General features: G+C 41.9%; 1 protein-coding gene across 1 annotated transcript; it reads right to left on the reverse strand.

Moving 5' to 3' along the window:
- Positions 1-2,237: 2,237 nt before the first annotated feature.
- TXLNG (taxilin gamma) lies at positions 2,238-35,371 on the reverse strand (the record flags this gene model as incomplete). The annotated part of the gene is given in 7 exon segments (XM_018043859.1): positions 2,238-2,312; positions 3,957-4,076; positions 6,293-6,487; positions 7,720-7,890; positions 12,106-12,197; positions 14,631-14,934; positions 35,174-35,371. Coding segments are annotated over 7 exon segments (1,059 nt in total), but the record flags the coding sequence as incomplete, so codon positions are not given.
- Between the last annotated feature and the right edge of the window lie 36,718 nt (positions 35,372-72,089).

Consider the following 72,089-nt stretch of genomic DNA (forward strand, 5'->3'; position numbering starts at 1 on the left):
TATGTCACATATGACCTTTATTAGGTCACATATGACTTTCTTTGTACCTAGTTTGTTGAAATTTTTTATTTTCTTTTTCCATACCACACAGCTTGTGGAATTAGTTCCCTGACCAGGAATTGCATCAGTACCCTCAGCAATGAAGCACAGGTCCTAACCACTGAACTGCCAGGGAACTTCCCATTGAGCTTTTGTTGTTGTTGTTGAGCATTTTTATCTACTGGAGCAGATTATGTAAATTTAGGCTCTTGTTGAGTTCCGGGGGTATACTTCCCGCATACAAATCAGAAAGGAAGCAGCAAAACTCTTTGCTGATGACATGATCTCATACACAGAAAATCCTGAAGACCCCACCAAAAAACTGGTAGAATAAATTCAGTAAGGTTTCAGAACACAAAATCAATATACAGAAATCAGCTGTGTTTCTATACACTGACAAAACATCTGAAAAAGAAAAAAATAAATTCAAGACAAAAATAAGTGGAAAGATACTGTGTTCATGGATCAGAAGAGTCAATATCATTAAAAATGTCTATACTATTCAAAGCCCTATCAAGATTCCAATGGCATTTTCCAAAGAAATAGAAAAAATAATCCTAGAATTTGTATGGAGCCACAAAAAAGAAAAAAACTGAGTGCCCCAAAATAAACCCTCACAAATACAGTTAATAATATTTGACAAGGGAACCAAGAATACTCAATGGGAAAAGGAAAGTATCTTCAATAAAAGGTATTGGGAAAATTGGATAACCATATGCAGAAGAATGAAACTAGGCTGTTATCTCATACCACTCACAAAAATTAACTTGAAATAGGTTAAGAACTTAAAAAGATTTTAAACTGTAAACTCCTAGAAGAAAACATAGGTAAAAAGCTCCTTGACAATGGTTTTGGCAATGAATTTTTGGATAAGACACCAAAAGCAAGAGCAACAAAAGCAAAAATCAACACATGGGACTACGCTGAACTAAAAAGCTTCTATACAAAAAAACAATCAACAAAGTGGAAAGGCAACATACAGAATGGGAGAAAATATCTGCAAACCACATATATCTGATAAAGGATTAATATCCAAAATATATAAGACACTCATACAATTCAATAGCAAAAAAAATTAATTAAAATTTGTAAAAATCTAATTAAAAAACCAGCAGAGGACTTGAATAGACATTTTCCCAAAGACATAAAAATGGCCAACAAGTACATGAAAAGATGCTCAATTATCACAAGTCATCAGGGAAATACAAATCAAAACCACCTGTCAGGTTGGCTAAAACAAAAAAGGCAAGAGATAACAAGTACGGGTGAGAGAGTAGTGAAAAAAGAGCTCTTGTGCACTGTCGGTGAATACATTGGTGCGGCCACCACAGAAAACAGTGAAGAGGCTCCTCAAAAGCTTAAAAACAGAGCTTTCACTGATGCAGAAATTCTGCCTCTAGGTGTGTATCCAAAGAAATGAAAAGAGGATCTCAGGATCTGTACTCTCATGTTCCTGCTCTGTTATCCACAACTGCCAAGGTATGAAAGAAACCGAAGTGTCCATCAACAGACAAATGTATAGAGACTGTGGTATATGGACTTCCCCGGAAGTCCGGGAGTTGAGACTGCTTCCATTGCAGGGGGGATGGATTGCAACCTTGGTCAAGGAACTAAGATCCTGCATGCCATGTGGCACAGTCAAAAAGAAAATTTTTTTAAATATGTGGTATATATACACAATGGAATATTATGCAGCCATAAGAAAGAAGAAAATCTTACAATTTGTGACCACACAGATGGACTTTGAGGGCATTATGCTAAGTGAAATAAGTGAGTCACAGAAAGACAATACTAGATACTGTATGATCTCACTCACATGTAGTATCTTACAAAGTGAAACACAAAGAAACAGAATAGAATGGTGGTTGCCAGAGGCAGAGGGTGAGGAGAAAGGGGGTAAGTACCGGAGATCTCACATAGCATGGTGACTATAGTTAGGACCCTGCAGACAGTGGGACCAACTGTCCCATCTGCCTGGTTCCTGGGACTCAGGACTTTAAACCAGGAAGGTCCTAGGCAGGTCAGGTTGAGGGGGTCACCCTAAATGAAGAGGAAAACTCCAAGAGGGACGTGTGACCCACTCTCAGGTCTGCTGGGAACAAGCAAAAGCATCTGAGACGAGATTCAAGGTACGTTTCAAATGAACCATAGATTTTTTTTTTCCCTTACAAATTCTACCACCCCGGCCATCAAGTTACCTGCTGTTTTAGTTGTATTTCTTGTTGTTTCATTTGTTCATATTTGTGTCTTGATTCCGTTGCTTCTTTTAATAACTAGAAAACAGAAACATTCTGGCAAAATACTAATAGTAATTAAAAGATGACTACAAGGTCCAATGTCCAGATAGTTGGGCTTAATCCGTCATTATTTTAGCAAGAACCATGAGATGTTAAATCATGAAAAAGTTGCTATCACTACATCTATGAGTGAAATACTCTGTCACATCAGTTGCTGATTACCTGTATCTTTGATTTGTTCCACTGTTAACACTCGTAAATGCAGGAATATACTTTTATTCCTTAGAGAAAGTACCTGTGAGGCCTAAGTTCATAAAACTCAGGGTTAAATTGTATTTTTTTAGATGAAAACAATTAGAAGTCTAATATTAGCAGAAAATATGGGTGGGAATCTTGACATTATCTGGGTCATTCAGAAAGTCTCCCTGGAACTTCCCTGGCAGTGCAGTGGTTAAGACACTGTGCTTCCACCATGAGGGACACAGGTTTGATCCCTGGTCAGGCAACTAAGATCCCACATGCCATACAGTACGGGAAAAAAGAAAAATTAGAAAGCCCTTCTGCTCCACGAGAGGCAAGATGAGGTGGAGTGAGAGGGTAGCGAGCAAAAACAATGAAATCAGACAACTGGTTTCTGATCACTTTTTTTTTTTTAAGTGGGGGAGACTAATAGAATGGAAGCTTTAATTTATATACTTGAGTTTAAGAAAATTATATAATGAAATTACACAGTAGTAGGCAGCTGTGAAATTCAGTTCCTGAAGTAAAATGTCACACTTAGTCCATTAGTCTTGAAAAATCTTTAAAACCAACCAGAAATACATGTTTCGTGTGTGCATGTATGACATTTCTACTCCAACTGGGGAAAAGACAACTGTCTCTTCAATTATGTATAGGATGGCCCTGTCAGTTCATGTGAAAGGAGACGCTGTGCAAAAAATACATCTCTCTTAACCCTAGACTTGCACTCAGCATGACATGTTCTCATCATGAGGCCCCATTGGGATCCAAGTCTTCATATTTGGCTCAACTTGGGGCCTAAGGGACTTGAGTGAAAGCTGCATGGGACACTTTTCATTATTGTAACCACTTCTGACTTTCTCTTTATTTTTTGGTTAAGCAGGTAAAGTTGAATTTGCATGTATTAAGTATATATACCCAATGAGATTCCACTGTACTCACAATTATTGACAGACAACATAATCTGAGTACATATTCTGGGAATAATGCTGAGTGATTAGGGTGTAGAGAATTCTGTTAAATTTTTATCAGAAAAGTAAACTAGAATAAACAATTCCCCTAGTTTCAAGTTACCTGTTTGGAAATAAAATCTAACAGTATGTATCAATAGGACACCCATGTTTGTAAAGCTTCCTATTAAACTGAATTCTTGAATATAATGTGCTAAATATTGGTATAATCCTTAAACTTGGTAGGCATTATCTAAAAAGTGAAATAAATATTCCAAGCACAGAAAAGTGCAACGAATGCAGGTCTTTGCACTAAGTTGGTCTAATTCCTCCAGTGTATCTTCTGTATGTAAAGTTGAATAGAAAGAAAAGGCTAATGCTTTCTAACACACGTGCCCTTTATAATCTAGAACAAAAAAATTAGCACAACGCAGAATGGCTTTGGTCACAATTTTGGCCATCATTTCTTTTTTTAAGAAATAGCACTTACAAACTCTCTCTCTCTCTGATGTTTCTCATCAGCTTCTTTTATCAGCTGTGTCGTCTGCTGCAGTTTGGCGTCCACAAGTTGTTGCTGCAGTTCCTTGTGTTTGAATACTTTATCAATGTGCTATGGGGAAAGGACAATTTCTTCCGTCACTTAATGAGAAGAGGGACAGAATGACGAGGACACATGAGGCAAGTTACAAGACCTCACTAGTGAGGCTGCTTTTCCTGCTAGGGCTAACACCAGTGGGTGCCTGTCTGAGAGCTGTGCTGGCAGAAGCCTGTGCTCAACATGCCTCCCTCTGGAGATGGCCCATCAGTGCCTCAGTAGCTGCCCTGTACCTCCTATTTCAGCACTAAGGTGAAAATGAAGCTCAAACTGTATCAAGAAAAAAATGGCTAAGGAGATCAAACTGTTAAACTCATCCATCATACACGTAATTCCTGGATAGTTTTTTCTCCCCATTAAAATTTCCCAATTTCTCAGCTGGAGGCAGCATGCTGTTACAGGAGGAACGGCACCAATCTCGCCTCTCTGGGGGGAGCCATACCCATAATGCGAAGTTGTAAATGCCAGTGCAATGGTGGTACTGTGTAAGGTGCTTGGTACCTGCCACTTACCAGATACATTTGGCAAAAGGTTATTATTATTTCCAACTGGAAGTATTTAGTGGTTATTTATGTATGATAAAGTCACCAGAACATCCCTCTCTGACCAAGGAAAGAACTTCAATAATACTTGAATAAGGCTCACAGTAATGTGATTTAAATATACATAGCTTGCAGATTTTCTATATCATTATCATATTAAACAACAAAACTAAAAGAATAATCTTAAGAAAAGTGAGGGCTTTATAATCTAATAGAAAGTTTATTCTCTAGGACAAAAATGTTTCTTAAATAAACACACTAAGAACTTAAAAAAAGAGAAAAGGAAATCTTTTTCTTAGAGATTTGAGACACATCAACAGTAAAACAGATGGGTTTTATTTGGATCTTGATTCAAATAGCTTGTTTTTTTTTTTTAAAGGACGGAGACAACCAGAAAAATTTAAATGATGACCAGATTTTAATATTATATAAGTACTATTAATTTTTTAGGTGTGAATACAGTATGGTAGTCACACCTAAAAACGAATCCTTCATCTTGATGAGGTCCACCCTCAAATAGACATGAATGGACTGATACCTTGGATTTGCTTCATAATAACCCAGGAGGAAGTGATGGGAATATAGCTGAAACTATAGTTTCATCTGCTAACACCAGGTGATACAGTCTCTACTTTTCTTTGTAATTTTCCATAATGATAAGAATAAAAAAGGTAAGCAAAAAGCATCGAAAGTGATAGAAAACCTTTTAAAAAACTTAAGTTTTTGAAGGGCCATATGTAAAACTCTAAATTAATACAATCGAAAATTTGCCTTGAAAATTGAATAACCCAAAGAGATGCCACGATCTCTCTGTTTTTAAAATCAGGTCTTTTAATCTATCTGTGTAAGTGATACAACACACATAAGAGAACAATGTTTTATTAACTTAAAAGGCAGGGTATCTTTCATTTAAAAAACCTAACCCTTTATTCCTACTCATTTGACCTCTAAAAGGGAGGAATTTTTAAAAGCACATGATCATCTATTTGCATTTAATCTAGACACCATACCCAGACTTCCCAACTAGCTTGTATAAGTCTTAGTTTGGAGGCCAGCGACCAAGATAAGCAGCCAGAGATTCTTCCAGTAAATTTTTTACTTCAACTAGGTGTAAAAAAGTTTAGAAACAGGTTCTTTTTTTCCTCCCCCAAATGGTGTAAAACCCTCACTTTAAAAAAAATGAAACACAGGTATAATGCAATGGTGCTTAGTCACTCAGTCATGTCCAACTCTTTGCGACCCTATGGACTGTGGCCCACCAGCTCTGCTGTCCATGGGGATTCTCCAGGCAAGAACACTGGAGTGGGTTGCCATTTCCTTCTCCAGGATGCAATGGTAGTGTAGACCATATAGATTACTACAGATGTCTAAAATATAGCATATTTGGGGGCCAGGTTACTTACTCATTTTTAGTCTAGATAAGGGGGGAAAAATCTATGCCCAAGTCATAATCTTCCAGAATCACATGAAAGACAAGTTGTGCTTAACACTGTCTCCAAGAAATTGCTTCACAGACCCAAATCCAGTGACTTCTGGGCTATCCCTAAGAATCCCGCGAGGAAAGGATTCCACTACACATACACAAAGGTTCTAAAACACCCCAGAATGAGTGTTTCAGTGAATGGTTTCGGTTCATCGTGACAGGAGACAGTCCCCGCTAACATCGCCTAAACACCTGATCGCCCCTACCTCCTCCCGCAGCGCGTACTGCTCAATGAGCTTCTTCAGCTTCTCGCCCAGCTCGATGTTCTCCTGGCGGAGCTTGGCATTGTGCATGTCATGTTGCTCCAGCTGTGCCTGGATTTCATTCAAAGTGATTTGGAAGTGTGCAGTGGCTTCTTTCCGTCTTTCTTCCTCCTCTCTGGCCTGCTGCATATTTTCTTCCTTATTACCCCAAAAAATTTCTGTTAATGGTACAGACCTAGACATAAGATACTCACAAAAGACACTGCTGCCATGGGGGTTCACTGCTTGCTGCCCTGAAGTGGTGCTTCTAAACTGGAATTCCTTCCCTCTATTTACGACCGGAACGCTCTCATTTGAAAGCAACCAGGTTCCCCTAAACAGATAATCAGAGACACAAGGCTGCCCTGTTCTAAAGTGCTCTGTGGCCATCTAAAGCCCACTGTGCTGAGACACGAAGAAGGAGCTTCCCCAGGCAGCCAGCTACCTCCACGCAGGCTTCCCAAATACCTGCTCTCACTGGTCTCATGGGGCAGCAGCTGAAATCAGCCTGAAGAGGGAAATCCCTTCTTGCACCTTATTTTTGGGGTTATCCCTTCTACTCCCTAGATAGCAAGGGGCAAAAGGAATGTGTATCTTAAAAGCTTAGTCCCAACTCTTGCTCAGATACAAGTGCTAAGAGACCTCTATGTGTCTACAGCGTTATCAGTCCAATCAAAGTGTGAACTTGCTGCTACGGGGAAAATATCACCTGGTTTCATGAACACTGAAATCCAAGGATTCAAAAACAAAGAAAAACTAATGGCTCCCCATCAGGTGAAGGTCCATTTCCTGAGGGCTCCTATGTTCTAGGGCCTTGGGTGTCTGGCATGGTGGGGGAGTCTGATGAGCGATCCCACTCAGTCACATGAGGACAGGCCCACCTGCATCCCTGCCCCTTTCTCTTCTTCCCTTGTTGGTGCCAACTACCTTTTGGGTACCCGCTGCCTCATCTTTTAATCAACCGAGGAATAAGTGTTCTTCTAAAAGTACTTGTCAATGGGGAGCTGGAATGGGCAAGGGCAGCTGGCAATGCAGCCAATGAACAGCCCTTGAGGAGCTCACTGGGGCCTTACCTTTCCCTCAAGTCTGCTCCTACTCATTTTGGTCCACATTTCACACATGCTAAAAAATGACTTCAGTGCTCAGCCAGAAACTGCAAATTTGAGCTTTCTAAGCCATGGCTCTTAGCAGGAAAGCTGTGGTCTAAACATCAACCTCATCTATATTCCCCATGAGCAAGTACGAGGTGTGGTAAGAAGCATCAGGCCAAGCAAAATAGAATGATGGCTGTCTCCAAGGAGACACAAGGATTAAGTTCAAATGGATACATGGTGACTATAAATTCAGCTAAGTCGGTCTCTCCTGAAAAACAGAAAAAGGAACCAACTCACCTTTAACGTCTTATTGTGACGCTGAAGTTCCCTGCAAAGAGACTCAAGCTTGCTTCTTGCCAAGATAGCCTTGCTGTGTTCACTCTGCAAATGAACTTTCTCTTTCACGATCTGGGCTTGCTTCTTCTGCAGAATCTTCATTTGCTTCTGAACGTTCCTGCTCTCCTCCAGCTAAAATTAACAAGCACTTTACATTTAGGAAATACAGTGAAAACCTTTGAGTGATGGCTGGAAGAATTCCAGTAAGAACCATGGAATACATTTCCCAAACCCACAGTATTGTAGTGTAATATTTTATTTAAATTGTTTCGTGCTATGCTACCCTGCCAACCTTCTCTCTTTTCATTATGATAAGAAAGCAAGCAAATGATTTAGTGTAGGAGAAAAACAATCTTCAGTCCTTCACTTGTTAAAAGCAAAACAAAAAATGTTTTGGACAACTTTTGAGGAATCAACACCATAACATTTTACTTTCTTGAAAAACACACTCAAGCTACTTTATTAAACTGATCCTCCAAATTAGAACTTAATAAGCAGCAATAAGTGTTCCTTGCAAGTGGGAGGGGAATCACTCTCCTTCCACTTATAGGTTTAGAGCAAATGTGTCTGTTTCAAGGTTAAACCAACACTAACAGATAAGATGGCAGCTTTACTGACCTATCATTGAAGAAGGAAAGGATGCTGAGTCACTATTTCAAGAGCAACAGCGACACCTTGTGGCCTCTCAAAACACCATGCATCCTTGCAGGCGAGATGCTTATAGCTATTAAAAACACCTTTATGGAAATTCCCGCCAGAAAATAATTTTTTTGTAAAATACCCTCGTAGTCTTACTCAGGAGGGGGGGGGCAGCAGGATCTGCACACACTATCAATAACTCCACTGAGAACTGGAACTCCCCTTGCCCTCCCCCATTCAAGGTAACCACAACCCTGAATCCTGGGGTCCCTTCCTTTGCTATTCTTGGTATTTTATGTCATCCGTGTGGTGTCCTAAAAGAACTCGTTTTGATTTTAGTGTTTTTGACTTTATTTGCTACTGCAACCAAGAAACCCCATTTTAAATTTTTCTTTAAATGAATTCAAGCTTAAATGGCCACATGTGGCTAGTGGCTACTGTTTCGGACAGCACAGCTACAGATTATGCTGCCAGGAGTCATCTCGATTCTTTGCATGCAGCTACAGAGCAGGGACCAGCAAACAGACTCTGTAAGTGGCCAGAAAGGAAATATTTTAGGCTTTGCCTGTTTTGCTGTCATTATCTTTTAAACACCACTAAGCCTTTCTTAGCTTGTGGGCAGTACAAAAACGAGCTTTGCAGGCTTTGGCCCATAGGTTGCATAATATTTCACTTAAAAAAAAATACAGCACACAACACACTTTGTTGACCCAGTCTCTTGTCAGTAGGCATCTGGGTGGTTTCCAGGTTCTATTACAATTCGCACGTTCTCACACATGTGCTTCCTGGTGTAATACACACCACACAAAGAATTTCTTCTGGGTAAGAACCTAGAACTAGGGTTTTAGGGAAATGATTTCTAAACGTTCGTTGCACATGACAATGGCGCCACTTTCCAGAGCAGCTGGCACATTTACTCTCCCACCAGCAGCTTATAAGAGATCAAACAGATGTCCTTCTTCTCTAAAACATCAGTCACCATTCTTCATTTATGCCACTATTAACGGACATAAAGAAGCATCTCGCTGTGGCTTTGATTTGCATTTCTCTGAGTATTCATAAGATCAAATATCCCTCGTATATTTATGTACCTTTATGTTAAGATACCTTCACATCTTGATGTTTTCCCATTTCTATGAAATACCTCTTACACATGTCTGGCCCAGTTTTCCATTGGGTTGATTGTCTTTATCATATTCATTTGTAGATTTTCCCTAGCTCTTCCTGACATAGAATCTTCTGTTGGTTATTATTTGTTGAAAATATGTTCTCCCCAGTTTGTGATGTGTCTTCTCCATCTCTTTTAAAGTGTCTTCTGATGAAGAGAAAGTCTTAATTTCAATAGAGCCGATTTCTGAGATGTCTCCAGTAGTGCTTTTTATGTCATAAGAAATGCTCCTCTTACTCCAAGTTTGGTAAAATATTCATCTGTTAATGTATTTCAATAAACCTAAACAATATCTAAAATTTTAGGTTCTTAATCCATTTGGAATTCATCACTGCATATGGTGTTTAAGGATCTAATTTCATTTTTTTTCCACATAAGGATATCCAGTTTTTAAGCTCCATTAATTTCTGAAAGATGGTATAATTCTCCTTAAATGCAACTATAGTTTATGTAAGATGCTCTTCAAAATCCCCAAGGGGTGTTTTTTCCCATGGAACTAATAAGCTCCTAGGAATCTAAAATTTTATACAAAGTAAAGTGTCAAGAATATCCACGACACTTCTGATGAAAAGAAGATATACCTACCCAACCAGGTAATCAAGATTTATTATTATGCTGTAGTAATCTACGGAACTAAGGGAACGGGAAAGAACAGCACCATTATGTAGTAAGGACCATGTTACAGGACCCACGCTTGGCAAGCGAAATGTGGCGATTTCATAAACCCATGTTATTTGGTGAACGTGGCAGCCACAAGCGCCAGTGATGTCAGATGAAGCTGTGACAAAAACGACAGAGGACTATGACGGCAAAACAGAAGTTTCTGGAGTAATCCTTGGGGAAAAGGCTACTCCCTCGATGGTCTCACTGCTGCATAATCTATATGCTCTACCTTCTTTAAAAAAATGAGTTTTGTATCAAGAAACAAAGCTTGATGACATTTTTTGAAAACAGCATACATTTCGTCCTTCATATGTTCAGCACAAATCTAAATCAAAGAGAGGTTGCTCACTGAGCAACACCCCAAATTTATGTACGTGTCACATCCCAAAATGAATGTAGCCATTACCGGTGCTTTCAAAAAATTAACCATGCCACCCCACCACACACACACATAAAACAAATGCCATGAAGAAAACACCTTAGACCCTTGCTACTTAAGCAGTGCTATCCAAGAAGCTGAAAGTACCATCATCACCCTCACGTGGGAGCTTGTTAAAATGCAGACTCTCAGGCTCCACAGAATAACAATGTGCTTTTGAACAATGGAAGCCCCAACATCTGTGTGGGCCTCAGAAGGACTGCCGAGACCGCCCCTTCTGCTAAGCCACGTGTGACTCTCTGCTGTTGTCCCAACACTGGGTCAAGTAGCTGATCTGCTATGCTGCTTTTTTCTCTTTTACTCTTTTCCCTTTTTTGTCTTCTTTTTCCACCACTTCTCACACGATTCTCTTCATGTGGATAAAACCAACAGGACTGTCTTCCGCAACCAATGTTCCTGAACCCAGAAATCTGACCTCCTTGTGTTTTCGGCAATCTTCACACCTGTGAATGTTCTGGGCTCTTTTTAATGATGCGTGGGGTTTACCGCTGCTCTGAATGGAAGGTGCCAGACTGCTGAATGCCAGCTAAGTGGAGGCATACACAGACTCATTTGTAAATAAATACAACTGTAATTCTTTGAGCAATAATTCATTTTCAAAGCTGGTCACTGACACAAAGTAGTGTTTACAACATGGAATAACTGCCTTAACAACAGATGAAAATGTATAAAAATTACCCATGATAATTCACCTAAGTATTTCACAAAAGATAGTAATTTTGCATATTAGACCCACTCATTCTAAAAGTTTCCCACAGCCCTTACTTCAAAGGGATTTATGGCTTTCCTATTCCTCAACTTAAAAAGGACAGCAGAGTTTCCATATTGAGAGTGCTTTCATAATTTTACAAAGGGAATTAATGTGACTTAAAATAACATAGGGGCAGAACAAATGAGGTTAATTTCTTTGAAAGATGGAAAAAGGAATGCCTGCCACATAGTGGATGCTAAATAAATATTTTCTGAGACACAGTATTGTTTTAGTAGACTCTCACCTAACTTAGTTATTTCAATCCCAATGGTTAAGAACCTTTATCTCTAGAATTCCCTTGGAAAAAGTTAAATACAACTTTTAAACACATTAAAAGTATTTAATGTATTTAAAAAGTTAAATACACCCTCCAATGACTGGCATTGAAAATATCACAACACAGGAATGGAAAGGTAGACTTAGAAATACTCTAAGACTGAGTTTCAAAAAAAAAACACTATGCTGTATCTTTAGCATTATAATGCTCTATAAACGTGTTATCTTATAGAATGAAGTCATATAAGCAAAAAAAAAAAGCCACAAGAAATCAGATTCTCCTCGTCAATTATGGAGTAAAATACAACTTTACATTTAAAGCTATGTCAAAATCATTTTAAAAAGCTTATCAAGCACATATACATTTTGCTATATTTTATATGGGCCTCACCCCTTTGATTCAATACTCACAAGATCGGCATATTTCTTACAGAGAGCTGCCAGCTTCTCTTCTGGAGTTGAAAGAGTGTTTAGGGCTTGCATCAATAATAAGACTTCTTTTCCTGGTGATTAAAAAAATAAGAAAGAAGTCCCAGAAGAATGTGAGCAGATCTAACCTGTAAATTCTAAGTAGCACTTCCTATGTTCTGACATCCAGAGTAAAATAATTTATGCCCATAGCTAGAAATAAGAGATTTACTAGCTAAATTAAGAAAGCTATTTTTAAAATCTGGATCAGCAGGCACCCCTTCCTCCCCATCTCTACCCCAAATTTCTCCACTCAATAACACTGTGAGCTATCTGTGAAAAGAACTTGCTGAAGGCTTAAAAATTCCCTTGCTTAACTACTGATATCCAAGTTAAGACAAAGGGCAAGTTACAAAGGGCAAAATATTTTTAAAAGCTTCCTCCTGACCAAGTACGAATACAGAAGGAAGTTCCAAGGGAATTTTGGCTGGTACTCTCTGCCTAAGACACTCATAATCACTGGTGACACAGATCTTTTCCTTTGAGCAATTTAAATAACTTCTCATGACTTAGTAAGCATGTTCCGTGTGTTAACCAAATTTAGTATTAAAAAAAAAGGATGTCAAGATGGCACTTCCCTTGGGAAAAAGAGCTGAACACAGTATTATTTTAAGGACTGTGGCAGGGAGAAGCAGGTGGCTGAGATAGGAGGGGACAAATGGTGTTTTAAAATAAGTGATACATTTTATTTCTTCAGCTGGGTAGTAGGTACCATTTTTATTTTTTTAAATGTTCACTCTTCCTGAAGGGTATTTCATTAAAAATACATATGTGGGGGACTTGCCTGGTGGTCCAGTGGTTAAGACTCCATGCTTCTACTGTAGGGGGTATGGGTTCAATCCCTGGTTGGGGAACTAAGACCCCACAGGCCGTGTAGTGTGGTGAAAAATTATATTATGTATATTGAACATGACTTTGGTATATACGGTGTACAGATTGCTATGATGAAAACAAGCAGGCTAACTTCAAAACAGAATGCTTTCCTATCCACGGAAAATTTTAGTAATAAATCCTCTCACTTGGCCCAAGATCAATAAGAATTTTTAAAGAAATGACTAAATATGATTATTGAATACAATTAGAAATAATAAGGTAACCTACAATTTTTATGAGAATTCAGTTTTTTTTTCTGAGATATAATTCACAGACCATAAAATTCACCCTTTTAAAGTGAACAATTGAGGATTATCACAAAGTTGTACAACTATCACCACTGTCTAATTTCAGGACATTCTCATCACCACAAAAAGAAATCCCATGCCAATGAACTCCCCAGGCTCCCTCCTCCAGGCCCCTGTTAGCTACTACTCTACTTTCTGTTTCTGTGGATTTGCCAATTCTAGATATTTCATATTAAGTGCAACTGTGTAATTTTTGGCCATTTGTATCTGTTTTCTATCGCTTATTATCTTCAAGGTTCAACCACTTGTATATCAGGATACATTCCTTTCTATGGCTGAGCACTCAAGCACTCCAAGATAGGATTTTGTGTGCACACGTTTTCAACCCTCTTGGAAATATAACTAGAGGTAGAACTGCTGTGTCATATGGTAACATGATATGTAACTTTCTAAGACTCCTGCTTTTACACATTTAACTGGGACGGCTGATTTTGAAGAAATCTGTCTTGTTTGCAAGGAATTAATATTATTTTTCATATATCTACAAATTTTTAAGTTCTCCAAGTTAACAAAAAATGGATTTAATAAGGAAGATCATCTCAACTCAACATATAGAGAACCAAACAAATAAAACACTGTTAATCTCAGGTAGAACAAGTATGAAAAACTTAGGAACAACGAGTAACCTTAAAATAAAAGGGAAAATCAGATTTCCTAGTGAGATTTACCATACCACAATCTTAGTCCTAAATCTCAAACACAGCAGGAAAAAGAAAACATATTCTTGAAAACCCAGTCTTAACCCACTTCCTGAACTACACCTAATATTACATCACCTCTAAAGTTTTGTGACTAGGTTTGAAATAAAATGATCAAATAAATCTATAGTTTTCACAGTGAATTTTGGTCAGACTACATTAAAGATGCAAACAAGGCAAGTCAAATACTACTTCTGGGTGGGAACTCTCTGGTGGTCCAGCGGTTATGACTCTCCACTTTCACTGCTAAGGGCATAAGTTCAACTCCTGGTGGGGGAACTAACATCCCACAAGCAAGGCAGCATGACCCCCATCACCCCCGACCCAAAATACTACTTCTGTCAAGTTGTCCCCAGATTTCTTCCACGAAAGCCCATCCCTGACTACTTCCTCCTCTGCTACCTTGGCCCCTGCACGCCAATGCAGCAACAGGCCGCCCGCCTCGCTGAGAATGACCGAAGTGTTAGCTGAGCAACATCGCTCTCGACACTGGCCACGTTCACTCATCAGGCCTGTGCTGCTGGAAACACAGGTCACAGGAGCGATACGTGAAGTGCGCAGCCCCAAGCAGAGGCAACGAGGCCGTTACCTAAGGTTTTGTCTTTGTTCCTGCTGCGTTCTGAATCCTGCTGGCCATCAGGGGGATCTGTTCGAGCCTCTCGCCCAGGAATTTCCTCCCGTGACTCTCGTGTGCAGTACGTCGGGCTCACCAAACTCCTGCCCTTTGTTATAAAGTCACTGCGTGCATCCTCTTCCAAGGAATGCTTGTTACTTGTACCACCACAGTGTGAGTCTTGATGTTGAAGAATATCATTGGACTGAGAGTTATGCAACATATCCGCTTTCACTCCGAGCCCGCACATTCCAGCTTCTTCCATTGTGCCAATCACAAACTAGAGGGAAGGGAGAGGAGAAAAAAGATGGGAGGGGAGAGTAAATTAAATGTAATCAGTGTTTACAATCAATTACACACCATACGTTGACAGCTTTTTTCTTTCTTAGTCATTTGTAAAATGAATATAAATATGGTAGTTTCTAAGCTTCACTGAGAGGTGACCTAACTGTAAAGAGTAAGAAAATTCCAGTTAAGATGGCCAAAAAGCACATGAAAAGATGCTCAACAACACTAATGATTAGAGTAATGCAAATCAAAACTACAGTGAGGTACCACTTCACATCAGTGAGAATTGGCCATCATCAAAAAATCTGCAAACAATACCTGCTGGAGAAAGTGCAAGTGTGAAAGTGAAAGTCACTCAGTCATGTCTGACTCTTAGCGGCCCCATGGACTATACAGTTCCTGAAATTCTCCAGGCCAGAATACTGGAGTGGGTAGCCTTTCCCTTCTCTAGGGGATCTTCCCAACCCAGGGACTAAACCCAGGTCTCCCACATCACAGGCGGATTCTTTCCCAGCTGAGCCACCAGGGAAGCCCACACATGCTAGAGAGGGTGTAGAGAAGAGGAAGGCTCCTACACTGTCGGTGGGAATGCACACTGGTACAGCCACTATGGAGAACAGCATGGAGGCTCCTTAAACAACTACAAACAGAGCTACCATATGATCTAACAATCCCACTGCTGGGACTATATCCAGAGAAAACCATAATTTGAAAAGATACATGCACCACAATGCTCACTGCAGCACTATTTAAACAGCCAAGACACGGAAGCCACCTACAAGTCCATCAACAGAGGAATGGGCAAAGAACATGTTGTATGTATATATACAGTATATACACAATGGAATATTAGCCATAAAAAAAAGAATGAAATAATGCCAACTGCAGCAACATGGATGGACCTAGAGAATGTCATACTGAGTGAAGTAAGCCAGACACGGAAAGACAAATATAATATGATATCGCTTATATGTGGAATTTAAAAAATGGGTACAAATGAACTTATTCACAAAACAGAAGTAGAGTCACAGATGTTGAAAACAAACTTATGGTTACCAGGAGGGAAAGGGAGAGAAAGATAAACTGGGAGTTTGGGATTGACATATACATGCTACTAAATATAAAACAGATAAAAAAGGACCCACTGTATAGCACAGAGAATGCTATTCAATACTCTGTAATGACCTATATGAAAAAGAACTGAAGATAAAAAGTGGAGAGATATATATATACAACTGATTCACTTTGCTGTACACCTGAAACTAACATAATATTGTATATCAACTACACTCCAATAAAAATAAAAGTAAAATAAAATTAAAGTTAAAACAAATCATACAACTGAGTGGTAGCAAAGGAAACAAGAAATGCCATTTAGTTGTACATCTAAACTTATTTCACACACACAAAATAAACTTACTTCCTTATAAAAATTCACCACTTAAAACACTTAGTACCTTAAAAGACATGAAATTATCCCAAGTTAATGAATGTTCTTTTCTCAGGTCTCAGCCTCTAGGGCACGGTACAGCAGAGATGGCTCACTGACTGTCCAGCAGTAACCCAGGCTCCTCCAAAATCCTGCAGAGCCAGGACTGCTGGCCGAGCCCTCAGGATGGCCGACATTTCACAGCCCCTTTCACATGACCGGGACTCTCATGCGAAGTTCCCATCAATAAAATGTGAGCCAGAGGGATGACTTTCCCTTCTGCAACAAAACTTTTCTTCTGAGAAGCACACATTCTTTCTCCCCCATCTCCTTCCTACTCTGGCTGGACAGAGGTCTCCAAGACCCTAAGAGACAGCAGAGCCATAGGATGAAAGCAGCTCGGGCCCCTAAGCTCACACACATAAAGCCACCCTTCTTACCAAGAACACCCACACTGGACTACTAAATGAGAAAGCGAATACCTTGCTCTCTTAAAAGTCACAGACATTGTGAGAATTAGGTGTTAAGCAGCTACCACTGCTCTAACAGACAGCAGGCATGGGAGAGCAGGCTTCATTCTAGTATTTTATTCTCCACCAGTATTTTAAACTTACTTTCTCTTCTATCATCCTGGTCAACCCATTTACTCAAGGGGGAGATGGTGGTTTTCTCCTTTTTAACACTACTTGGTTATGTGATGGGGCACAAATTTAAATTGTGTACATTTCCTCTCTGCATAAAGACGGCCTCTTCCTTTTCTGAAGAAAATTAACTGATGGGGAGGTGGCTAATACCTTTCTCTTATCACAAGTGGACAAAAGCTACATTACAAAGTTAGAGAACAGAGATTTACTATTTCAAATTATTCAATAGTATTCAATTGAAGAAATGAAGATAATTTTTAAAGAAGATAATTTAAAGTATCAAAGTAGCAGGGAATTGAGAGATTATAGGAACTAAATTCTTATCTTTTATAGTTGAATGTTGATAAATCAAGAACTCTGCTTTTGCAAGAATAAACTGGTGCAGCCACTTTTAAAACCTCTTTCGCAATATGGCTACCTTCCAACTTAGTTAATTCTACCCCAAGGATTTTACCCTAGTATGTACAGATGTGCAGCCAAAGGCCAAGAATCTTAAAAGCTGTACTATTTGTAATTGCCCCCAAATGAAATCAACCCAAATTTCTATCAACAGAAGAATAGATGCATTGTAGTGTGTTCATATCATCCACCAAAGAGAACCAAGTACTGCTAGATGCAGCAACAGGGATGAGTCTCATAGAAAACACCACAGGAAACCATTTACATATAAAGTTCCAAAACAGGAAAGCCAATCGTTGGTGCTAGAAATCAAGGGAGTGTTTACCATTGAGTGTAGGGGCTTCTGAGGTGCTCAGTAATAGCTAGATGGAGTAACACAGACATTCACTTTGCGAAAATTCATTAAGGCTAAGCTTTTACAACATGTATACTTGTCTGAATGTATGTTTTACCTCAATAAGGTTTATTTTCAAAGCTGCAATTTACATATTAAACAGAAATGAGAAAAGCAATGCAAGTCTAATCTCTCTCCCTAGAGGAAAATATTTCTGTTTAGGGTGGGGGTTCCAATTTCTCCACATCTTCATCAATACTTGTTATTGTCTGTCGTTTTGATTACAGCCATGGTATTCGGCGTGACGGTATCTCACCTAATGACTAGTGATGTTGAGAACCTTTTCATGTGCTTACTGACCATTTGTATACCTCCTCTGGAAAAACATTTATCCAGCTCCTTTGCCCATTTTTAAATTTGGGTTATTTGTTATTTTATAATTGAGTTATAAGAGTTCTTTATACACACCTAGATACAAGTCTCTTATCATATATATGACTTGCAAATTATTTTCTCTTATTGCTATCCTTCATTTTCCCAATTTTGGAGAAAACTCACAGTATATTCATCAACCTATTTCAAAATGTCATAGGAAATTTAACTAAAAGTTACTCTGCTTTCAGATTAAAAGCATATAGGTCAATTATGACTACCACAGACAGGAAAAAAAAAAAGAGTTTAGAAAGGCCAAAATGTTCAACTAACTCAAATTAACAGCTGGTGGTACCAAGCATAAATAAGGATATTAAATTAATCTATATAGTGTACAGCCATTACATCTCATGTTATCCTTCTAATATTATTTCATCATTCTCTATTTTTAGTTAACACTACCTTTTTGTCTTTCCAGATACTCCTTTCACCTCTAAACTCCTGTCGCACATATTACGTTATCACTTATTCGGTATGTACATGCTCCTAGATAATGGCAGCTTATGCATAAAAGGTGCTCAAGTACCAATAAGTGGGAAACACAGGGGTCAAACGGCTGCTGAAAGCAAACCATGGGAAGTGTCTAAGTGCTACCACACTAGTTTGAGAAAATATCACTATTATTATTTTGTCATTAGAAGCAAGACAGTATTACATTTCCATTCTCTCCTGTACAATTAATTTTGATTTATTCTTAACATTTGCTAATGAAAGACTGACTCTGGCTCTATAAAATCTCTGGTTTATGAATAAGTCCAGTTCCAGCTTGATTATCTTGATTATTAACGGTCTACAAGTACTCTCAATACAGCAGGCCCCAACTTTTCCTACTTGAGGTTCTGCACTGGACCATTTGATACGAAGCAAATTCTTAGGGCCAACAAGTTCATTTACATTGTAAATGATTTCTCAGTCTTCATCTCCTTAAGCACAGAATTCTATATCACACAGCCTACTCTGCCCTTTCTGACAACCATTCTGGACATCTTTGCTTGGGTACAATCTCTTATATAAACAATAGCAGCAACAGCTAATACTTATTCAGCAAATACTATAGCTAGGCACTACGGTATGCACTTCGTGTACTCCCTAATTTAATCCTCACAACTATGTTGAGACAGTTACCATTATTGTCTCTGCTTTACACATGTGCAAACTGTGGCATGGTAATGTTAAGTATCCTGCCAAAGCGAAAGTGAAGTCGCTCAGTTGTGTCCGACCCTTTGCGATCCCGTGGACTGTAGCCCACCAGGCTCCTCCATCCATGGGATTCTCCAGGCAAGAGTACTGGAGTGGGTCGCCATTTCATCCTGCCAAAGGTCATAGTAAATTGCAGGGCAAAGATCTGAACCCTGGCATCTAACTTGAGTTCATGCTCTTAACCACAGCAACATACTGCTTTCTGACGAGCCTATGTCTATTGTACAAACATCCACACCCTGCCTGACCTTCTAGTAAATATACAGCAGTCTATTTAATAATGATTTAATAATGGGGAGAGATGCTCCCAAAGTTTACATATAAAAAGAAATTACAAAACAGCATGTACCATGTATTATGTATATACACATACACACATAGAAAGCACTGGGAGGAAATACATCTAGAAACAGATGGTTTTGGGAATTCCCTGAGGTCCAGTGGTTAGGACCTACACTTTCACTGCTGAGTGCCTGGGTTCAATCCCTGGTCAGGGAACTAAGATGTCCTGGGCCACATGGCATGGCCCAATAATAATAATAATAAAAGTTTAAAACTTTCACTTGGGACTTCCCTGGTGGTCCAATGCATAAGACTCCACACTCCCAATGCAGGGGGCCCTGGGTTCAAGCCCTGGTCAGGGGACTAGATCCCACATGCCACAACTAAGAGTTTGCCTGTAGCAACTAAAGATCCTGCATTATGCAACTAACAGACATGGCAAAGCCAAGTAAATAAATAAAAACTTAAAAAAAACCCACCAACAACAACTTTCACTTCCACTCCTTCAAATATTGTTGAAGCTAAAGAACCATTTTTCTTTGGCTTATTTTGTTTCAGTGTTTTTAATGATGGCTGTTCTTTTACTAAGACCGGTCTGAAGGAAAAACAAAAAAGCTAACACCCACGTTCGCTTCCTAATTATTTCAAGTACCATCTGCTTAAACCAGCTTGAATGCCTTCGGCCAGCGCCAGGCACGTGCTGAGCGCAGACACTTGGTCCTGGCTGGTCCTGCCCATGGAGGGTTGGGTGGCCGCAGGAGGCGCAGGGGAAAAGGCTGCTTGCACAGATTCATTTCCTCACCCCTGGCAGAAATCCTGAACTCGCCTCTGGTCCCCAGAGTCTTGAGAAACTTCTCAAGTAGGTAACGGGAACCTTCAGAACTTACAAGGCCCATTACTCCCATTTAACCTTCTCCACTCCACTGAGAGGTGGGTCTCACTATTTCCGGACAAGGAAAGTGAGACTCAGTGAGGTGAAGTTACTTGCCCAAGATCATCTTCAGGTCAGTAAAAGGGGATCGGAAAACTCAAAACCAGGTCCGTCAAACTCAAGAGCCTATGTTCTCACCATCACACCGCTCCCCTCCCTTCACACATAAGCCTTGGAAAATAAAAGTTCAAAGTCAAACATGCAGTTACAAAAGAAATCTAAGACATTAAGCATCTTTAAAAAAAAAATCTAGCATGCTAGATGTACCAGCATGAATTTAGGAAAACACTGGGAAAGACCTGGAATTTTTAGCAGTAACTAACTCTGGGATTTAGGGAGGCAAGACAACACTAATTTGGGCGTAGAGATATCTTTAAATACTTTCAAGTGATTGTATTTAAGACACTGAGAGGTTTTCCTAAAACTTTTTTGTGTCTTAAGAGTAAACTAAATTATCTGTAAAAATATCTTCAAGCCTATGTTTCTAATAATTTCCTCTAGGAGCCCCCCACTACGAAGAAGGAAAGCGAAGACAGAGCACAAGCCTGCCTGGCCACAAGGCGAGGAAAGAAGCCACAGACACCAGGTTCTTCCCACTCTCAGCATGGCCGAGACACGTCTTCTTCGGTTTTGAAAATACAAATCTCTTTCCTAAGTTTCCTTTATTTTGAGAGGCTTTTTCCAAATACAAATTTTTACAAACAAATCTATTATAAAACTTACATTTTCATATGTATTTTTTTAACTATTTCTTTAAACGGATGGAGTTGGTAGGTTCATGCACTTTTGAAATTAGAAAAGTGGAAGATCTAAATAGACATTTCTCCAAAGACATACAAATAGCTAAAAGGCACACAAAAAGATGCTCAACATGGTTAATTATCAGAGAAATGCAAATCAAAACCACAATGAGGTATCATCACACACCAGTCAGAATGGTCATCATCCAAAACTCTAAGAAAAATAAATGCTGGAGAGGGTATGGAGAAAAGGGAACCCTCTTGCATGGCTGATGGGAATGTAAATTGATACAGCCACTATGGAGATTCCTTTAAAAACTAGGAATAAAACTACCATATGACCCAACAATCCCACTCTTGGGGATATACCTTGAGGAAACCATAACTGAAAGAGACACATGTACCCCAATGTCCACTGCAGCACTATTTACAATAGCTAGGACATGGAAGCAGCCTAGATGTCCATCAACAGATGAATACAGAAGTCGAATATTACTCAGCCATAAAAAGAAATGCATTTGAGTCCGTTCTAATGAGGTGTGAGAACCTAGGGCCAACTACACAGAATGAAGTAAGTCAGAGAGAAACAAATATCATATATTAATGCATATATAGAGAATCTAGAAAGATGGTACTGATGAACCTATCTGCAGGGCAGGAATAGAGATGCAGACACAGTGGGGGAAGGAGAGGGTGGGACGAAAAGAAAGAAGAGCACTGAAACACACACATGACCACATGCCAAAGAGACAGTGGCGGGAATCTGCTACAGGACCAGGAGGCTCAAACCCGGGGTTCTGGGACAGCCCAGAGCTTTCTCAGAAAACTCAGAAGCTAATTTATTTTTTTAAAGAAGAGGAAAATCAATTTACTAAATATTAATTGGAAACTTCAGACTAGCCAGAAGACAACATTCATAGGGCTTCAAATGAGTCAGAGATTCAATTTTCAAGGATTTCTGAACAATCCGATTACAGTTAAAGAAAATGCCCAACATATGAAAACATGTTCAACCTGGATTTCCCTGGTGGTCCAGTGGTTAAGACTCTGTGTTTCCACTGTAGGGGGCATGAGTTTGATCCCTGGTCAGGGAACTAAGATCCCACATGCTGTGTGGCAAGGCCAAAAAGAAAAAAAAAAGAAGTTCAACCTCATTCATAATTAAAAGAAATACAAATGAAAATAGAAATCAAAGGAACACTGACCAGATTTAAAAGGATGATTTAAAACAAACAAAACTTCATGTGGGCAAACAGGGTCCTGGGAAGTCTACCTTGGTAGCATACTGATTTTGCAGAGGTATTCAGCAGTTATTTCTGAATGTCTGAATGCACATTCACTTTCACCAGTGAGTCCACTGAAGTTTATTCCACAGATATTCTCACTCAAGGGCAAAGGCTACTCAACACACCACCACCTGTTGCTACGCACAGGAACCAGATGGTCTACTGATATAGAACTGAGTAAATAAATAATGGTCTTCCATACAAGGTAAAAGGAGGCAGTTATTCAAGAGAGTAAGGCAGTGCCATGTCAGTAAGGACCAATCTCCAAGGTGTAATTAAGGGAAAAAAAGCATTTGGTCCTGGATGGACATGTGAGTATAAAAACATATTCATACAGAAGCCAGTAAATGGAGGAAACTTTATTCTATAAAGTTATCTCCCAAACTATGTGCTAGACATTTGAAACGCTCACCATGACCAGTATTATAAGAAGTATTATAAAAAGCAATACTATATTTTTTCACTACTCCATCACACCCCAGGCTCAGAGTCTGAAGACTGTAGGAGTTTGTCTTGAGTAATTTCATATCATCTTCTCCCTTCACCCTGCTTGACAGACCTCTGGGTTTGTCCCCCCAAATCTTTACACTACATTATAGTAAGAAATTGGATTATAGGGGAGGAAAAAAAGGATCTACTAAGCATGAATTTTTGCAGCCATTCTGATTTATCTCCTTCTTAAAACAATTCTGAAAATTGAAACAATTCATTTAAACTTGGCCTCAATTTGAAAGTACAGCTAGACCATCTACCCAGTCACTTCACCAGTTTAAAAAAAAGGTTCATCATGGATAGTTAACTCTTCCCAAGTAGAATCAGTTTGAGATACCTGGAATACACAAAAGAGGGTTAACAGTGTATATAAGACTAAGTTCTGAGTGGAGGGAGGAAGGAAGGAAAAAAAACCTAACATTTACTAATTGCTAAGTGCTGAACATTTAAAATACACTATTTAGTTTAGCCTTACAATTCTAAGATAGTGACAGCATTACTTCATTATACAGATAAACTAGGGAGCAAAGTAAGACGTGAGGAAGAAGAAGCCATGATTTGAGACCTACATGTACAGAGCCTGGAATGGAGGTAGTGTTTCTACAGGAAATGTCCTAAAGAATCACATCTAAAGTTAAGAAACATAAAGAACACCCAAATGCCCATCGATGGATGAACTAATAAAATAAAGTATGGTAAAGGCATACCTGATTTTATTCTGCTTTGCAGATATTGCACTTTTTACAAACTGAAGGTTTGTGGCAACTCTGCGTTGTCAGATGGTTAGCATTTTTTTCACAATAACGTATTTAAAGTATGTACATTTTTTTAAGACATAATGCTACTGCACACTTAACAGACTACAGAGCACAAAGAATCATAGTAAATAACTGTACGCACTGGGAAACCAAAAAATTCGTCTGACTCACCTCATTGTGTTATTTGCTTCATTGCAGTGGTTTGGACTAGAACCTGCACTATCTTCAAGGTGCACTTGCATCTTACATTAGGATATTATTTAACCTTAAAAAGATCATTCTGACACATGCTGCAACACGGATGAACCTTGAATAAGACATTATGCTAAATGAAAAGTCGAACAAAAGAATGTAGTCTGATTTCACTTACATGTAATACCTGGAGTAGTCAAATTCACAAAGCAAGGAAACAGAACGGTGGCTTCCAGGAGGAGAGGAAATGGAGTCAGAGGTTCAGTTTGGGAAGATGAAAAAGTTCTAGAGATGGATGGCGGTACAGCTTGCACAACACTGTTCATGTCTTAATGCCAATGAACTGTATGCCTAAAAATGACCATGTTTATGTTATGTATATTTTACCCCACACACATGAACAAAGAATCATGGTAAATCATGATTTCAAATATTCAAAACTTTAGCAAATAAAACCTAACTTTATACTGGTCATCAAGAATTAATATAAACATATTCCAGTTGCTTGGATTACTGAATTGCTCCAGTAGCAAGACAAAGCAGTTGAGTTAGTGATAACTGGGATGCCACACTCCTCACAACGTCTTAGGGAAAGGCCCATGAAAAATAAGCCTATTCTCTTCTGACAGAATAAACAACAAAAAGCAGACGCCACTTCTGATAAAACTGGAGGGCGGTGGTTCTCAAGTATAGTCTGTGGACCCTTCCAGGTAGTCTGCAAGCTAAAAAACTATTTTCATAATACTAAAATGGCATTTGTCTTTTTTGGTGTTGACATCTGTACTGATGGTACAAAAACAATAGTGAGTAACACTGCTGGCTCCTTAGAAAAAAATCAAGGCAGCAGCACCAAACTATACTAGGAGTCATGGGTTTTGTCCTACATCTTGATGTACCGGAGGAGGGTGGGGGGGGGACTACTCTTTTACCTAACAATAATTTCTTTTAAAGACAGCTCACCACTGTTTATTCAGACTTGGGTATTTGGCAGGTATATTTTCTCCAATATACATGAACAGAGTCTGTCACTTAAAGGCAAACAACTGACAGTATTTGTTGCCAAAGATAAAATTTGAGTTTTTAAGCAAAATTCAGAATTTTTGAAAACTATCTGCCACCAGAAGCTTCCAAATACTTAAAGACTTTTCTGATGAATTTTGTGATTTTGATATTGTAAAACGTGTGATAACATTTCGAATATCAACACAATTCAGTAAACCAGTATTTTCTAAATGACTAATGGATGATACCACAAAATGATGCATGAGAAAAAACATCCAAAGTGCAAAATAGACCCATAGTTTTAAAACAGTACAAAAGTTACATAAGATTTCAGGACCCACACTGGCAACTAACCTTCAAGAACTACTATTTGCTGAGTTTTGGTGTAGTATCAAAGAATTCCCACAATTATCTAAAAAGGCTATTAAAATACTCCTCCCTGTTCCAACTACAAATGTGTGTGAGGCTAGATTGTCTTCACACACTTCAACTAAAATGGCATGTTTCCACAGATGGAATGCAGAAGCAGATCTGAGAATTTACCTATCTCCTACTAAGCCAATCATTAAAGATATCTGCAAAAATGTAAAACAATGCCATTCTTCTCAATTTTTATTCTGGAAAACAAGCTACTTTTAACTTTTACAACAACATTATTTATAATGTTAATGTGTGGTATGCAGTTTCTTCCTCCTACTATTCATGACCTTGTAGAATTCTCCTCCTTCCCCTTGAGTGTGAGCTGGATCTAGTGCCTGGCTTCTAACGCTGAGAGAATTTGGCAAAAGGGAGGTTGTCACTTCTTTGATTATGTGACAAAAGACTGCAGCTTCCTCCTCTTCTGTGCTGGTGCTCTATCTTGCTTCATTCGATGAAGTCAACAGCCATGCTGTGAGATGCCTATGGAAAGGCCCTGGTGGCAAGCAAGCAAGGGAGGCCTCCAGCCAGCAGCTCATGAGGAACAACCTGCAAAGTACTGGATCCTGCCCACACCACACGAATGTGAGCCTGGAAGTGGATCCTGCCCACTCAAGCCTTCAGAGGACTGCAGCCCATGAAGCCCTGAAGCAGAGGACGCAGTGAAGTCACTTTCAGACTCCTGAGATCGTACATGTTGTGTCAGGTGCTAAGTTTGGGGACAATACGTTATACAGGAGGAATAGATAACTAGTACAAGGCCAGTTGATTTTTTAAGTTAATAATAATTTAAAATTGTTTCAATTTGTAAACATGGGAATTATCATGATATATAACCCACATAAACAAAAGCTTCTTGGGGTTTTCAATAATTTTTGAGTATGCAATAGGGCCCTGAAACCGAAAAGCTTGAGAACTGCCACCCTGGCTGTGGTGGAGCAGGGACAGAGAGATGCAAGGCCAGCTCAGCGAAAGCAGAGCCTGAGACAGCTCCTGAACCAAGCGGATCCATCTCTAGGGTGGGAGGACCACACCTAACAGTCAGCCCTTTTCCCTTTTGGTTAAGGCACTACAGTCCCTATCACTGTAATCTACACGGGTGAGTGAGGGAGATTTGGTATAAACCATTTGCCCTTCACCTTTCTTTGTTGTTCTGGTTCATTCGGAAGCCTCTCCAACAGTACTTGATATACTTCTTCACTGAATCCTCAAAATTATCGTAAAGGGTGATATCTTAGCTCCTGGACTAGGAATTGAACCTGGGGCCCTGGAAGTGAGGGTGCTGAGTCCTAACCATTGGACCACCAGGGAAATCCCAAGGATTTGTCCCAACTTGTTACTTTAGCCAGCAAAAGGCTCTAGAATGATTGTCACAGCATGTAAAGAACAGGGGCATTAATGAGGTAAATGAGAAGAAAAGAGGGGCAAACCAGTGCTGAAGTTAGGGCAAGGGCACCTGATTTCTCCTACTTGTAAAGAAGCCAAGAAGGAGTCAGTGTTACTATCTAGAGTGGTCGGTGCTAACATCTTAAACTGTGCAGGTCATCTGTCTTTTAATCCACGAATGATGGCATTTGATTTCACATTTAACTTCTATGGCCATTTCTTTTATTAAAAGGAAGGATGCTGGACTCTATGACTTGCAAAATCACTTCTAGCTCTAAAAGTGTAATTCAGTGATTAACAGCAATCTGAGAGATACCTATGTCAGCCTAAACACCTATCCAGGCAGCAGAAGGATCAGGAAATGAGATTTTAATGCATAAAGCTGCTGAAATGTGCTTGGGCCTAATCTATTTTGCAAAGGGACAGGGGCTGGGCCACACATTTAGCATCTTCAAGCCACAGACTCCTGAGAGGTAGAATGGTCCTCTCCTTTTATGAGTTACCTCAATGCAGCATCCCTGTCCTGACTTCATGACATCATCCTTCACCAGCTCCATGTGGACCAGTCATGATGCACCTTTGAAACATCAGACCTTCTCTTTTTTCCTTTGGCCTTCTCTTTGTCTTATCCCACTTAACCCGACCCCTTCAGCTCTTTGTTAACACTACGTTGTGTAGACTTTGGCAGAATCTCTCTCTAAACCCTCTCCTTTTCAATTCACCCCAATTAAACTTGGAGGTGCCTTTACAGGGAGTCACACTGCAACACATCTCCTAAATCAAACATCTTAAGGTCAACTTAGGGTATAACAGGATGAAACAAAAGCTGTAAGACTCACAACTCCCCTGGTTCTTGGATTACTATAGCTTCCCTATACCCTCAAAGACCTAACCCCACCCTTCCTAATTTCTTTTCATTTAGCAAAATCTATTACTCACTTTTACATCATGAGAAATGCTGGGCTGGAAAAAGCACAAGCTGGAATCAAGATTGCCAGGAGAAATATCAATAACCTCAGATATGCAGATGACACCACCCTTACGGAAGAAAGTGAAGAACTAAAGGGCCTCTTGATGAAAGTCAAAGAGGAGAGTGAAAAAGTTGGCTTAAAGCTCAACATTCAGAAAACTAAGATCATGGCATCTGGTCCTATCACTTCATAGCAAATAGTTGGGGAAACAGCAGAAACAGTGTCAGACTTTATTTTAGGGGGGCTCCAAAATCACTGCAGATGGTGAATGCAGCCATGAAATTAAAAGACGCTTACTCCTTGGAAGGAAAGTTATGACCAAACTAGACAGCATATTCAAAAGCAGAGACATTACTTTGTCAACAAAGGTCCATCTAGTCGAGGCTGTGGTTTTTCCAGTAGTCATGGAAGTGAGAGTCATGGATGTGAGAGTTGGACTGTGAAGAAAGCTGAGTGCTGAAGAATTGATGCTTTTGAACTGTGGTGTTGGAGAAGACTCTTGAGAGTCCCTTGGACTGCGAGGAGATCCAACCAGCCCATCCTAAAGGAGATCAGTCCTGGGTGTTCATTGGAAGGACCGATGCTGAAGCTGAAACTCCAATGCTTTGGCCACCTGATGCGAAGAGCTGACTCATTTGAAAAGACCCTGATGCTGGGAAAGATTGAGGGCAGGAGGAGAAGGGGATGACAGTGGGTGAGATGGTTGCATGGCATCACCGACTCAATGGACATGAGTCTAGTTAAACTCCGCGAGTTGGTGATGGACAGGGAGGCCTGGCATGCTGCAGTTCATGGGGTCACAAAGAGTCAGACACGACTGAGTGACTGAACTGATTACTCATTTTACCTACTACCAAGTTTTAGTCACATTCAATGAAGAGTACATTTTTATTTACTATCCTCAAGAAATGTGTTTGGAAAGCACAAGACACATGGAATATGGCTAATGGCTTCGGAGCCCAAAAAGCCTGGCCTTTGAATATACCACTTGCTGTGTGGCCACGGGAGGTCAACCTCTGTTTCCTGATCCATAAACTAGAGATGTACAGGAACTACCTTCTAGAGCTATGAGAAGATTAGATACAGTGAATATATATTGCTACCATGCAACAGAACTGTTTATAATAATATCTGAATAAAGGTGCACTTGCGAATTAGGCAATATGCCTAGGTTCTTTTAAAAAATATTTATTTATTTATTTGGCTGCACTGGGTTTTGGCTGTGGCATGCGGTACCTTCCCTGCAGCATGTGGGAGCTCAGCTCCCTTATCAGGGACTGAACCCAAACCCTGGCCCCCTGCACTGGGAGAGTGGAGTTTCAGCCACCGGACCACCAGGGAAGTCTCCATTCTCACTTTTTTTTTTTTTCATTCTCACTTTTAATATGACCCACATGTCAATCTAAAACATCCTTAATGAAACGTGCTTCCAAACTACTGGCACATCTTCCTCATCAAACCATTCTACTTTGCTCTGAGTAGGGAAAGAAGAAAAATGAAAAAGTGGTAGCTTAGCAATATTATTCATGGCAGACTATGGAGTAGGAAGTGGTGGGTAATGAGGGTTGTCCTGGGGACATTTTGGAAATGTAATACAGAATGCAAATCAGTACCCTGAGCAATAAATGTTAATAACATTATGTCAACAGGACAACACTGGCGATTTTATTATGTTTCCTTCAAGTAAGAACATTTAAGAGAATTTCAACTAGGAAATAGACTGAATCATAAAAACATACGAAGGAAAAAAAATACTCAAAGTACAAACTCTTAAAGGGTCACTTGACCTATTTTATCCTCTTCTAGAAATGCCCTGTTTGGGAAAATTCTAAACATAGCTAATTCTCAATGGTGGTGAATATTATATTAAATCTATATACCACTTTGCACACTTAAATACTGTCACATCTATTATAATAACTAAAAGTTACTGATAATCATGTTAGAACCAAACAAAAAGTAACTGGGAAGAAAGCTGCAGGGAGGGAGAGGCACAGGCTTTGGGATATTAGGTTAAAACTCCCTGGGTAAGCAGAATCTGTCCATGCAGTCAAGTACATCAGTTGTGTTATCGATTATACAATTATATACCAGCTCTATGCCAACGTCACCAACTCTGAGCTCTGTTATTTAATAAGAGTAACGTTTTCTGGTGGTTGTTTTGTTTTGACACCCAGCGCTACCATCTATTCTCCAGAGGTAAGGAGATATTAGAATGCAAAGACATTCTAAGTGCTTAGTGCAATGCACAAAACAGTGAGTTCCTTTCCTTTGAAACACAACTCTGAAAAGTGTAAAATTGAACAGCATATCTATTGAAAAGAAAACTATTACAGAGACTCCTGTGAAGTATTCCATACAAAGGTAAATCACACGCACCCTGTTTTACAGATTCTGGATTTGGCATGTATATTCCTAAACAAAACTTCTCTAGTCAAGACCAATATAAATGACACAAAATAACATACACAACACCTTCCATAACATCATAAATGACTGTGATATACATATTATGATCTATGAAGGTGGTATGTGCTGTGTCTGGTCTCCTTTTTAACTGCTTTGCTTGTTTGCTTCTCCATGAAAATAAAATTTACCAAAGCTTGCTGATAGAATTAGGTGACAATGTTGTAAACAGAAGATCACTTTGATTCTTATTAATCTCTGTGCTAGCAGAGTGGAAATTCATCATCAAGTTTGCAAATGGGGAGAAAAACAAGATAATCAAATGATTTCTTTCTATCCCATACTCTCACCCCACCCTGACCTGATTTTTCCTCATTAAGTCAATCACAGGGAGGTTCTGGGAAGAGGGAAGAATACAAAGGTTGGAAGATAGATTTGGGATTCCCAGGTGTCTCAGTGGGTAAAGAATCCGCCTGCAATGCAGGAGATCCAGGTTCAATCCCTGGGTCGAGAAGATCCCCTGGAGGAGGGCATGGCAACCCACTCCAATATTCCTGCCTGGGAAATCCCATGGACAGAGGAGCCTGGCAAGTTACCATGCATGGGGGGCAAAGAATCCAACAGGACTGAAGCGACCGAGCATGCTGAGAACACACGCAAGAAAGATTTACAGAATAACACCCTGAAAGCAACAGAAATTGACCTTTCATATATGCTCCCCTCCAGACCAAGTAAAATTCTAACATGCCTAGCACTGTGCTGAACGTGTCACATCAAAGCTTATGCTTTACAACAGTCCTATGCGTTAGGGATTAGCATCAGCCCCACTTTATAGATGATGCAATTGAGACTTGGAACGATTGCAAAACCTGCTCAAAGCTATAAAGCTACAAAGCTAATATGCAGCAAGAGCCACGAGTCTTGACTTCAAATCCATACTATTTGCCCAGTGTTGTTTGTTATTCAGTCGCTAAGTCGTGTCCAACTCTCTGTGACCCCATGGACTGTAGCCCATCAGGCTCCTCTGTCTATGGGGTTTTCCAGGCAAGAATACTAGAGTGGCTTACCATTTCCTTCTCCAGAGGATCTTCCCAACCGGGATCTTCCCAACCCAGGGATCTAATTTGTGTCTCCTGCACAGCAGGCGCAGAGAAGGCAATGGCACCCCACTCCAGTACTCTTGCCTGGAAAATCCCATGGATGCAGGAGCCTGGTGGGCTACAGTCCATGGGGTCGCTGAGAGTGGGACACGACTCAGTGACTTCACTTTCACTTTTCACTTTCATGCATTGGAGAAGGAAATGGCAACCCACTCCAGTGTTCTTGCCTGGAGAATCCCAGGGACGGGGGAGCCTGGTGGGCTGCCGTCTATGGGGTCGCACAGAGTCGGACACGACTGAAGCGACTTGGCAGTAGCAGCAGCACAGCAGGCGGATTTTTTACCACTGAGCCACCTGGGAAGCCCATTTGCCCACCACTACCTACTTATTACTGTAGTGTAGATTCATGGGCTTGCAAAGAGTCGGACAAGACTTAGAGACTTAGCGACTAAGCAGCAACATGATGAAAGGATACTGGGTTCCAGACTCAGCTTCACCCCTTGGGCTAATTCCATGACCTTGCTGAGCAATTTGTCATCTATAAATGAAGACTGTGACAGCTGCTCAGCCTTCTCCATAGCATCTGAGTGATGCTGACAGTTAATGTATGTGCAAATATGCCATCAATACTACAGGTCACCACATAAATGTAAGATTTCATTAATTTGAGCACAGATCCCATATATCTTTATCCTTCCTATCTGACCTAAAAATAAGTTTAAAAGTAGTTAAATAATTTTTAATACTCCAAGCAAAAATCTAGGGGGAAAAAATAAACCTTAAGACATTCTAGAAATGGCAAAAGAATAGAGACAGTAAAAAGATCAGTGGTGGCCAGTGGTTTGGGGGAAGAGAGGAAGGGATGGAGGTTTTAGGGTAGTAAAACTCTTCAGTATGATATCTGTAATGGTGTATGTATGTCGTTATACTTGTGTCAAAACTCTTAGAAGGTACAGCACCAACAGTGAACCCTAATGTAAACTATGGACTTTAGTTAGTAGGAAGGTTATCAATATTGACTCATCAACTGTAACAAATGTACCACAATGCTGCAAGATATAAATAACAGGGCAAAGGGGTTCCCTGTGAACTCCGCAATTCACATTCAATTTTTGGTAAACCTAAAACTGCTCGAAAAAAAAAGTCTATTAATTTTTGAAAACTCGATCTTATAAAACAAATTCTAGTAAAAACAAATTCTAGTAAAAACAGAAACAAACAAAAAAACCCACAAATTCTACATAGGGATTTAAGAAGTACTATGAATGAACCCGGGGTTCTAAAAAATGTCTGGAATACTTAACAAAGTAATATCCCATCTTTTTAGACCAGTGTCGTCCAAGAGAACTTTATGAAATGAGCAATGATGGGAAATATTCTACATCTACTCTAATACAGTAGCCACCAGGCACACTGGCTATTGAACATACGGAATGTGGTTTGTATAATGAGGAAAGCAATTTTTAATTTTACTTAATTTTAATTAACAGTTAAATAGCAACAGGCACAATAGCAAGTGGCTATCACCTCAACACAGTTTTAGACAATTCAAGAGACTCTTAGAAATGTACTGTAATGTTAAAACAGAAAAGGTACCTCAAGAGACTGTTCAATCAGCCATAGTTATGAAACAATGCAAAATTACCTGAGGTCAAGAATGACAAGATGATTAAGACAAACAGGAAGCAACAAAGTCCATCTCCAATAGTCTCTCACTTTAAGTCCCATAATGTAACCCAAAAGTGACAAAATGTTCACTGTCCTCTTTAATTCTTTCAATATTTTCAAAACAACCCAATCAGTTAAAACACCATTTCTGCTTCCTGAAAAAATAGGGCAGAGGTCAAATTAGAATTAGGAATATGTTTTCAAGCTACTGGCCCAGAGGAAATAAAAAATGAAGGGTCCTAAGGAAATAACTTAAAAGTAACTTCTACAAACACAAGATATTCATCTTTCTTTTTTTTTTTTAATGAAAATTCAAAAACTAATGTTTAACCATGCATTTCAATTCCATGTCACAGTCAATTGGAAATCAAAAGGAAAAAAGATGCCCAGAATAGCCTGAGCAAAGAAGAAAGGTGCCTGATATAAGTCAACAAAAATGAGACAATACAGACACACAGGTCTCTTCTCATCCAGCTGTTAACAGAGTACTGCCTCAAAGGGTCACTACTTCTTGGTTCTTTAAAATGCTAGCTGGTTAAATCTCAGTTCCTAATTCAGACTTTTTATTCTTTTGCTAAGGGCATAAAAAGGAACTCATGTCCTCAATTACAATGGCTTTTCACTGAAGTCCTCCTCTGGGGGACCTACAAAATCAAACACTGAGATTGGCTTCCCACCCTCAGAGAGTAAGTGAGGTGTCCAAAGTGACAGTGTTGAATCCCTAGAGTTACTTCAGTCCACAGCTTCTTTTGCAGTCCTTCAAGCACTGGATCTTTCTTTTTGAGTACAAAGAGAGAGAGAAAGGTAATTGAGAAGTAGTGACACTCTCATGCAGGGACGTGAAAACACCTAACCTTAGAAACAGGCCCCCCAAAACTAATTCTTGACATTCTGCACAGAGGGAAAACCAACCTTTGTTCTTAAGTTCACGAGTCGCATTAGAAAAATTTTATTTCGTAATTTCCTAAAGGAGTGATATTTATGAGTATTCAAATGCATAATTAAGTAACATTAAACAGCCCCGAGTGATCAAGCAAGACGTCCAACAAGTTGAACGTTTCAATCTGTTCACCGGCAAAGAACAAGATGAGATTCCACCTTTCCAGTCCGTTTCCCTGCACTTTCTCTTCCTGGGCCCTGAAAACCCTGTACCCGGTTCGTTGTGCAATCTTTTTCGAACTCCACCCACTGACTCCAGAACAAGTAGAATTCTCCCATTCTGAAGGTCTTGATTTTCCTGTATCCAGGGAGACACTGAAAACTCCTTGACGTGAGTCAAGTAAGGCAAGGGAACGGTCCAGCGCAACTCCCAGATTGAGAGAGACCAAAGGGCAATATAGGGGAAGCGCTCCACTGTCCGCTCACCGGGTTGGGTTGGGGGGTAAATAAAGTAAGAAAAGGGGGAGAAATATAGGGGGAAGGAGGGCTGCATTGGGAAGACCGGCTATCCGCGATGTTCCTCCCAAGTCTGCGGGACCCAGGCCCTCCAGCATCTTCTCCCCACCGCCCGCCCCACGTGCAGCCAACCTCTTGGCACCGGGACACTGGCCCCAGGGCCTGGGTCCCGGGGGCCGAGCGGCCGCGCTCGCCAGCCGGCGCAGTGGCGCGGGAGAAGGGGGGCGCAGCGCAGTCCCGGATCCCGCGCCGTTATCTTACTGCGCAACAGCCTTGCCCGCGCCGCTGGGACGCACCGCGCAGCGCGCCCCGCGCACCTGCCGGGCGCGAGGAGGGCGAGTCCGTGACCCCCGGCAGCCCCTCGACGGTGGTGCCCAGCGCTAGGAGCACGGGAAGCACGTGGCGGGCGGGGGCTGGGAGAGGGAACACCTGGTGTCCGGGGCCCCGCGACGCCGGCCGCACGTGGCTGTCACACCTGGCGCGCCCCCGCCAAGCACCCCTTCCCCCTCTCACCAGGGTGCGCCCCCTGCCCTCTCTCCCGCCTCCGCCGCGCGCCTCCAGTCCCCAACCATCAGCCCTCCCACCCCACCCATCCTGGTTTCACTCTGCCCACCTGCTCCCACTGTCGTCACCCCCGGGACCGAAGAGGGCCGGATGTTCGCCCCATGGCTAAAAGGTAACCGGAGAGAGTGAAGAGGTGGACCCCGAAACAGCTAGCCCCAGCATTTCCCCGCCCCGGCAACAAGGCGGGCAGCCCCCACACTGACCTTCTGCCGCGGGCTGCGTCGCCGTCCGCCCCGTCCGGCCTCAACTGCCTCCTCGGCGCCGCCGCCTCTTCCCCGCGCAACCTCCTCTACCCGCGTCGCCATGAGGTGACGGCAGCAGCCAAACAAGCGGCCCGACAAGGGGCACGGAACCTCTCAGGGCCTCGCGCCCCGCCCCTGAACCCCTCCGCCAATCGCTGCATGCAGGGCTCCCACGTGACCGGAGGAGGTTGGCCCCCGAGGGGACAGGACGGGTTGGGGGTAGGGAGCTCTGAAGCAGGGGCTGGGCTTCTGCAGGGCCGAAGGGCGAACCGAGGCCGCGCGAGTCTGCGTGAAGGGAGAAAGGGACTCTGGAGCGGACCACAAGTCCCAGCAGGCAGCGCGGCCACGGCTCGCGGACCCGGATCAGAATTGAAGCGTAATGCGGCGTTCCGAAATGCGGGAGAGTAGCCACTGTGCCCCTGGAGAAGGAAATGGCAACCCACTCCAGTACTCTTGCCTGGAAAATTCCATGGACTGAGGAGCCTGGTAGGCTACAGTCCATGGGATCGCAAAGAGTCGGACACGACTGAGCGACTTCAGTTTCAGTTTCAGCCACTGTGCTGTGTGTGCAGCCTCCTGGGATTGGTAGTTTCCTAGGAGCGATGTACCAGTACCTTTATTATCCTACGGGAAAAGTTCAGAAATATTTCAGTGTTTGGGAAGGAGCGGGATCGGGGACACATTGTTGTGCTTTTGTTTTGGTTGCTGTTTTTCGGAACTGAGGCCGAATGATTGGAGGATGAGAGAAAATACTTCGTGACTTTCAAGGCAGGAGACTTGTAATGGCTTTCAGAATTTGCGGTTTCTGGCTCGGACACCTGTCCTGAGTCCTGCCCCTCCACCAGAGCTTTCAGCACCGCCTACAGATCCCGAGCTCCTGCGCGATGGGGGCTGCGTCATATTCGCCTTGGCTGAACCGCCCTGGCTTCTAGCACAGTTCTCCATCCACCCTTAGTTGGCGCTTAATACACATTGAACGTACTCCGCTTTTTCCGCCAGTCGTTTCGTTACTGAATTTTTTTTTAGCAAACTCGGTTTGCTGAGTCCATTTTTTTTCTTGATGAAATTGGGGCGGGGATGGAGTTTTTCTCAGGAGTACTCCCTATTTATATCTGATGGAACCAGATGTCCAATGACCAAGCTTCTTGACAGTCACAGACTGTCATGAAATCCTGACATGTTGCCTTAAATAATTCATTATGAAAATTTGTGTAAATCGTATGCTATTTTTTATGAGAGAATACAAAGCAGTGGTTGCAGGCCCCAAAGATTTAATAACTTACATGAGAATAAATTTCAATATTGGGGGAATTCCTTCTATTAATTTTAATTATTTCTGTAAATTTTGGGGAAAGTACCATTATTTTACTTCACAGGCAGAACACCTCAGTCCAGCTTTGACATTTCAAACCTACAACAACAGATAATTAACCTAGACTCTATATAAAAATGCCTAGAGTATATAAAGCTGATGACTTCGGCCACTATTCCTCACCTTCTGAAGAGCAAAAGTCCCAGCCAGATGCAGAATAAATCTATCGGTAATGCTGCTTCTAACTTACCTGGGGAATTCAGTGTTAAAACAGACTGCAGTTAATTTATGGTACAGGAGAACACCATGCAGCTACTAAAAATGATAAACATTTTTTTATTTTTATAAGCATTTTTTAAATTGACCTAGAAAATCTACATAGCACAGTAAGCTTTTTAAAAAATCCATTTTTTATAGAATTGCCTGTAGGTTTATAAAGAGATGTTTAGAAGGACATTAATCAAAATGTTAATAATGTTTTTCCCTGGGAGGTGAAACTTGGGAGTATTTTTACTTCATGATTTTCTGTATTGTTTGAAAATACAATATTGAAAAAGCTAGCTTAAAACTCAACATTCAAAAAACTAAGATCATGGCATCTGGTCCCATCCCTTCATGGCAAATAGATAGGGAAACAATGAAAACAGTGGCAGACTTTATTTTCTTGGACTCCAAAATCACTGCAGATGGTGACTGCAGCCATGAAATTAAAAGACGCTTGCTCCTTGGAAGAAAAGCTATGACAAACCTAGACAGCATATTAAAAAGCAGAGACATTGCTTTGCCAACTAAGGTCCGTCTAGTCAAAGCTATGGTTTTTCCAGTGGTCATGTATGGAAGTGAGAGTTGGACTATAAAGAAAGCTGAGCGCCAAAGAATTGATGCTTTTGAACTGTGGTGTTGGAGAAGACTCTTGAGAGTCCTTTGGACAGCAAGGAGATCCAACCAGTCCATCCTAAAGGAAATCAGTCCTGAATATTCATTGGAAGGACTGATGCTGAAGCTGAAACTCCAATACTTTGGCCACCTGATGTGGAGAACTGACTCATTGGAAAAGACCCTGATGCTGGGAAAGACTGAAGACAGGAAGAGAAGGGGATGACAGAGGATGAGATGGTTGGATGGCATCACCAACTCGATGGACATGAGTTTGAGCAAGCTCCGGGAGTTGGTGATGGCAGGGAAACCTGGTGTTCTGCAGTCCATGGAGTCGCAAAGAATCAGACATGACTGAGTGACTGAACTGAACTGATATATGGAACAAAAAAATCAATAGTTATCTTTATTAAGAAAACAAAAGGACTATGCAAGTGACCTCAAGTCCTAAGAGGAATGAAAAATAGTTCATTGTATTTGTTTTAGTTGGTGGTGGTGGTTAGTTGCTAAGTCGAGTCTGACTTTTGCGATTCCATGGACTGTAGCCTGCCAGGCTCCTCTGTCCATGGGATTCTCCAGGCAAGAATACTAGAGTGGGTTGCCATTTTCTTCTCCAGAGGATCTTCCCAACCCAGAAATTGAACCCAGGTCTCCTGATTTGCAGGCAGAGTCTTTACCCACTGAACTACGAGGGAAGCCCTTTGTTTTAGTTATATATATTCTTATTTCAAAGGGATTTGGAAGGCTTGTAAACGTACACACGATATGCCATGATGTACATATGTGTGTGGAGATACAGATATATGTCATATCATTCATTTATATACAAATAGAGAGGGAGAGAAAGAAATGAGAAGAAAGTGAAAATGATAAAAGGATTGGGAAAAATAAGATGAAGTCATGGGTGAGTTGATTACATGAAATACATGCCTTGTCCACAAGCTAGAGGTAAGCCAAATTTTTATTTTGAGCTTCTTGACAGCTGAGAAAAGAGGGAAACACAATTTACAGAGGGAAACACAACATAAAAAAAAATGAAAGCAAACTGAGTGCTCAAGAGAAACATAGCTATTATGGCTCCAGTGAGAAATATGAATTTCAGAGGTCTGCTTCTTATAACGTCCTTAACGGAGGTGGTAGCGTTTTAAAAATCTGTCCACAAGTTCCTTAATGCCCCTCTCTTCAAAAGGTGAAGTCTACCAAAAGAAAAAAGAAATAGGTGGAGTCTGATTCCTCTATTCTTGCAAGAGGGCCATGCTTAGTGATCCATTTCTAAGGAAAACAACTTAGCAGAAGGGAGAGAGAAAGAATAGCTTCTGCCTGGCTCTCTGGGTCTCAGATGACTCTCTTCTTCCTTGGGGCAGACTAACCTGATTTTTTATAGACCCCTTCTTTGTTTACAATTTTATCTTAAATGCTTTCAAAGAGATTACTGTCAAGCCTGAACTCAAGCTCTGTAAAGCTGCTGAAATCATTGTTGAGGTTATGTTTTCAGTCTTCAAGACCTATCATTTCAATAAAAAAAAAAAGAGCTATCATTTCTTTCTTTCCAAGTCTTTAAAAGGCATCCCACTTTCTGTCTGCACTAATTATTCTTATGTTTTTGCTCAAGGACTTATTGTTTTAGTTAAGTGTTCCTGCCAGAAAGGTGAAGGCCAGAGAAAAACAGCTCCTCACTAGTAGGGGGTATTCTCCTCTCCTCCTCCCTAAAGGCTACGTATTTACCTGAACATGGGCTCACTTATTTAGATGCTCCCCTTGTCTCAGACAGTAAAGAATGTGCCTGCAATGCAGGAGACCTGGGTTCGATCCCTGGGTGGGGAAGATCCCCTGGAGAAGGGAATGGCTACCCACACCAGTGGGGCTTCCCCAGTGGCTCAGCAGTAAAGAATCTGCCTGCAATGCAGGAGACAGAGGTTCAGTCCCTGAGTCAGGAAGATCTCCTGGAGGAGGGCATGGCAACCCACTCCAGTATTCTAGCATGGAGAATTCCATGGACAAAGAGGATCCTGGCGGGTCCCACTCTCCAGTATAAGGGGCTTGGGTTTTCTTGTTTTGTTTTTGGCTTGCAGGATCTCTGTTCTCCTGCCAGGGGTTGAATCTGGGCCCCAGCAGTGAAAGCCTAGAATCATAACTAACCACTAGACCACCAGGGAACTTCCTTGAGTTGTTTCTTTTTAGGGCTTGTTGAATGGACTGCCCCCAGCCAAGTGGTAAATGAAATGAAGGCAGGGGCTGTGCTCATGAAACGCCTGTATTCTCAGCATCCAGGAGAATGCCAGGCTCAGAGAAAGCCCTCAATACATACTTTTTGAGAAAGAGCCTCTGAATGGTGAAAATGTACTGACCACTTGGTTTTCTGAATCTGTGCAGATGCGGGCCAAACCTCCGATTGCCCATGTGATATCCTTTCTTGCGACCTCTCAGAGAGTTTCCTGTACTGACAAGACCTCAGGCAGCCACAGGACCAAGACCATCCCAGGGTAAACTTGGTGGCAACAGAAAGTTTTCATTCATCAGTTAAACATTTACCGAGCGCCTACTACATTCTACTACATTGTGTAAATGCTCAGTCACTAAGTCTTGTCCGACTCTTTGCAACCCCATGCACTGTAGCCCGCCAGGTTCTTCTGTCCATGGGATTTCCTGGGCAAGAATACTGGAGTGGGTTGTCATTTCCTTCTCCAGGGGATCTTCCCAGCTCAGGGATGGAACTTGCATCTCCTGTGTCTCCTGCATTGGCAGGTGGATTCTTTACCACTGAGTCATCTGGGAAGCCCACCTACTACATTCTGAGCCCTTAATTAGACACCAGGCATATCACAATTTAGAATAAGGGCTCTCAGGCCAACAGTGGAGAGTGATAACAAACAGTAAAATAATTCATCTGGAATAATCTATATGGAATAGAATCTTAAAAAAAGTGGATATATGTATATATAAACTGACTCAATGTACAGCACAAACTGATACAACATTGTAACTCAACTGTATTCCAATAAAGAAAATTGAAAAGAAAAACTAACATCACTCAGAAGATAGAGGTATTGCAAAGTAAGATCTTGAGCATTATTTTCTACTAGTGCAGGGGACGTTTAAGAAAGGTTTAAAGTAACATGTGAGCCATATCTTGAAGGATCAACAGGTGTTAAAGTAACCATGCTAGTTTGACTTGTCTACCTCAGAGTATTTTCAGAGAAAGGAAAGCTCCTACCAACCTTTAAAATAGCCAAGGGTATTATTTCGACGAAAGAGTTGAATTTCATGTTTCTTGCACACTATTGGGGTTGCAGGTAGTGCAAAGGAGTATTTGCCTTTCTGTAGAACAAAGAGGTGATTGTCTGATTCGATTACCCAATGCTGTCCTTGGGTGCTCACCCTGATTTTAGTCTTTATAGAAATTTGGCCAATTTCAGCATTTGCTATACACTTCCACGTTTCTGGCAGACACTGTAAGATTTTAGAAATGATTATTATAGCCAGCTTGCTCAGGCATACTGATGGCTGGCTGTGGAGGGTACGATTAGATTGGCACATACTGGGGTGCCAGCTCCAGAAGGAACAGGATACTTCAAATAAAAACTTTTATCCTGTCTGGAATATTGGGAGAGAGTACATGCATTTGAAAAATTCAAATACATGTATTGCATATATAGGCTTCATGAATTTTGTTCTGATTTATTTCCATAAGTCTCAGCCAGAATTACAGACTTTCAAGGAAATGAAAACTATGTATAAAGACAATGGCAAAGACAAATGCAAAATACTTGTGAGGTTAGGTGCTATTGAAGGCCTTGATATAAAATGTCCTGGAGAAAATATTTATGACTTGAAATACTATCCTTCTTCATCAGTGTTTTCTAAAGTTGGTCCAAAACCACAGTTTCAAACTCTCCTAGGATGATAAAATGCAGATTCCAGGCCTCCGTCTAAGATCTAATTTGGAGAAGATTGGCATATTTAGGGATATTTGTCTTCCCATCCATGAATGTATCAGTATAGTATATCTTTCTTTTATTTAGGTGCTCTTCAATATTCCCTTCTATGGCATATACCAGAGAAGGCGATGGCACCCCACTCCAGTACTCTTGCCTGGAAAATCCCATGGACGGAGGAGCCTGGTGGGCTGCAGTCCATGAGGTCACGAAGAGTTGGACATGACTGAACGACTTCATTCCCCTTTTCACTTTCATGCATTGGAGAAGGCAATGGCAACCCACTCCAGTGTTCTTGCCTGGAGAATCCCAGGGATGGGGGAGCCTGGTGGGCTGCCGTCTATGGGGTCGCACAGAGTCGGACACGACTGAAGCGACTCAGCAGCAGCAGCAGCATGGCATATACATCTTTTGTCAGGTTTATCCCTAGCTACCTTATATTTTTTCCATGCTAAAATCGCTTCCGTCATGTCCAACTCTTTGTGGCCCTATGAACTGTAGCCCACCAGGCTCCTCTATTAAAATAAAAATATTAGAATGAAAGATTTCATTAAGCTTAGATTTCATAAGCTATAAAGCAAATACAATGAATAACTAACTGTAGTTGATGCATCAATCATGTCTTGTCAAAAGGCAGAAATAAAAAAAAGTGATTCAGTTATGTTGGTGTTCAGTCGCTAAGTCATGTCCAACTCTGCAATCCCATTGACTGCAGCACGCCAGGTTTCCCTGACTTTTGCTATCTCCCAGAGTTTGCTCAAACTCATATCCATTGTGTCAGAGATGCCATCCAACCATCTCATCCTCTGTCATCCCCTTCTCCTCCTGCCTTCAATCTTCCCCAGCATCAGGGTCTTTTCCAATGAGTTGTCTCTTTGCATCAAGTGGGCAAAGTATTGGAGCTTCAGCTTCAACATCAGTCCTTCCAATGAACACCCAGGACTGATCTCCTTTAGGATGAACTGGTTGGATCGCCTTGCAGTCCAAGGGACTCTCAAGAGTCTTCTCCAACACCACAGTTTAAGAGCATCAATTCTATGGTGCTCAGCTCTCTTTATAGTCCAACTCTCACATCCATACATGACCACTGGAAAAACCATAGCCTTGACTAGACGGACCTGAAACTAACACAATATTGTAAATCAACTGTATTTCAACAAAAAAATAAAAAGAAACAAACGGACAGAAAAGCTGACAAAACTTAGAGGAGGAACCCAGATCCCTAAAGAGGAGTTGCTGTCGATGCCAGGGTCTTTGAGGACACTGTGGTGAGGTTGGTTCAAGAGAAAAACTGTAAGAGGGAATCAATGGCCACCACTGAAGGCCACAACCAGAAGACTGCTGCTGAGTTTATGCTTACAAAACCGAGAAACAAAGTCCCTTTTCTGCTTCAGCCTGCCCTCTAGCACTTCCCAGTGGCAGGGCCTAACAGGGAACAGTGGGCCAAGGAGAAGGGCAGGGCATGGCAGCTCCAGAGGAAAGCTTCACAACCAGTGCAGTTGCCCAACTTCAGCTCTGGGCGGGCTTTTGTGGTGTCAGTGGCCCAAATGACAGAGGGACCTATTTACAGTGTCATTATCCATGCTAAATTTCTAAAAATAATTTCTTAGTATCATCGGCTATCCAGTTCATTTTCAAATTTACCCTATTGTCTCAAGGGTGTATAGAGTGTAATATATATCTAATATCACATGCTATATTTTTTAATTTATTGACGTGAAAGTCACATCATATAAAGTTAGTTAGCTACTTTAAACTGAGCAATTCAGTAGCATTGGGTACATTCACAATATTGTGCAACCAACACCTCTATCTAGTTCAAAAACATTTCCATCCCTCCAAAATAAAACCCTTTACCCAGTAAGCAATTTCTCCCCATTCCTCTCCTCCCCTAACTACCAATCTTCCTTCTGTCTGAATATTTGATATAAATGCAATCATGCAATATGTGGCCTTTTCTCAGGCTTCTTTCACTCAGCACACTGTATACAAATTTTTATAGGTACATGTGTGTATATATATATATATATAATTTTTAAAGTACTGTCATGTTGGAAAAGCAGCTGGCAGTGACTGTAACACTTTATCATTCCTAATATTATTAAGTTTTCTCTTTATTTTATTTTTTGATCAGTCAGTGTTTCATTGAGTCTAATTTTGGTTTATATTCATGCATTCATTTCTACTATCTTTTTTATTCTTTCTAGTTTTTTTGATCTGTAATGAAATTGCCTTATTGATGTTTCATATTCTGAAAGCAATATATATACTACAGATGGCCAAAATGCACATGCAAAGATGATTCACAACACTAATTATTAGACGAATACAAATCAAAACTACAGTGAGGTACTACCTCACCCTGGTCAGAATGGCCATCATCAAAAAAATCTACAAACAATAAATGCTGGAGAGGAGTGGAGAAAAAGGAACCCCTGTACACTGTTGGTGGAAATGTAAATTGGTATAGCCACTATGGAGAATAGTATGGAGGTGCCTTAAAAAACTAAAAATACAACTACCATATGACCCAGCAATCCTAGTCCTCGGCATATATCCAGGAAAAAAAAAACATAATTCAAAAGCATACATGTACCTCAATGTTCATTGCAGCACTATTTACAATAGCCAGGACATGGAAGCAACCTGAATGTCCGTTAACAGAGGAACAAATAAAGCAGATGTGGTACATATATACAATGAAATATTACTCAGCCATTAAAAAAAAGGAAAATAATGCCATTTGCAGCAATATGGATGGACCTAGAGATTGTCATAATGAGTGAAGTAGGTCAGACACAGAAAGACAAATATCATATAATATTGCTTATAGGTAGAATCTAAAAATGGGTACAAATGAACTTATTTACAAAACAGAGGTAGAGCCACAGGTATAGAAAACAAACGTATGGTTACCAGGGGATGGGGGTGGGGGGGGTCAACTGAGAGAATGAGATTGATATATACATACTATTATATATATATATCTCTTTTTTTGCCCACACCACACAGCATGTGGGACTTCCCTCAACTAGGGATTGAACCCATACCCCCTGCAGTGGAAGTGCAGTGTCTTAACCACTGGACCACAGAGGAAGCCCAACACTACTATATATAAGATAGATAACTAATAAGGACCTACTGTATAGCACAGGGAATTCTATTCAATACTCTGTAATGGCCTATATGGCAAAGAATCTAAAAAAAAGAGTGGCTGTGTGGATATATATATATATATGTATATGTATAACTGGTTCATTTTGCTGTACACCTGAAACTAATGCAGCATTGCAAATCAACTATATTCCAATAAAAAACTAGTATATAACAAGTGAAAAACGTTCAGATTAATATAGAGTAAAAAATAATCACCTACAATCTTACTACCAAGACAGAGCTATTATTAACACTGTATTGGATAGCCTTCCAGTTTTTTCTAGATACACCAGTGGTAGGACAAACATGCATTTTTTTCAACTTTTTTTTAATGGTAAAATATACATAACATTAAATTGACCATTTTTAATCATTTAGTAATAGAATACAGTGATTTTGCATCCCTCATGAATGGTGAATAGGGAACTGAATATCAACAGGTCTCAAGGTCCACTGGGTGGGTGACCCAAAACACCCACTGGGTAAGTTTGTGTCAACGTGATCAAAAGTGAGTGGGATCAAGCCTGGGCATCCAACTGCCAGTTGGCTGGAAATACCAAGGGGCGGGGTGAGTTATTCCTGGAGCTGCACTTTGAGTTTGCAATCAGAAACATGCAGGCTGCAGAGAGCAGTGGAGTTAAAGGGCTGCTGCTGCTGCTGCTAAGTCACTTCAGTGTGACCCCATAGACAGCAGCCCACCAGGCTCCCCCGTCCCTGGGATTCTCCAGGCAAGAACACTGGAGTGGTTGCCATTGTGAAAAGTGAAAGTGAAGTCGCTCAGTCGTGCCCAACTCTTAGCGACCCCATGGACTGCAGCCTACCAGGCTCCTCCGTCCTAGGATTCCTCTATAGATAAACTGTAAAGAAAAGAAAGAGATGGAGGGGAAACTGCAGATAAAACCGACTTACAGGACACATAATAAAGAGGACAAGACTAAACGACTGTCTAGGGGTGCACATATGGGTGAACCACAGAGAATCCTGATGACCATAGAAGTCTCCTGGGAGGGAGGGGACGGTGACTCAGCCAGGATCCTCAGAGGGGATGGGGATGAGGCGGCTGGCAAAGCTCTATTTCTTGATCTGCACTGTGGCTACCAGGGGGTTTGCTTGAAAATATTTTATTAACCTACACATTTGTTTGTGTGTTCTACTTTTCTTTCCAAGAAAAAAGAAAAAGGTTAAAAATAATCAATGGTTTCCAGGAATTCCGTGGCAGTCCAGTGGTTAGAACTTTGAGCATTCACTGACAGGACCCAGGTTCAATCCCTAGTCAGGGAACTATGATCCCACGTTCCCTCTCCACACATCCCCATCTCTCAACTCCCACTACGTGGAAGCCACCATTCTCATCTCTGAACAGTCTGTTTTACTTGCAATGATAGTTTGGACTAACAGGCTTGGGATTTTTTTTTTTTTAAGCTGTCTTATGATTTTCAGTTTTAGATCATGGTAGAGACTTCTACCTGCCCATTTTGAGATCAATTCTTCCTTCTTCCTTAGTAGTAGGAATAACCTCAAAGTACTAGTCGGACACATGGACATCAAAAGTAAGACCATATTTTCCAGCTTCCTCTGGAGCTGAGCTGGCGAAGTGTCCCCAAGTGGAAATGTAGCGCGGCTGGTTTCTTCTTACAGGACAGCAGATGGCGCCGTTTGCCTCTTGTCCCTTTCCTCCATCCAGACGCTGGGAAGGCAAGTAAATAATCCTTCTATATAATCGGCTCCAGTTTCATCCACCTCATTAAAACTGATTCAAATGTGTTATTTTTAATGGCTGATTCATGTTGATGTATGGCAAAACCAATACAGTGCTGTAAAGTAAAATAAAAAAAATAAAAGGCACAGAAAATAATAATAATAATAATAACAATAACCCTTCTACGCCAGCATCAGTCATGTCTGACTCTTTGCAACCCCATGGACTATAGCCCACTAGGCTCCTCTGTCCATAGGATTCTCCAGGCAAGAATACTGGAGTGGGTTGCCATTTCCTCCTCCAGGGGATCTTCCCGACCCAGGGATCGAACCTGAGTCTCCCGTATTACAGGCAGATTCTTTACCATTTGAGCCACCAGGGATTCCCCTCTAGGCCAACACACACATGAAAACATACTCAGCATCACTAATTTTTATTAAGGAAATACAAATCAAAACTACAATGAGATATTACCTCATGCCTGTTAGAATGGCTATTATCAAAAAGGCAAAAAATAACAACCGTTGTTGAGAATGTGGAGAAAAAGGAACTCCCATACACTGATTGTGGTACTGTAAATTTGTGCAGCCACTATAGAAAACAGCATGGAGACTCTTCCTAAAATTAAGGACAGAACTACAATATGATCCATCTATTCCACTTCTGGCTATTTATCTGAAGAATACAAAAACACTAATTTGAAAAGAGATATGCACCCCTATGTTCATTGACAGTTTTCCCCGGTGGCTCAATGGTGAAGAATGCAGGAGACACAGGAGGTGAGGATTCGACCCCTGGGTTGGGAAGATCCCCTGGAGGAGGGCATGGCAACCCACTCCAGTATTCATGCCTGGAGAATCCCATAGTCAGAGGAGCCTGGCGGGCTATAGTCCATAGGGTCATAAAGAGTCAGACACAACTGAAGCAACTTAGCATGCACACACCCGCCACGGATCAGGAAAGGGATTGCAAATGGAAGTACACTCCGCTCAAGGCTGATTGAAAGTTTTAAGTTGATAACAACAGGAACCCAGCAGAGGGAAAGGAAGGAAGATCCCTGCTCAAGAGAATAAATGGTCCAGATTGGAGTAAAGAAAGGCATAAGATTTCTGGAGGGATGTTTCCTGAAGTAATTGAAATGACTAAATCACCTATGGTGTTGGGATATATTGAAAGTAGACTAACATTTCTAGCAGAGGCTCTGGAAAAGAGTGAGTAATAGGTGTATAGAAAATCAAGCAAATAAAAACTAAGATAATTGTTAAGTCAGAAACCAAAAGAAAAGTTGAAGAAGAAAAGTAACGTCGGGAGACTTTCCTGGTCCACCTAGAATCTGCCTTGCAATGTAGATGACGCATGTTCGATTCCTTGTCAGAGAACTAGGATCCTGCATGCCATGAAGCAACTGAGCCCAAGAGCCACCTCACAAAAGGATCCCATGTGCCAGATGCACAACTAAGAGCAGATGCAGCCAAATAAATAATTTTTTTTAAAAAAGAAAAGTAATGTATTCATAGGTCACTTGATGGCTAGCTTGTGAATAATATTCACATGAAATAATGTAAAAAAAGAGATTAGATTAACAAAAAAACAACTATATCTGGAAGATGGTGATGGGAAAAGGCCGGTGTGTGTGTGCATGTGTGCGTGTGTATGTGTGCTGGAAAAGTTTCCTTAGTTCTTTCTTAATTTTATCCTTTTCATTTTGTGTTCTCTTTCTGGACTTCTTGTAGCTAGATATGGTACATTCTGGAATGAGCCCCTAATTTTTGTCTTTTCTCTCTCATTTTTTTACCTCTTGTTTTGCTCTGTTTTCTAGAAGACAGTCTTGACTGGATCTTCTAATACTACTTCTAATGAAGTTTTGACCTGTAACTTCATGTTGCTGCCCCTTCTAATGCAAACACTGTTAGTAGGGAGGATGGGGAGAAATTATACTGGAGAGGGAAGCAGCCTGGCCAGCCACACTTTTATATCTTTGGTTATATCCTATATCTCTTTCCTGCTATTATTTGTACCTTCTTGTTTTCTTTGATCACCTCTTTTAAAAACTCATTTTGGCTTCCTGGATTCTTTGTCTTGTATTTCTGCTCTGCTTATTTATTCTTTCCTTTTTTGTTGTTGTTGGCCAGACTTCGACCAGGGATTGAACCCTAGACCATGGGAGTGACAACACCAAATCTTAACCACTAGACCACCAGGGAACTCTTTATCTTTGCTTATTATGAAATCCTTTTGTTAGGGGAAGTACACTGAAACCACCTACCCTGGCCAAGCACCATAGTAACCATTTCCGTGAGTTACTTTAGACAGGAGGTCCTGGTAAGGAACAGGGAACTAACAAGCTGCCACCAACTGGAAGAATTCAGGAAAGGTCAAAAGGAGACGCCACGTGTTCTTCCACCTCCCAGAATCCTCCTCGCTGGCATCCATCTTGGCTGAGCAATGTGTGCGCCACTAGGAAGGACCCTGAGTCAGAACGATTGACCCAAAGACAACCTGGAAATTAATTCCATCACTATAAAACAAAACAAACAACAAAAAACACTGCTCCGCCTTTTCAAATCTTTGCTGCAGCAAGACAGAACAGAGGAAATGACACACCCTCCGGACATAACTGGTTGCCATGACCCGGAAGTAACCTGGCTGAAACAACCTCAGCTAGGCTCCAGTGAGGTGGAGACCAAGCACAGCAGAAGCCCAACCCAGAGAAAGCTCACGCTCTGAAAGCTGAACGTGAAGAAAACACAGCCCAGTGGAAGTAACAAGAAGCCTAGCATGCTGGAAAGCAGGACAGCAAAACCAGATCAGCAGGAAGCTCACACAGCTCAGTCGCAGATTCCAGAAGACCTCCGGTTAAGGTAGGATGTCCTCGCCCCTATGGCTAGAAGGGCAAATGACTAACAAAATCTTAATTCCTTTACAATCTCTCGTTTCTTGTTTTATCGAACCCCCTGTGAGCAGGCAAGCAGCAGTGGGTGCAACTGAGGGACTCTGGCAGGAGCTACTCTTCAGTGTGTCCTGAAGGCTCCACTAACTGCTGTGCCTTAGTAGCTGTTGCCTAAGCGGGTGAGGGTTCTTCTGTCCTTAATCTCCTTTGTGCCAAGGATCAGGCCAATGAAAATTGTGGGCACAGGTCAGGCACTTAGCAGTTTTTCTGGCAGGTTATTAAGGGGGTTCCTCAGCACGTTCTTCCCATTGCTTTTTCCTCCCGTCCTTCAGCTCCTCTCTCCATCTATGCCACTGTTTACAAAGTATTGGGCAGGCCATCATCTTTCCATTTCCACAGTTCCAAAATTGTGCTTGAAACTGTTTACCTAAGATTGGGACTCCTTCCCTGTGGGAAGGACTCTAACCCAGGCAAAATCCATGGTTCCTGGTTTCAGGACCTAATGAAGCTCAGGTTCTTGATATCTCATTGCAGAAAGAATTCAGTGAGAGACAAAGCGATAGGTAAGAAATGGATTTATTCAGATTCAGAGAGAAGCACACTCCACAGAGTGTGGGCCATCACAGAGGGCAAGTGAGGCAGCCATGAAATGTAGTGTGGTTAGTTTTTATGGGCTGGGTAATTTCATATGCTAATGAGTGGGAGGATCATTCCAGCAACTGGGAAACCACCCAGTCCTTGGTCTTTTGCTAGTGCCCTGGAACTGCCATGGCACCTCTGGGTGCATCATAGCTTACAGATTGAGGATCAAAGTTTAGTTGAAGTAAACTTGACTGTCACTTTGGACCCTTTTGATTTTAATTGGTTTATGTTATGTCCTTGGGCTATGTCATTCTTTCAAAAGTTGTGCCCTGCCCCCGTCCCTCCTGTTTCATGCTCTTTTCATGAGCCCCATCTGGGCCCACAATGTTGCATCTACAATCTTCTGGTGGGACAAACCAGAAAACTGCTGGCCCTTGGGAAGAATATACTGTATAACATCCAATCCCTCTAGAGATTCAGGCCTTCATCTTCCATGTTTCCTACAACATATGTGGCAACAGCACCTCTCAGTGAATCCGCTAGGGCAGGTGACAGGCACACAAATGCCTGCTAGAAGTCCATCTGTTGGTGGCATCCCTTCAAGGGCAATTGGGCTTCCAGGGACAACATTTGCCACTTTGGAGGCTAGCCCCACAGGCCATTTGTGCTCAAACCCTTACCACCCTTCTCCTAAAGCTGTGAATATACCCCCAGATCAAATCTCCACTCCACTTTTATGGAACAGCTGGTCTCTTGCCTCTTATCATTTTGCCCTTAAGCCACTTACTAACTCCTACAACCACGACCCTGCCCCCTCTGCAGGAAACATCCAGCTCCACCCAGCCTGTTATTAAAGCACTCTTAACACCCCTAACAGGACCAGTTAACTCACTCCTTTGTCATTACTTCTGTTATTACCTAGAATGGGTCTATGACAATGAAATGCTTACCATTGGAGACACTTTAAACTGTTCTCATGGAGGACTAGAGGAAGAAATCAGTGACTTATATCACCTTAAGAGGATTAGGCTTGGAGCTATTTTGCCAGGTTCCCAGTCTCAAGGCACAGGCTTGGATTGCTTTACATCATGGTATCTTCCCATGGGGTGGACAAACTGGCAATGAGTTAAGATTACAGCCCCTTAATGCTACCCAGCACTAGTCACACTGGAGACCTTGGGGACACCCAGCTCCAACCTGGGGATCCCAGAAGGTTGACCTTCCCCAACCTGCCTAGGGATCTGGTCCCCTGGAGGTTGTCACGCCTCAGCCTGCTCGCAGATCTGCCAGTCCAGGGGTCCCAGGAGGTTGACATGCCTCAACCTGCCTGGGGATCTGCACCCTAACCCAGGGATGCCCAGCTCTCAGGTTGCAACAGTACTGGGTAGGATAAGCTTCAGAAAGACTCACCACTAAGTAAGTCCACCCATGGAAATAGAAGGAAGCCTAATAGTTGTGGGACTGTGCCCAGTCTCAACAATAACTCAGGAGTCCAACAGGAACCCCATTGCCTTTCTGGAAAGTCTAAAAGAGGCCCTTCCAAAGTTTACCAATCTGGACTTAGACTCTTATGAGGGACAGGTGATTTTTAAAGGACAAATTCCTGTCCCAGTGTGCATCAGACATAAGGAAAAATATACAACAGCTATAGCAGCAGGGTCCTGATAGATGAGATGGTCCAGATAGCTACCAATACCTTTTATCACAGAGAATAGGAGAGGGAGTCCAAGGCCCCGGAAAGAGAGAGAAGGAAAAAGATAAGGCACGCCCAGATGCTAGCTGCCCTCTAGGGAAGCCCTATGGCAAACCCCAAGTCCTTGAAAGACAAGGCATGAGGCAAATGTCTAATCTGTAGATAGACAGGACATTGGGCCAAAGAAGTGTCCAAACCATGGCAAGTCTCGTAAAATGGCTTGTTATAAATGCTATCAATTGGGACACTGGGTAGCACTCTGCCCTCAGGACCCAAGAGCCTCAGGGTCAAGTGCCAAGCCTTCCCTTATGATGGTTCAACAGGACTGAAGCAGCCCACTCCAGCCAGCCCACCGGTCATAGATAACCATTACAGGGATGGAGCCAAGGGTTCAAAGGGATGTGGCAGGTAGGTCCAAGAATTTCTTGGTTGACACAGGGGCTACCTATTCTGTCCTGACCTCCTACTCCAGAGCCTTCTCCTCCTAAACCTGTACCATTTTGGGTGCTACAGGAAAAACAATTACAACAAGATTTACCTGAGCAATTCTTTGTTTCTGGGGTGGACAAATATTTTCCTACCAGTTTCTGGTGGTCCCTGAGTGTCCTACTCCCTTGTTGGGAAGAGATATACTCACTAAGCTGGGAGCCACCCTTGTGATAAACTTGTGGGAAACTTTTCAGCCGCTACAGCTGAAATGACTTGGACAGTATTACCCCAGGGGTTCAGAGATAGCTCCCACCTGTTTTGACAGGTTCTTTGCTGGATCTCCTAGATCTGGACCTGGGACCAAATGGGAAAATATTGCAATATGTATATGACCTAGTAGTCTGCTCCCCAGATGAGGAAAACGTCCAAAAACATGTGATTAAGGTTCTAAACTTTCTCGCAGAGAGGGGATATAAAATCTCCTGTGCTAAGGCACAGATGGTTAAGACAAAGGTCACTTACCCTGGAGTTCAGATGATTCACGGGTCTAGGAGGCTGTCTTCCAACCGAGTACAAGGAATCCTGCAGTTGCCTTCCCCCATGGCTTGAAAATAATCGTGAGCTTTCCTGGGGCTAACCGGGTATTGTAGAATCTGGATATCCAGCTATGGTCTAATCTCCCAGCCCTTATATGAAAGCTTAAAGGCACAGGTTGATTCAATCCCATTGACAAGGGGAACTCCTCCAAAGAAGGCAAAGGCTACAGGAAAACAAGCCTTAACTCAAGCACCCGCCTTGAGATTGCCAGACCTGGAAAAAGCATTCCAACTATATGTCCACAAAAAGGAAATAGCCTTGGGAGTCTTAACTCAAAGGTTGGGACCTGAGTCCCAGCCAGTAGCTTACATATCCAAGAGGCTAGACCTAACCACCCGAGGTTGTCCTCCCTACCTTCGAAATCTTGCAGCTATTGCAGTCCTGATAGAAGATGTTTTGAAACTCTCTCTTGGAGGCAAATTAAATATTTTTTATTAGCCACCAAGTGAAACAACTCCTGAATGAGAGAGGCCATTTATGGATGTCTGATCAAAGGATCGTCAGATATCAAGTAGTGCTGATGGAAAATCCAGGTCTGACTACATTCCCTTGTGAGGTTCTTAACCCAGCTACTCTCCTGCCTACCCCGAGGGCTCTCTCCCCATTCACTTTTGCCTGGAAACTTTGGACCATTGGACAAAACCCTGAGACGGATTGTCAAAAGATCCTCTGACGAATCCTGAGGAAATCTGGCACACTGATGGAAGCAACTTTATCTTAGTTGGAAAAAGAAGAGCTGGATATGCAGAAGTCTCCAATTTTGAGACCACAGGGGCTAAACCGTTGCCACCAGATACTTCAGCCCAATTGGCTGAGCTCATAGCTCTGACCTGAGCTTTAGAGCTGGGAAAAGTAAAAACAGCAGCCATTTACACTGACTCCAAGTATGCCTTTCTGGTGCTACATGTACATGCTCCTTGCTATTTGGAAAGAAAGAGGCCACTGGACCACCCAAGGGTCCCCAATCAAGTATGGTGATCAAATCCTTAGTTTCTTGGAGGCAGTCCATCTGCCCACTGAGGTTTCAGTCTCCCACTATAAAGGACACTAAAAACAGAGAACGGAAGTGGCATGAGGGAACCAACCGGCAGATCAGGCAGCTAAGAGAGCAGTATTATAGAACAGTGACCTAACAGGGGCTGCCACCCTAGTTCCACAGGCTAATTTGCTAGAAACTCCTTTATATACTGAAGGTAAGCCTCTTAAAGCTAAGACTGAGGGCTTTCAAGATCATATGGGGGTGGTTCCAATAGGAGGGACTCCTTTTTTCTCTCTGGGAACCTCTAGTGGAAGTTGGTTAACTCCTTACATGCCACCACTCATTTAGGGCAGAAGACCCTCCAAAGATTACTAGAAAGGTCCTTCAGAGGAACAGGCCTCCAAATGACTATAAGGCAAGGGGTCTCCTCTTGTCTCACCTGCCAATTAAACAACCCCCAAGGAGCTTGAAGACCTCAGCTGGCTCAGCCCATCCAACAGCATGGGACCTACCCAGGAGAGGACTGGTAGATGGACTTCACCCAGATGCCAGTTTCTAAAGGGAATAAATACCTACTAGTCATGATAGATACAGTCACAGGACGGATCAAAGGTTTTCCCACCCAGACTGAGAAGGCCGAGCAGATGGTACAAAAAACCTGCTCCATAAAACCGTTCTGAGATCTGGCCTGGTGATGAATCCTTTATTCCAAAGAAATCAGACTCAGAGCCTCGAGGAGGAGAAGATACGGAGTCAGGGGCCAGAGAACAAGGGAGTGGAAGCTGGCTTCGTGGGAACTGGGGTGGGAAAGGCGTGAATCTCAGAGGTGGGGACTCAGTGTTCATTTGCATAACCAGAATGCACTGCACGCAATATAGTTTCAATTCAATACTTCAATTTATCATAGATTTCTTTTAAATGTAGCATTTCGAAGAATGAGCCTTCATCCACTTACCTGACAAGAACTGCTGCCAAGTCTTGACCGGGACTGACCCTTGATGCTCCTCAGCCTCACTGTGTTAGGAGTGTATCTCTCGTCATCAGTATGTACACAGGTATAGTATGGGATTCTTACCTTTGTTCTTGCTCCTGCTTGAACTGAGTCTTTAGTGTTGCACTTAAGATTTGGTCAGGTAGGCCCAAGGCTTAAAAAAGGCCAGTTACCCACACTTTTTTGAGGTCTTGTAAGATAAACAAGGCAACATTCTTGTGTGAAAAAATAGATCTTGAAAAGTGGGCGACTTCAGGCAGTTTTTCTAGGACTTCTGCAGTTAAGAGTTTTTCTGGTGTGATTGATCATTTGAGATCACAGGTTTGATCTTTGGTCAGTAAGACTCCCATAACTCTGAATGGGGTTTTCCAAGAGGTTTTTCTGCTGTACCTTTGGTCAGTAAGATTCCCATAACACCCTGCATGGGGTTTTCCCTGAGGTTTTTCTGCTGTTCAGAAAGATTGAAGGCAGGAGTGAAAGGGACAATATTGAATACAACTATTAGATGGCATCACCGACTGGATGGATGTGAGTTTGAGCATGCCCCAGGAGTTGGTGACGGACAGGAAAGCCAGTCGGACAGAACTGAGCAAATGAATTGGACAATTTTCATGACCCAGGGATGGGACTGGGCTCTCATATTTTGGAAGTCACCTTTAAAAAAAAAAAGGCAAAAAACAGTGATTAGAGTCACCCTAATGGCCTAGATAGTAAAGAGTCCATTTACAAAGCAGGAGACCCAGATTTGCTCCTGGGGAAGCATCTCCTAGAGAAGGGAATGGCTACCCACTGCAGTATTCTTGCCTGGAGAATTTCATGGACAGAGGTGCCTGGAGGGCTATAGTCCATGGGGTCGCACATAGTCCGAGTATGACTGAGTGGGTTTGACACTCTATTTCATTCAACATTATAGTGAACCTTCTCTATGTCAAATACAGCTCCCATATACCATTATCTTAAGCTGTCAAAAAAATCCTTATTCAAAAGAAATCAGACCCAGAGTGTCGAGAAGGAGAAAACATGGAGTCAGGGGCCTGGGAACAAAGGATGGGAAGCTGGATTCATGGGAGCTGGGGCGGGGAGAGGCGTGAATCTCAGGGGAAGGGACTCAGCATTTATTTGCATAACCAGAACGCACTGCACAAAATAGAGTTTCCATTTGCTATTTCTGTTTATTGTAGATTTTTTTAAACATAGTATTTTAAAGAATGAGCTTTCTTCCACTTTCCTGCAAAGATCTGCTGCAAACTCTTGACCCAGTTCAGTTCAGTTCAGTTGCTCAGTCATGTCCGACTCTTTGCGACCCCATGAATCACAGCACGCCAGGCCTCCCTGTCTATCACCATCTCCCGGAGTTCACTCAGACTCACATCCATCGAGTTGGTGATGCCATCCAGCCATCTCATCCTCTGTTGGCCCCTTCTCCTCCTGCCCCCAATCCCTCCCAGCATCAGAGTCTTTTCCAATGAGTCAACTCTTCACATGAGGTGGCCAAAGTACTGGAGCTTCAGCTTCAGCATCATTCCTTCCAAAGAAATCCTAGGGTTGATCTCCTTCAGAATGGACTGGTTGGATCTCCTTGCAGTCCAAGCGACTCTCAAGAGTCTTCTCCAACACCACAGTTCAAAAGCATCAATTCTTCAGCGCTCAGCCTTCTTCACAGTCCAACTCTCACATCCATACATGACCACTGGAAAAACCATAGCCTTGACTAGATGGACCTTAGTCGGCAAAGTAATGTCTCTGCTTTTGAATATACTATCTAGGTTGGTCATAACTTTTCTTCCAAGGAGTAAGCGTCTTTTAATTTCATGGCTGCAGACACCATGTGTAGTGATTTTGGAGCCCCCAAAAATAAAGTCTAACACTGTTTCCACTGTTTCCCCATCTATTTCCCATGAAGTGATGGGACCAGATGCCATGATCTTCGTTTTCTGAATGTTGAGCTTTAAGCCAACTTTTTCGCTCTCCTCTTTCACTTTCATCAAGAGGCTTTTTAGCTCCTCTTCACTTTCTGCCATAAGGGTGGTGTCATCTGCATATCTGAGGTTATTGATATTTCTCCTGGCAATCTTGATTCCAGCTTGTGTTTCTCCAGTCCAGCGTTTCTCATGATGTACTCTGCATATAAGTTAAATAAGCAGGGTGACAATATACTGCCTTGACGTGCTCCTTTTCCTATTTGGAACCAGTCTGTTGTGCCATGTCCAGTTCTCACTGTTGCTTCCTGATCTGCATACAGATTTCTCAAGAGGCAGGTTAGGTGGTCTGGTATTCCCATCTCTTTCAGAATTTTCCACAGTTTATTGTGATCCACACAGTCAAAGGCTTTGGCATAGTCAATAAAGCAGAAATAGATGTTTTTCTGGAACTCTCTTGCTTTTTCCATGATCCCGGATGTTGGCAATTTGATCTCTGGTTCCTCTGCCTTTTCTAAAACCAGCTTGAACATCAAGGAGTTCACGGTTCACGTATTGCTGAAGTCTGGCTTGGAGAATTTTGAGCATTACTTTACTAGCATGTGAGATGAGCGCAATTGTGCAGTAGTTTGAGCATTCTTTGGCATTGCCTTTCTTTGGGATTGGAATGAAAACGGACCTTTTCCAGTCCTGTGGCCACTGCTGAGTTTTCCAAATTTGCTGGCATATTGAGTGCAGCACTTTCACAGCATCATCTTTCAGGATTTGAAACAGCTCAACTGGAATGCTATCACCTCCACTAGCTTTGTTTGTAGTGATGCTTTCCAAGACCCACTTGACTTCACATTCCAGGATGTCTGGCTCTAGATGAGTGATCACATCATCATGATTATCTGGGTTGTGAAGATCTTTTTTGTACAGTTCTTCCGTGTATTCTTACCACCTCTTCTTAATAACTTCTACTTCTGTTAGGTCCATACCATTTCTGTCCTTTTTCGAGCCCATCTTTGCATGAAATGTTCCCTCTTGACCCAGACTTACCCTTGTCATGCCTCAGCCTCACTGAGGTAGGAGTGAGCGTTCCCTCATCCATATGTGCACAGGCATCGTGCAGCATTCTTATGCTCATTCTTGCTCGTGCTCAAACTGAGTCTTTTGTTGTACAGTTAAGATTCAGTTAGTTGGGCATAGAGCAGGATTATAAGCCAGTTACACACAATTTTTGGAGGTCTTGTGAGATAAACTAGGCCAGCGTTTTTGTATGCAAAAACAGACCTTGAGGAGTGAAAGTTTTGAGGCAGGATTTATTTCTGGGGTTCCTATACTTAACAGCTTTCTGTGTGTTGTGTGAAATCATGAGGTTAGGTTTTCGTCTGCTCAGATGACTCTGTCACTCCTGTCTGACTGTTTTGTAACCCGTGGACTGCAGCACTTCAGGTTTCTCCGTCTATCATCCATCCATTCTTGGAGCTTACTCATACTCATGCCCTTCGAATCAATGGTGCTATCTAACCGTCTCATTTTCTGTCGTCTCCTTCCTCCTCCCACCTTTTGTCCTTCCCAGCATCAGGGTCTTTTCCAGTTAGTCAGTTCTTCATATCAGGTGGCCAAAGTATTGGAGTTTCAGTATCAGCACCAGGTCTTCCAATGAGTATTCAGGACTGATTTCCTTCAGGATGGACTGGTTGGATCTCCTTGCAGTTCAAGGGACTCTCAAGAATCTCCTCCAACACCACAGGCCAAAAGCATCAATTCTTCAGCGCTCAGCTTTCTTTACAATCCAACTCTCACATCGTATATGACTACTCGAAAAAACATAGCTTTGACTGGACGGACCTTTGTCAGCAAAGTAATATCTCTGCTTTTTAATATGCTGTCTTGGTTGGTCATAGCTTTTCTTCCAAGTAGCAAATGTCTTTTCATTTCATGGCTGAAGTCACTGTCCTCTGTGATTTTGGAGCACAAGAAAGTAAAGTCTGTCACTGTTTCCATTGTTTCCCCATCTATTTGCCATGAAGTGATGGTACCGGATGCCATGATCTTCGTTTTCTGAATGTTTAGTTTTAAGCCAAATTTGTCACTCTCATCTTTGGCATTCATCAAGAGGCTCTTTAGTTCTTTTTTGCTTCCTGCCATAAGGGTAGTGTCATCTGCATTTCGGAGGTTATTGATGTTTCTCCTGGCAGTGTTAATTCCAGCTTGTGCTTCATCCAGCATGGCATTTCGCATGATGTACTCTACATATAAATTAAATAAGCAGGGTGACCATCAGAGAATTTCCTCCACACGGTCCTTTACTCTAAATCTGTTGTAGGATTTTCCCCTCATCCAGTGTGATGACATATATTGACCCATCTTGTTCTTTTCTGATAACCATGATGAGCAATGACTATACTTATTCCAGGCTAAAGCTAAAACGCAGCAAGACTAACCAGCCCCTCCAAGAATTAAGCCTGTTCTCAATAACGCTTTGTGGAGGGGCTGGGGGTGGGTGGGGGGCGCTAATATAGTGCGTCTGGCAGTGCTCTGTCAGTCCCACTCTTTGCAACCCCATATAGACATTGGATCAATTCATAATAGTGGAGGGTTTCGGTGACTACGACTCAAGTATCCACGCTACAATCACAATAATAGTCATTAAGACCGTAATATTCTCCACCATTACTGCACTCCAGCAATGCAAAAATCCACATGCAGCAAAAGGGCCACTTCACTGGACAGTTTTCACTCTGTCACGGCGACTTACTGCAGAATAGAAATGTGATGTGAGGACTGAGCTAAATCCTATGCCTCTGCCAAATGAGTGTGGCACAAAAATGCTACGTTATGCCACTGTGGGCTTTGTCACTCAGATTAACAGAAGACATGCTTATGAAATTAAAGCATGAAAATAGACACTATCCAGAATCTAGACAACACACAGAAGTAACTGCATAACAAGGACACGGGATGGATTCCGGTCCAAATATTGCCATGCTGTTATAAATGGGCTAAACCAGTGAGCTGCTTAGCCGAGAACAGTGACTCTGCACTCCAGAACTTAAGAGCTTTAAAAATGCTGATGCCCAATCCCCACACACAGAGAGAAAAATTTAATTGGCCCCGGGTGGAGTCCTGGGCATAGGATTTTTAGAAACTGTCCGACTCCTTTGGTGGACCACCACGATTGTGAAGCACTGGGCCCTGAACAAAGAGGCCCCAGGGAAAGTCAGACTTCTTTGGGCAAGACATTCCAGTAGGGGGCGCTCAGCTGATGCCATGTTTCTTAACGTCCCTCCGTGTCCCAAGAGTTAACCAATTTTCAGAGAGGCCTTTCTAACATAGATACTACTTTAATTGTTTTCAAAGTTTTACAAAATTTTCTAAAAGCAACGGGAATTCCCTGACGGTCCAGTGGTTGGGACCCCACTGCAGGGGCAGAGGATCAATCCCTGAACGGGGAGCTAAGGTCTCCCAAACCCTATAGGGCGGCCAAATAATAATTATAATGATAATAAAATCTACAGTATCTTCACTTCCCTGGTGGCTCAGAGATTAAAGCGTCTGCCTCCAATGCAGGAAACCTGGGTTCGATCCCTGGGTCGGGAAGATCCCCTGGAGAAGGAAATGGCAACCCACTCCGGTATTCTTGCCTGGAGAATCCCATGGACAGAGGAGCTTGGTAGGCTACAGTCCACAGTCTCCCAGAGTCGGACACGGCTGAGTGACTTCACTTTCACTTTTCATCTTCGGATTTCAGGTTGAATGTGGCAGATTAAATATATCCATTTATCTCTACTCTGTCCACAAAACCCCGCTAAATGACAGTAAAAGAATCAAAAGAAAAGATATGTTCTTATTGACAAAACAGGAGAGCAGGTAACAGCAGCCAAGTGGGGACAAGGACATTTTAATGCTTCAGAACCCTGGAAAGGTTCAGGAATTCTAAGCTATCTCTGAAGGTTGAGGAAAAATTGATATCAGAGTGGGCATCTAGCCTGTCTGCTACATTTTAAACAAACGAAGAAACAGCAGTATAAGCATACTATGAGTTATAGAAGCAAACAGATGAAACCGCTAAGGATGTAAAATGGTTGCTTCTGGGAAGTGGAATCTGGGATGGGAAAAAGCATTTCTGGGTTTTGCTCTTCTGAGAGCCCTGTGTCATTTGGCCTTTAAAATTAAATTCTGAAAGCAATCATCCTTCAATTAAAAAATGAAAATATTAAGTATATACAAAACTTCGATTTTTTTAAAAAGCTGCTTTTGGAATGCATTCAGGAGTAAAGGTATGCAAATACTGTAGATAAGAATGTAAAATTGCAAAATCTTTCCAGGTGACAGGTGGGCAATATGGATCTAAAATTTCAATGTGTGGAACATTTAGTCCAGCATTTTCACTCTAGGAATTTGTCTTCAGGAAGTAATTGGACAACCACTGCTTTGATTATAAAAGAGAAAAACTGGAAACTATCTACAAGCCCTACACCAGAATTTTGATTTGAACAAGTGATGGCTCCTCCATACAGTGAAGTTATATGTAAATACTTTAAATGATGGTTTGCACACGTCCCAGACGGTCAAAAATTCTAAAAGCCTGAAAACACCAAGAGTTGCTGGCATGTGAAACAGCGAAATGTTGATATAGTGTTATTGAGTGTGCACTGGCACACTGTCTTTGGAGGAAAAGCAAAAAGTGGCATTACATAAATGAAAAGTTAAACATACACTTTGATCAGCAATTCTCATAGGGAGTCTAAAATGACTCCCATGATCTATAGAGTGCATGGAATTCTCCAGGCCAGAATACTGGAATGGGTAGCTGTTTTCTTTTCCAGGGGATCTTTGCGACCCAGGAATCGAACTCAGGTCTTCTGCATGGAAGGTTGCTGTTTTACCAGCTGAGCTACCAGGGAAGCCTGAGATTTTCTACAGATTTTTACAAATATTACATCCTGGGGTGGGAGGAGGGAGAAGTGAACGAACACACTTACCTACATAGTTTTACGACCTACCTCTGTTAAGTTTATGAACAGAGAAAACGAACCTGTATGAATAATGCAACTATGAAAGTTGACTACACTAAATCCATAGTAGTAACTGTGAATTGGGATAAAAAAAAAAAAAAAAAACACGTGGCTCACATAGTAAATAATTTGCCAGCAATGCAGGAGACCCAGGTTCGATCTCTGGGTTGGGAAGATCCTAGAAATGAGGAAGGCTAACCACTCCAGTACTGTAACCTGGAAAATTCCATGGACTGCATAGTACATGGGGTCGCAAAAAGTCGGACACGGCTAACTGACTTCCACGACCAAACCCAAAATGGTAAACGCACAAAGCTTCAGAGTCTGAAATAACCGGCCAAAACCAGTTACTTCCCAAGTTCTACTTTTTGACACCAAAATATTGGTCTTGTTTGGTCTCACAAGACCTCCAAAAATTATTGGGTAAAGTAAAATTTTCTTTCTTGGTTCTACTTGACTTAGTCTGCACGGTGGTACCAGAGACTAAGCTCAAGTAGGACCAAGAAAGGGAGCATGGATACCGGACCGGGGCTCGGCACGGACCGTTGAGAGGAAGTGCACTCCTAATACACTGAGGATGAGAAAAAAAAACACACACAGTCCCAGTGAAGACGCTGTAGCAGATCTTTTCACGTTAGTGGACGAAGGCTCATTCTTCGAAATACTATGTTTAAAGGAAATCTACGATAAATTCAAATAATAAATTGAACATATTGCGTGCAGTGCGTTGTCGTTATGCAAATGAACGCTGAGTCCCCGCCCCCGAGATTCACGCCTGTCCCCGCACCGGTTCCCGCGAAGCCAGCTTCCCGTCCCTTGTTCCCAGGCCCCTGACTCCATGTTTTCTCCTCCTCGACACTCGGTCTGATTTCTTTTGAATAAGGCTTTTCTCGATGGCTTAAGATAATGCTATATGGGCGCTGCATTTGACACAGAGAAGGTTCACTGTAATGTCGAATGAAATAGAGTGCCGAACCTATTCAGTTGTGCTCAGACTATTTGCGACCCCATTGACTGTAGCCCTCCAGGCTCCTCTGTCGTTGGAATTCTCCAGGCAAGAATACTGCACTGGGTAGCCATTCCCTTCTTCAGGAGAATCTTCCCCAAGATCGAATCTGGGTCTCCCGCTTTTTAAGCGGACTCTTTACTGTGACGCTAATCAATATTTGGAGAAGGCAATGGCACCCCACTCCAGTACTCTTGCCCAGAAAATACCATGGATGGAGGAGCCTGGAAGGCTGCAGTCCATAGGGTCGTTGAGGGTCGGACACGACTGAGCAATTTCACTTTCACGCATTACAGAAGGAGATGGCAACCCACTCCAGTGTTCTTGCCTGGAGAATCCCAGGGACGGGGCATCCTGGTGGGCTGCCATCTATGGGGTTGCACAGAGTCGGACAAGACTGAAGTTACTCAGCAGCATCCGGGTCTCCAAACCCAGTATTGAACCAGGTCTCCTGCATTGCAGGCAGATTCTTTACCATATGAGCACCAGTGAAGCCCAAGTCATGAAACAGGTTACTATATGTTACTTAGTTTGACCACAAAGCATGTGAGAGTGATTCAAGCAAATGGTGCTTACAAAGCCTTCTGCAGAGAAGAAGTCATTCATTCAGTAACCTTTATGGGCATGTGTTAATATCAAGCACTGTGCTAGATGCAGGGAGTTACACTGTGAGCAAGGTAGCATCGTTTCTACATGGATATTTTTGCCGCCGAATGAGAAATAAACTAAGCAAGTAACGGGGAGTAGTTCATTGCACAGACCCTCTTTCTCACTTTACACACACACACACACACACACACACACACACACACACACACACGCAAGAAACCAGGAAGATGCTGGCAAAAGTTTTGAACCCAGGAATTAGACACCTCCAAGATGGGAGAAAAAGAGATAAATTATTGAGGAGATATACGGCCGAAGAAAAGCAAGAGAGTTCCAGAAAAACATCTACTTCTGCCTCATTGACTACACTAAAGCCTTTGACTGTGTGTATCACAACACACTGTGGAAAATTCTTTAAGCGATGGGAATACCAGACCATCTTACCTGCCTCCTGAGAAACTTGTGTGCAGGTCAAGAAGCAACAGTTAGAACCACACATGGAACAATAGACTGTTTCCAAATTAGGAAAAGAATACATCAAGGCTGTGTATTGTCATCCTGCTTATTTAACTTATATGCAGACTACATCATGAGAAACGCTGGGCTGGAAGAAACACAAGCTGGAATCAAGATTCCAGGGAGAAACATCAATAACCTCAGGGATGCAGATGACACCACCCTTATGGCAGAAAGCAAAGAGGAACTAGAGAGCCTCTTGATAAAGGTGAAAGAGGAGAGTGAAAAAGCTGGCTTAAAACTCAACATTCAAAAAATGAAGATCATGGCATCTGGCCCATCACTTCATGGCAAATAGATAGGGAAACAATGGAAACAGTGAGAGACTTTATTTTCTTGGGCTCCCAAATCACTGCAGATGGTGACTGCGGCCATGAAATTAAAAGACGCTGGCTCCTTGGAAGAAAAGCTATGACAAACTAGACAGCGTATTAAAAAGCAGAGACATTACTTTGCCGACAAGGGTCCGTGTAGTCAAAGCTATGGTTTTTCTAGTAGTCATGTATGGATGTGAGAGTTGGACTGTAAAGAAGACTGAGCACTGAAGAATTGATGCTTTTGAACTGTGGTGTTGGAGAAGACTCTTGAGAGTCACTTGGACAGCAAGGAGATCCAACCAGTCAGTCCTGAATGAACTCAATCCTGAACATATACATTTGAAGGACTGATGCTGAAGCTGAAGCTCTAGTACCTTGGCCACCTAATGTGAAGAGCCAACTGATTAGAAAAGAGTTGGCTCTTTCCCAACATCAGGGTTGGGAAAGATTGATGTTGTTGGATGGATTGAAGGCGAGAGGAAAAGGAGACTACAGAAGATGAGATGGTTGGATGGCATCACTGACTCAATGGACATGAGTTTGAGTAAGCTCCAGGAGATAGTGAAGGACAGGGAAGCCTGGCATGCTGCCATCCATGGGATCACAAAGAGTTGGACATGACTGAGTGACTGAACAATAACAGTGTGTTGGGTGGAGAGCATGAGAAGTGGACCAAGAGAGGAGAGAAGGGGTTAAGTCAATAAGAACTGGAATCTGAGAGCGGTTCTTGGTGACTCAAGGCAGGAGTTGATAATGAACCAAGAAAAGGGATGAGCCAAGATCTGGAGAAACAGCAGCTACTATGTTGTCAGTATTACTAAGAACAAACAAAGTCCAAAAGAGCACAGGCAAGATTTGTTCTGTAAAACAAGATTACAGAACTGAGAGTTTGGATTAGGATAAATGGGCCAAGAGAGCAGTTGCAAAATAAGTGATGGGGCCCTAGATGATATGTGTGGGGAAATTTGGGGTGTGTGTTATGTTAACAGACCAAAAGCTGGGAACCAGAGCTTAAAACAGAGATCAGAGATTGGAAGGAACAGGAATGTATAGCCACCAGACAGTCCATCATTGCCCAACTGTGCCCTCTTTACTCTCTTTCCTCTGCCTTTGCCCACATAGGCAATCCTAACTCTCCTTGCAAATTTATTTCAGATGCTATCTCCTTCACAGGGTTGGTGGTATCTTCTCTGTGCTTTCTTTGTGCCTTTATGATAATTTTTAGGACATTTTGTCTTACTTCTTCTCAAAGAGGCACATAGACATATTAATTCTCTGAGAATGAAGATGCCTTGCTCATTTCCTTCTGAGAATGAAGATGTCTTATGTAATCTCTAGGGCAGTGACTGCACATGGCAGTTCATCACTGTATTCTCTACAAAAGCACTTTCTCCATACCTCCTGCAGCACACTTACACAAAATAATAACTATAGCTACAACTTATTGAGCCCTTAACTATGAACCAGACACACTCATAATCTCTATGCCTAACTTGCTCATCTGAAAAATTGAGAATAAGCCCACCTATTTCATGAAAATGTTGTCATGGATATATGAAGAGATGCAAGTGTGAGTCTTAGCACAGGGACTAACAAATACAAGCCCTTGACCAATATTTTGCCTCAATGTCCGTTTTAGTTAAGAGAAGGAAAAATCCCTAAGATCACTAGGTGTAAAGGTATGCTGTTAGCTGAAGGACAAATGAAACGCTCAGGGATTGCTGAGGACCAATGTACCTTGTCTTCCTTTCATGTCTACTGTTTTGTCTATTATTTCTATTGGGGAAAAAGAGTCCATCTTCTGTGGGCACTAGCTTTTTAATAAGTTATGTAAAGTTAGTACTAGTTACTCAGTCATGTATGACTCTCTGCAACCCCATGGACTGTAGCCCGCCAGACTCCTCTGTCCATGGGATTCTCCAGTCAAGAATTCTGGAGTGGTTGCCATTCCCTTCTCCAGGGGATCTTCCCAACCCAGTATTGAACCAGGTCTCCTGCATTGCAGGCAGATTCTTTACCATATGAGCCACCAGTGAAGCCCAAGTCATGGAAACAGGTTACTTATATGTTACTTAGTTTGACCACAAAGCATGTGAGAGGTTGATTCAAGCAAATGGTGCTTACAAAGCCTTTGCATGAGGAAGAAGTCATTCATTCAGTAACCTTTTATGGGCATGTTAATATCAAGCACTGTGCTAGATGCAGGGGTTACACTGGTGAGCAAGGTAGCATCTTGTCTACATGGATATTTTGCCGCCGAATGAGAAATAACTAAGCAAGTAACGGGGAGTAGTTCATTGCACAGACCCTCTTTCTCACTTTACACACACACACACACACACACACACACACACACACACACACACGCAAGAAACCAGGAGATGCTGGCAAAAGTTTGAACCCAGGAGATTAGACCACTCCAAGATGGGAGAAAAAGAGGATAAATTATTGAGTGGAGATATAAGGCCGAGATGGAGAAGGCAGTGGCAACCCACTCCAGTACTCTTGTCGGGAAAATCCCATGGACGGAGAAGCCTGGTAGGCTGTAGTCCATGGGGTTGCGAAGAGTCAGACACGACTGAGCAACTTTACATTCACTTTTCACTTTCATGCATTGGAGAAGGAAACGGCAACCCACTCCAGTGTTCTTGCCTGGAGAATCCCAGGGACGAGGGAGCCTGGTGGGCTGCCGTCTGTGGGGTCGCACAGAGTCAGACACGACTGAAGTGACTTAACAGCAGTAGCAGCAGCATAAGGGTGAGAGGGTGAGAGGTTGGTTATCTTTGATTTGGGAGAATAGTTAAGCTGTAGAGGACCAGCAGATCCCAAACCTAAGGGAGGCAGCATCAAATATAGTGAGCTTAGCCAAGGTAGCACAGAGACGACAGGAGCTCCCATTTTAAAATGTCTAGTAGGAAAAAGACAAATTAAGAAGGAAAAAAGATGTTACTTGGGGCAGATAATGTAATGTAAATAGATGATAGAGAAAGCAACCCTACTCAACCTGAAGCCATATTTCTATTAAGAAGAATGATCTTTGGACTGGATGGTATAAATCAAGCAGTGTTAAGAGTAAATTAGAGACAAAGATGGGTGAGAAGACTTTAAGAGGGTAATAAGTCTTTTTATTTTAAGTCTTTGGCTTGAACCAGTTATATCCCAGAACTCTGGAAAAACTTGCATATGAGATTATGTTATTATATAATATATATTACATATTACAATATTATTATATAATAACTTTGGAGAATCATAATGTATTGAAAGATATTAAAAGCATGAACAGATCAAGTAGTCTTAATTTTTTAAAGGAAAAGAATTCTGTTATCTATAGGCTAATGAGCAATTGATAGAACAAAATTTTAGAGTAACTTATTAAAAGGACTATGAGGACTGAATGGTGGATGTGGTACTCATGGGTTGAGGGGGAGATTCTCTCAGGACCAGTAACATCTGGTCATTTAAATCTCACTTTTAATGGGGACATTTGAATGGTAAACTAGAGAATGTGGCAGCCAGAGAGAATGTGAAGACTAGCAAGGTCATTAACAGTCTGTCAAGATATCATTGAGGACAGACTGAGTAAGAGTTGAGCTCATAGGGAAGGATATCCAGTACTTCATTGCTGGGTCAAGTCAACCTAGGGGGAAAGTTCTCAATGCCTACTGAAAGGTTGCTGCTAAACCACGAAAGACACCAGGATTCTTGGCCTCCAGAGGAGAAAAATTCAACCCGGGTCCAGAGACGAGGCTTGATCACTCAGAGCTTTTATATAATAAAGTTTTATTAAAGTATAAGAGAGAGAAGGCTTCTGATATAGACATCAGAAGGGGGCAGAAAGAGTGCTCCCTCGCTAGTGTTAGCAATGGAGTTATATACCTTTTAATTAGTTATTACAGTGAATCAAAAGAATGTCTGGAGGTTGTAAAGACCTTACTAGACCCACTCCCATAATTTATGTTTTAAGATAACAGGATTAGCCAGAAGGTTTTTTCCAGAAACTGCCCTCAAGCAGGATACATTATTGTTATATAATCCTAAGGAATGTAGAGGGGAAAAAAATGTTTGTCCTTTCCTCCTCGAGAATTCCAGACCCCCTCTCTCCTTGGGGACCCCCAGACTTCTTGTCAACCTGCCTAGGAATTGACACTCTCACTACCAAAAGGCTCTGTTCTCACCTCTGACCATTTGACATATTGATCACATATTGAAGGAGAAAATTGCTGGTATACATAGGAATGACAAGAAGCTGGATATATTAAATAGGACATTGGGTGGCATAATGCAGATCCGAAGACGTTTCAGCAGACTAGATTTTCAGTTGTTTCATTATATGGTACCTGTCTTTTGAATTCCTCTAACATGCCATTAAGTTCTCAATGAAAGTGTTATGAATGAACAACAATAGAAAGTATCTAAGAAGATGAGGTTAGTCGTGGAAACTACTAGTTGGCCACCAAGATTTGTCCTTCTTACCTTACACAGGAATGGAGTTGTGGCTGGACACATGATAACTCAACTAGACTATATTTCCCAGCTTCCCTTGCAGTTAGGTTTGGTCATATAATTGAGTTTTCACTCATTATATCTTGGCATAGAAGATGAATGCTACTTTCAGGTCTGTCTTAAGATGTTGAGGTATCTCCTATGTATTCTCCTACCTTTTCCCAGTGGCTGAAACTGGAATAGACTTGACAGTGGCCCAGCATCAAGAATGCAGTCGAAGACAATGCCCTGAGACAACAGCTGAGCTACAATGTGGAGGGGGCCTGAGTCCCTGGATGACCATATTGAGCAAAGGTTGTCTGATGACTTGGATTGCTCACTTCATAGCTGTTCAGTTCAGTCACTCAGTCGTGTCCAACTCTTCACGACCCCATGGACTACAGCATGCCAGGCTTCCCTGTCTATCACCATCTCCCAGAGCTTGCTCAAACTCATGTCCATTTAGTCAGTGATGCCATCCAACCATCTCATCCTCTGTCATCCTTCTCCTCCTGCCTTCAATCTTTCCCAGCATCAGGATCTTTTCTAATGAGTCAGCTGTTTACATCAGGTAGCCAATGTATTCGGAGAAGGCACTGGCGACCCACTCCAGTACTCTTGCCTGGAAACTCCCATGGATGGAGGAGCCTGGTGGGCTGCAGTCCATGGGGTCGCTAAGAGTCGGACACAACTGAGCGACTTCCCTTTCACCCTTCACTTTCATGCATTGGAGAAGGAAATGGCAACCCACTCCAGTGTTCTTGCCTGGAGAATCCCAGGGACGGGGGGTTTGGTGGGCTGCCGTCTATGGGGTCACATAGAGTCGGACACGACTGAAGCGACTTAGCAGCAGCAGCAGCCAATGTATTGGAGCTTCAGCATCAGTCCTTCCAATGAATATTTAAGATTGATTTCCTTTAGGATTGATTAGTTTGATCTCCTTGCTGTCCAAGGGACGCTCAAGAGTCTTCTCCAACACTACAGTTGAAAAGCATCAATTCTTCAGTATTCAGCTTTCTTTATGGTCCAATTCTCAAATCCATACATGACTGCTGGAAAAACCATAGCTTTCACTATAAGGACCTTTGTTGGCAAAGTAATGTCTCTGCTTTTCATAGCTGTTACATGATATATTGATATAAGCCATTGTATAAAGGCTCTCCTTGTTATGGTTTCTTAGTCTTCACAAGGTTCAAGGTGAGAGTGAGACTGCCTAGTATATAAGCAGGGATGCATGGGTAAATGTCACAGAGTGACCTTTTGTCAAAAGAAAAATTTAATGGCCACACAAATACAGAATAGAGGAAATCTATATTAACAGCCCCATGTTTGAAAACAGACTTGATGGTTTTATGTTGATGGCTGCTGCTGCTAAGTCTCTTCAGTCATGTCCAACTCTGTGCGACCCCATAGATGGCAGCCCACCAGGCTCCCACGTCCCTGGGATTCTCCAGGCAAGAACACTGGAATGGGTTGCCATTTCCTTCTCCAATGCATGAAAGTGAAAAGTGAAAGGGAAGTTGCTCAGTTGTGTCCGACTCTTCGCAACCCCATGGACTGCAGCCTACCAGGCTCCTCCGTCCATGGGATTTTCCAGGCAAGAGTACTGGAGTGGGGTGCCATTACCTTCTCCGTAGGTTGATGGGAAGATTAATATAACTCAGTGGGCTACGACTGTATAGAGGGGAAATGGAGGATGTGGAAATGAATGCAGTTCTACAAGGGTGCCATGCAAGATGAAGGCAGTAATGATCAGATTGAGGTCTTTCTGCCCTTCACAGTGGCAGTTCACAATTCACAGTGCAGACTCATGTTTCGTTGACACAGCTCCTCTGGTACCTTATGGGAATTTGATTATACCTTAGTGTTCCATGGATGCCAGTGAATATGGTTAAAAATATTATTTCTGCCTTTAATTTTCTGGTAGACTATATCTGAATCAGGCAATCTGAATGCTTCCAACACAGTGTATTCAGAGGAGATGAATTAGAATGATGGACAAAGTTTAAATTATGTTCTATTAGGAGTATTCGTTGGACTTAAGTGGGAAGGCAGTGGTCCACAATAATGAAGAGAAGCCTCAGAGAGACAAAATAGTGGATATCCTCAAATATTGGGGGAACTTTTAGAAGAAGGATGAGATGTATTCTGAATGGGATCTGAAAATCTAGAAATTGAAACTGTACTAAAAAAAAGCATCCCATATAAACCTGATGTATAAACACCTGGATATTTTTTTAAAGTTAATTAAGAAATTCCCATTTAGATTGAAGAATTATCCCCTCTGTAAAAAAAGATATACCTAAGTGTTCTCTAACAGTAAGTTGTTGTTCAATTGCTAAATTGTGTCTGACTGTTTGTGACCCCATGGACTGCAGCATACCAGGCTTCCTTGTCCTTCACCATCTCCTGGAGCTTGCTCAAACTCATGTCCATTGACTCAGTGGTGCCATCAAACCATCTCATCCTTGGTCGTCTCCTCCTCCTGCCTTCAATCTTTCCCAGCATCAGGGTCTTTTCTAATGAGTGAGCTCTTCACATCAGGTGGCCAATGTATTGGAGCTTCAGCTTCAGCATCAGTCCTTCCAATGAATATTCAGGATTGATTTCCTTCAGGATTGATTAGTTTGATCTCCTTGCATTCCAAGGGACTCTCAAGAGTCTTCTCCAACACCACAGTTCAAAAGCATCAATTCTTCAGCGCTCAGCTTTCTTTATGGTCCAATTCTCACATCCATACATGACTACTGGAAAAACCATAGCTTTGACTATATGGATGTTTGTTGGCAAAGTAATGTCTCTGCTTTTTAATACACTGTCTAGGTTTGTCATAGCTTTTCTTCCAAGGAGCAAGCATCTTTTAATTTCAAGGCTACAGTCACCATCTGCAGTGATTTGGGAGCCCAAGAAAATAAAGTCTCTCACTGTTTCCATCGTTTCCCCATCTATTTGCCATGAAGTGATGGGCCGGATGCCATGATCGTCATTTTTTGAATGTTGAGTTTTAAGCCAGCTTTTTCACTCTCCTCTTTTACTTTCATCAAGAGGCTCTTTATTTCCTCTCCTCTTTCTGCCATAAGGGTGGTGTCATCTGCATATCCGAGGTTATTGATGTTTCTCCCTGCAATCTTAATTCCAGTCTGTGCTTCATCCAGCCCAGCATGTCACATGATATACTCTGCATATAAGTTAAATAAGCAGGGTGACAACATACAGCCCTGACGTACTCCTTTCTCAATTTGGAACCAGTCTGTTGTTCCATGTCCAGTTCTAAATGTTGCTTCTTGACCTGCATACAGGTTTCTCAGGAGGCAGGTAAGATGGTCTGGTATTCCCATCTCCTTAAGAACTTTCCACAGTTTTGTAATCCACGCAAAGGCTTTAGCGTAGTCAGTGAAGCAGAAATACATGTTTTTCTGCAACTCTCTTGCTTTTTGGATGATCCAGTGGATGTTGGCAATTTGATCTCTGGTTCCTCTGCCTTTTCTAAATCCAGCTTGAACATCTGGAATTTCTCAGTTCACATACTCTTGAAGCCTAGCTTGTAGAATTTTGAGGATTAATTTGCTAGGGTATTAAATGAATGCAACTGTGTGGTAGTTTGAGCATTCTTTGGCATTGCCTTTCTTTGGGATTGGAATGAACATTGACCTTTTCCAGTCCTGGAGAACTGCTGAGTTCTCCCAATTTGCTAGCATATTGAGTGCAGCACCTTAACAGCATCATCATTTAGGATTTGGACTAACTTAGCTGGAATTCAAGTACCTCCACTAGCTTTGTTCATAGTGATGCTTCCTAAGGCCCACTTGACTTCACATTCCAGGATGTCTGTCTCTAGGTGAGTGATCACACCATCATGGTTATCTGGGTCATTAAGATCTTT

This window comes from Capra hircus (assembly GCF_001704415.2).
Source record: "Capra hircus breed San Clemente chromosome X unlocalized genomic scaffold, ASM170441v1, whole genome shotgun sequence".
In the NCBI taxonomy this organism is placed as follows: domain Eukaryota; kingdom Metazoa; phylum Chordata; class Mammalia; order Artiodactyla; family Bovidae; genus Capra; species Capra hircus.